At 41.6% G+C, this 64130-nt stretch overlaps 4 protein-coding genes across 6 annotated transcripts; 2 read left to right on the top strand and 2 right to left on the bottom strand.

The window, feature by feature from the left end:
• Nucleotides 1-8181: 8181 nt before the first annotated feature.
• zmat5 (zinc finger, matrin-type 5) lies at nt 8182-12944 on the bottom strand. Of its 2 annotated transcripts, none has more exons than XM_084160035.1 (6): nt 12600-12944; nt 11544-11720; nt 9749-9811; nt 9580-9660; nt 9160-9268; nt 8182-8999 (listed from the first exon to the last, which is right to left on the bottom strand). In XM_084160035.1, exons 2-6 carry the CDS (start codon nt 11668-11670, stop codon nt 8849-8851), a joined length of 531 nt encoding a protein of 176 aa, XP_084016161.1. In that variant the 5' UTR covers nt 11671-11720; nt 12600-12944; the 3' UTR covers nt 8182-8848. The 2 variants fall into 2 exon arrangements, with proteins under 2 accessions (XP_084016161.1, XP_084016160.1); XM_084160034.1 differs by having other exon boundaries at nt 12770-12944.
• Nucleotides 12945-14679: 1735 nt separating this feature from the next.
• On the top strand, nt 14680-18247 carry LOC311128075 (cytochrome b-c1 complex subunit 9-like). The gene is made up of 2 exons (XM_084160033.1): nt 14680-14845; nt 18106-18247. The coding sequence occupies exons 1-2, from the start codon at nt 14705-14707 to the stop codon at nt 18151-18153; spliced, it is 189 nt and encodes a 62-aa protein (XP_084016159.1). The 5' UTR covers nt 14680-14704; the 3' UTR covers nt 18154-18247.
• A 10863-nt stretch (nt 18248-29110) lies between these two features.
• LOC311128073 (scavenger receptor class F member 2-like) lies at nt 29111-37750 on the bottom strand. 2 transcript variants are annotated; one of them, XM_084160031.1, is made up of 11 exons: nt 37454-37750; nt 36962-37020; nt 36717-36818; nt 35595-36114; nt 34960-35178; nt 34705-34833; nt 34475-34578; nt 32365-32479; nt 32146-32249; nt 31485-31634; nt 29111-30534 (listed from the first exon to the last, which is right to left on the bottom strand). In XM_084160031.1, exons 1-11 carry the CDS (start codon nt 37558-37560, stop codon nt 29441-29443), a joined length of 2703 nt encoding a protein of 900 aa, XP_084016157.1. In that variant the 5' UTR covers nt 37561-37750; the 3' UTR covers nt 29111-29440. The 2 variants fall into 2 exon arrangements, with proteins under 2 accessions (XP_084016157.1, XP_084016156.1); XM_084160030.1 differs by having other exon boundaries at nt 29111-30537; nt 37454-37657.
• A 2934-nt stretch (nt 37751-40684) lies between these two features.
• On the top strand, nt 40685-51936 carry LOC311127960 (proline dehydrogenase 1, mitochondrial-like). Its single transcript, XM_084159864.1, has 14 exons — nt 40685-41148; nt 42503-42711; nt 45985-46019; nt 46906-47055; nt 47247-47311; nt 47437-47553; nt 47763-47842; nt 47963-48044; nt 48304-48396; nt 49018-49164; nt 49638-49813; nt 50083-50181; nt 50422-50510; nt 50926-51936. The coding sequence occupies exons 1-14, from the start codon at nt 40798-40800 to the stop codon at nt 51114-51116; spliced, it is 1884 nt and encodes a 627-aa protein (XP_084015990.1). The 5' UTR covers nt 40685-40797; the 3' UTR covers nt 51117-51936.
• Nucleotides 51937-64130: the final 12194 nt, after the last annotated feature.

Here is a 64130-nt window from a genome sequence, read left to right as displayed (position 1 = left end):
CCCTCATGTGAACCTTCAAGTGTCTGTTGTTGCCTTTGGTTGAACTTTCTATGGCATTCTTTCAGCATCAGTAATCTCATCCTATGCACTGTAATGGCACATAAGTATCCATCACCACATCAAATATACATTTATAAACGTGATGTCTGGATGCATGTTGTCCAATAAACAAACACAAATGTAATAGCCTGGTCAAATGTTGTTTTTATACCTATCGCACGGATACTGTAGTTTTTAAGGGAAAAGACATGAGTATTGTAATGTTTTAAGTTCTAGTGTGTACAAGTCAAGGCTACTGATTATTGGTGTGTTATTCAGGAGTTCCCAAATGTTTTCACTCTGGGCCCCCCTTCCAGCATTGGGGAACATCCCGGACACTACCAGTCAAAAGTTTGGACAGAGCTACTCATTCAAGTTTTTTAAAATAATTTTTACATTGTAGAATAATTGTCAGGACATCAACACTATGAAATAACACATATGGAATCATGTAGTAACCAAAAAAGTGTTACACAAATCAAAATATATTTTCAAATAGCCACCCTTTGCCTTGATGACAGCTTTGCACACTCTTGGCATTCTCTCAACCAGCTTCATGAGGTAGTCACCTGGAATGCATTTCAATTAACAGGTGTGCCTTGTTAAAAGTTAATTTGTGGAATTTCTTTCCTTCTTAATGCGTTTGAGCCAATCAGTTGTGTTGTGACAAGGTATACAGAAGATAGCCCTATTTGGTAAAAGACCAAGTCCATGTTATGGCAAGAACAGCTCAAATAAGCAAAGAGAAACAACAGTCCATCATTACTTTAAGACATGGTCAGTCAACACGGAACATTTCAAGAACTTTGAATGTTTCTTCAAGTGCCGTCACAAAAACCATCAAGCGCTATGATGAAACTGGCTATCATGAGGACTGCCACAGGAATGGAAGACCCAGAGTTACCTCTGCTGCAGAGGATAAGTTCATTAGAGTTACCAGCCTCAGTCCAAATAAATGCTTCACAGAGTTCAATTAACAGACACATCTCAACATCAACTATTCAGAAGAGACCGTGTGAATCAGGCCTTCATGGTCGAATTGCTGCAAAGAAACCACTACTAAAGGACACCAATAAGAAGACGAGACTTGCTTGGGCCAAGAAACACGAGCAATGGACATTAGGCCTGTGTGTGGGGGTGCTTTGCTGGTGACACTGTCTGTGATTTATTTAGAATTCAACAAGTGCTCAGCATATGTGGGAACTCCTTCAATACTGTTGGAAAAGCATTCCAGGTGAAGCTGGTTGAGAGAATGCCAAGAGTGTGCAAAGATATAATCAAGGCAAAGGGTGGCTATTTGAATAATCTCAAATATAAAATATATTTTGATTGGTTTAACCGTTTTTTTGGTACTACATGATTCCATATGTGTTATTTCATAGTTTGATGCCTTCACTATTATTCTACAATGTAGAAAATAGTAAAAATAAAGAAAAACCCTGGAATGAGTAGGTGTGTCCAAACCTTTGTACTATATATTATTATAATTTTTTTTGTGTGGAGGGGGAACCTTGCGGCCCCCCCTTGCCTACCCCTAGGGGGAGCGCCCCACAGTTTGCAAACCATGTGTTATGTTGTGAGCCAATAGGTGATATACACATTCATATAAGATGGCCTCAAAATCTACTCAGGGAAGTTACTAGAATGTGATAGAAATTTGGAAATTATACGGAATTGTGTAGCTGCTTTCTAATGAAGTTTGAATATGAATCATCCAGCTGCTTTCTGTGACAACACCATTAGTGTTGTGTCAGTAGCTATATGGTTTAATCCCAACAGGACAGATGGCGGCCCTCCCTTCAGACAGACGTCAGTATCTCTGGGTCCCTAGGACTCAAATCCCAGCATGTGTAGACAGGACAACTTTAGATATTGAGCAGTAGCAGACATCATTAAGAGATAGCCTTGGGTGATATGGACAAAAATCCATACCACAATAAATTACCTGAATTGATGCAGTAACGACAAATAGAACAATACGTTTATAACATTAATGTGCACCACCGTAAAAAAAAAAAAATCCTTTAAACTACTACTACTTGTTTGATGGTTGTATGGCTGGCTCCCATTAACAATCACCCATATTAGCAAACTTATTTCATTTCTCTAGTATAGGCTACTTATTGTAATAAACGATATCAGCAAAATGCCTGCGATAAGTGATCGATATGGTCGGTGCCGATAGTTTTCAGTTCATCATCCCACCTCTATATGAGTGATCCAAATGTTCAGTAAACCATACAGAGGTAGAAAAGGAGACCGACTGTGTAGAAAGAGAAGGGAGCTGGAAATTGGAATCTCAATGTTCTTGGTCTATTTCACTTTCTTTTCAGCCTACCATATTAATCACATGGGAAGTCGTACCAGAGAGGAGAGTGAATTGAAAGTTCTGTTTTAGGTGACTATAATTGTTAATCTATTATTCATATGGTAAAATACCAGCAAACCTGTCTGAAATTCCCACCCACAACCTCTAGGGTCTGACAATTACAAAATGGAACTTCTTTCTGCCCTGTTTACTAACATAAAGCAGGTGATAAAGACAGTGAGTACTCAAGTGGGGATTGAGAAAGTGACATTATCTGAAGATAATCAGCAATACAACAAATGGCTATGCTGTTGTATGAAAATATATTTTCAAGGGATGGATGGGTGGTATAATAACCTGACAGCCAACCTCTCAGAGCATTAATATTATATCAACATGAATGTAAAATCAATATCAATTGTGTAAAATCAATACACCACAGTAAAGGCAAGATTCCGTTGGGAAAAAATGAAACACAATTGACAATAATAACTTACAGTCCCATTGCAAATGAAATCTGTCATTTGATCACGCGCCTCGATTTTCCATGAAACCATGCAACTAAGATAAACATATTCAAATTCCCACATAGTATTCTTCACAGATACTTTGTTTATTGTTATTTCACCAGCTACTGCCCAAAGGGTTCCCATATCTCTGGTTGTTTACGTGTCAGAATCCTATTTGATGATATCGTGTCTTGACAAGCTGATGACCCGAGAGGCTTTAACATGGAGGCACTCACTGAATTATGAGTTTAGTCCCAAACAAGGCATGTCTTCTCTTTACCCCTCTGACAGTGACAGGGCTATGACTCACGCCCAGGGAAAGCACTCCCTTTCTCCCTCGAGGTCCTCCATCTCACAACAAGAGTCTGGCAGACAGTCTATAACATTCCCCTAAGGGGACTTTGGCAGACACTAGTTGCTGGCTTTAGCTGGCCAAAGATCTCCTAAAGGACTCTAATGGCTCCAAGGGAGAGCTCCAGAGGTGATGAGACAGAAGGGGATGGATGTGACTGGCAGGACAATTCAGACTTTTAGACGGACTTTGGATCATATTGACGACTGTATATTTTGTCCACTGGGAGAAGGGCAGAAATGAATTGTATACTTTATCATAGGAACTTGTTTTTTGAATGCTGGTAAATAGCCAAAGAATACAACTGAAATTATTATGTAATGGATCTGAAAGAGGAAATGGTACCCACATACACCACACTGCTGTTTATAATGGGTTTCTTTCAGCAGTGCAGATATGCAGAAACTAATTAAAATTGAACGATGGTAATCTATGCCTTCTTTCCTTTTCCATCTTTTATATTTTGCATATCCGGTTTACTAACTCCTTATCACCCTTCATAGACTGTAACACATACCATTTTAGCAAAGATAAATAAATTATATTCTAGGGGACTACAAAGTCTAATAATATCTACATCCCTTTGAAAACATCTAGACAGCTTTCCAGACAATGAAAAAAAGTTATCACTGGGGCACATTTTAAGTTTAGCATATTTTTGTGGATAGAGTAAGACTCAACACTTATGTTTTAAAGATTCATACAACATGTTATTCTCCTGAGATTTGCCAAGCCTTTTAAAGTATTTATATTTGTTAGAAGAGAAACAGTGGAGGTCGGTGCCATTTAAGATGAGGGAGGATGATACTTTTTTTTAATGAGTATGGCCTTATTTCTATTATAGCATATTGGATGACTGTCATTCATATTCCATTCACACAGCTCAATGTAACATTGATAGGTTTAGGCTACTATATAATACTCAGATATTCCCTGTACCCATAATGAGGTTGCTACAACCTAGCCTATGAATGAAAGTTTACAATGTAGGTGCACAGGTCGAGATAATTTTGAGTAATCAAGGTGACAGACAGCAACACATTCAATACCGCCTTGCACACTCTTGCCTGCATCTATCTGATCTGGGGTGTATTCATTAGTCCAACAGTTGCAAATTAGAGTTTCTGTTGGACAAATTCAGGAATGTTTATCCCCATTTCATTCCGTTTGCTTCCGTTTAAGAAACGTTTTTCAACAGAATCAACGGAATGAATACACCCCTGATCACACACAAACAGTTAATTTTCATAGCAGCCACATAAAAACAGCATGATCACTTTTCTCATTGTATATTTAATTCCTTCTCGCAACTATCTACGCACTCTCCTCCTCTCACCTTTTCCCTTCGCTTGTGGACTTCAGTACACAACACATCAGCTGTCTGTGACCAGGCGAAAAAACCTTTCCAAGCCAAACCTTCATATCATGACCGCTAACCGCTACACACAGCCTACATCGTTGTCACATCATAGTCAACTAGAACTACTGTGTTAGTAAACCCGCTATAATCATGCAGTACAGTGTACAGTCAGAAAGCAGTTACACCGGTGGCAATAAATTAATAAAACCAAAAGCTTACCTTGACTTGGAAGAGTTCCAGTGGTGGATAGCTATAGCCAGCTAGCTAATATAGCATGCCCCTCTGTTTGAGTCGGGTGTTTGAGTAGGCTAAACTAGCTAGCTGTATTTGCTAGCTAAGTGAATGTGAAAGTTAAAAAAATAGAACCAAATCTCTCTCTCTTGCTTCTCCTTAATTTTGGAAGAAATGAATGTTCAAAACTGTTCAACTACTGTCTTTCTCTCTCTTTGTGTCAACTACTCACCACATTTTATGCACTGCAGTGCTAGCTAGCTGTAATTTATGCTTTCAGTAGTATATTAATTCTCTGATCCTTTGATTGGGTGGAGAACATGTCAGTTCATGCTGCAAGAGCTCTGATAGGTTAGAGGACGTACTAAGGAAGTTGTCATAATTACTGTGTAAGTCTATGGAAGGGGGTGAAAACCATGAGCCTCCTAGGTTTTTATTGAAGTCAATGTACCCAGAGGAGGACAGAAGCTAGCTGTCCTCCGGCTACACATGGTGCTACCCTAAAGAGTGCTGCTGAGGCTACTGTAGACCTTCATTGCAAAACATTGTGTTTTAATCAATCATTTGGTGACGTGAATCTGTATTTAGTATAGTTCTAAAAGGGATATTTTTTTTTTGATGATTTTATCTTCCTCTGAGGTGCCTCCACTGAAAAGAAAGCTACAATGGTTGGACGGTTATAAAACAGGATCTACTTTTGGAATAGTGCCTGCAGGTACTGAATTACTGAGAGGCAAGAGAGCAGCTGGGGGTAACCCTGGCACTCGTTCCACAAAAGGCGATGCAGAATATTGCTTGTCTCTTAATTAAATATTAAGACTGTTGGTGTTTGTCTCGGGAAGGGGAGAATGTGCCCAGCCTCAATAATGATTAATTCATGCATCTCGGACTGCCTACCAATAACGGGTCCAACCAAGCAGCTGCATACACTATGAATATATGATCAATTATCCCACTTCATCTTTACCAACTATTATTGCGGCATAATGCATTAATCAACCTTTATTTCCCATTAATTTTCAATCAACCTTTGGATTCCAAACAAGGCAGTGGAATGTTTATTAGATACTTATCAGCCAAATATTAATTTCCATTTGTTTTATGTTGTCGTTTTCTAGAACTGCATAATGATCTATATTATTACCGTGACGCATAGGACGCAATCATGATAATTCCATGTGTTGACCATAATTCCAAGCTATCTAATAGGGTGATATATAAAATAAAAAGATGACATTAATGATTAATGACCAATCTGTGAAATGAGGTTTGACCTGGCTGTTATGTGCTGCTCTCCTCAAACAACTGAATCAACATCAACATCTGTTCCTGGTGCATATGCTTTCAGCAGAGAAGCTAAAGACTTGCTGCTGGGGAGCCATTTCTCTTACAACTGCGTGTTACAAATCAAAAGTAAAAAATGGTAGTGTTGATTTGCTGTTTACTCTGCATTTAACCTTATACCCATCAAATCCCAATTCGATGCTTGAGTGATCGGACTGTGAAAAACAAACCGACTCACAGTCACAGTGAAAGGACCTCTACTACTGCCTGGTGCCTAGAGCACAGTCAATAATGGAACATCTGTAGGGACTTTTGAAGAATAACAAAACAACACAAGCTGCTTTCAGTAGCACCTATGTCAAACACAATTACTCTAGCAAGAATGTTCAACAACAGCCACCTGTTATAAAATAGCCTACTGATATATTTCCAAGACACAGGCGACTTGTTTCATCATGGATTCAAGGAAGACAGCCTCTATGTACAACAGAGCTTCATTGGGACTCTGCTTGTAATTCTCTCTTGCTGAGCTGAGAGAGCTTGTTAATGTGGCACATGTCAGCAGGGAATTGACTCAGTATTCAGTACAGCAACTTCTCATTTGTGGAGGTTAAGGTCTTAAAGAGAAGTTATGATGGTAAAGGGGAGCAGTGCAGCTAAAGGGCACAGAGTGTACTGACAATTAAGCAATCAATGCAAGCTGCATATTAATGACATGAATTAATTAATGACAAGTAGCGAGAGGCTGCTAGTGATAGCTAAACACTTTTGTACTTGAATTTTGTTTGGGTACAATGACTGTACATGTTGGTGAATAGACCACCCATACGTAAAAATGTATGCACACATGACTGTAAGTCGCTTTGGATAAAAGCGTCTGCTAAATGGCATATTATTTTATTATTATAGTTTGAGTACATGCAAAACTACAAGTGTGGATAAAAGTCATCCACAGTAAAATGTCATAACTTTTTGGTAATTACAAACTTAATTATGTGGAGTTATTTTATGCCTGGAAATCTCAGGGCCAGGGAAATGTATCAGAGCTCTTGGTGGCAGGTAGGCAGACACCAAGGCTTTAAGACAAGTAATTCACTGTAGTCCTGCTCCAATGTTGGCCATGCAAGTTTTTATGACAGAGCCCAGACATGCGAGACAGCCAGCATGGTCATAATATTCATCCGAATATTATTCACACTGCCGGCCAACCAGCCAGGGAAGGATCCAACTGTCCTGTCATCCCCCTCACAGAGCCAATCTGAAACAAATTGAAAGTGTTCTTCTAGGGTGTAGCGGTTTCGGTTTCAATCTGTGTCACTGCCACAGGAAAGGCAGATGCTGCCAGTAAAGGGTCCCTGTCACAGGGTGATGGGACATCCTACCAAGATCTGGTCTGAACCGCAGCTGTGTGGCACATACAGACAGGGCTCCATTAACACACTGAAGTAATGACCTGAATACCACTTGTTCTGTTATCCCCCTATTGTTATCACAAATGAAACAGGGGAAATAACAATACGTCTATTTAAAACACTATTTTATTACCAGAAGATCAAAAAATTACAACAATTTTGTTACAAAAGTGGCCAGCCATCCTTGGTACATGGCCAACATCATTGGTGAGGTAATCTCTCGTGGACAGACTACATAAATGGTATCGTAGATCTGTCATGACACGGGATGCGTGAGACAACGAGCAGCATTAGTTCCAATGCTTTGGACAAATCTCGATTTTCTCATCTTTCGAATTACATAAGGGGAGGAGACATTTGGCCCATAGACTTGCCTGTAACTCAGAGATGGGGTGGAGCTCTTTGTTCCGGTTCCGATCCTTCTCCCTCTTCTCTTAACCAGTTTGGACCCAGGTAAAGCTGTATGCCATCCATTAGAAATAAATCAACCAATATGGACAAACCACTTTCCCATCACATAGAATATGTGGAGGGAAGCAAATCACAGCATTTTTCAAAATATATCATGGTTGCCACTGCTGTTCTGCTGCTTTCCTGAGGCTATAACTTAAAAGGCATTAGAACATCACATTCTGTAAATGTCTAATTCATTTTCTTCAATACAAGGACCTACTCAACAAAATGTCTGCATGCACGTAACAACTCAATTTTAATGTGGTCCGTAATGAAGAAACTCAATTAAAATGTGAAGATTATCAATTCACTCACTTCTATCAAGTAAAGTTTGAGCCCTAATAGAAATTAATGATCAGTTCTTGCATTACCACATAAAACTTAGAGCAATAAATTATGAACCAGCTTTAAAGCCCCCATGTATCCTTTTTAATTTTTAAATCACTGTATGTGTAATAAATCACTCTGTGTTTATTTCATTAAAACATTTTACATTATTTATTTCCCTGAGCCTCCTTTTGCCATTGAAATGCTCAGTCTGCTCGTGTGGGTGGGTTGATACAAATTTTAATATATTAACATACACAGCCCTGATTGGCGGATAGGATCATCTAGACTCTAGAGCCTACCATGCTTACGCCTTCAAAGTAGGACGATACATATGCAAATAAAAGATGACTGGTCATTGGTCAGAATAATCAGATCAGTTTGTGATGTCATGATCTGGGCCAAAAACTCCATCCCACCTGAACAGGTTGAAATTCCAGATTTTTTTTTTTCAAGCAGCTCTTACACAAAAAGGGCACAATTATAATTTTCACAATTTCAGGTTATTTCGACCTCATAGTGTGGAAATGCCATTAAAAAACCCAGAAAAATCCTGTTAACTGCACTGCCCCTTTAACCCCATTCAGTTCTGACTTTGACTTTCCAACCACCAGGGGGAGGGGGCAGAAGGGAGGGAGGGAGGTCAGGAATGGTGAGGAAATGTTGAGGTATGTCATTCTCTGGTTGATTCTCTTCATCCTCCTCATCTTCCTCTTTCAGAACACTGTAGAGAGTAAACTAAAGTAAAATACTTTTAGGAAAAAGTATATTTTCGTACTAACTGTATCAAATCTGGCTCTGTGCAAGCGTAAATAACATATTTTAGCACTAACATGCACTGTATGTATGTACTGACAGCCTTTGACCATTAATTCATACTGTACCTTCCACTGCTGAGGGCGGCTCTCTTCTTCTCTCTCCTGGTGAGCCACTCCTCTATGCTCCGCTCAGGGGACGCTCTGTGCTCCGGGTCCTCTCTGCTCCTTCTTTCATCTAGAGATTAGACTACACCTCTTAATATGGATCTCATTAACACAATCACCATGGTAACTTTGAATTCTGAGTGAAATGAGTAAAGATGATTAATACTAGATTTCATTTAACCACCTAAATTAAATGGCATTGTGTGTTCATAATTGAAACACCAGAGTAACTTGCCACAATAGTGATGGAAAATTGTACTTCTTAAAAATGTTATCATCATGCAAGGTGTGAGTAAAACGACAGCATTGCTCATTAACTAACTCTCTCCATATGAGGAACATCTCCATGGCAGACAGTGCCATCTTGTGGAAACAACTCACCTTCAATCTGCATTCTTAGGTTCTCCATGTCCCTCTCTGACATGTGAGAGAACCTGCAGTTGTTGCCAAACACACACTGGCCTGATGCAAAGGACAAAAAATAAGCATTACACACTGATAGTTGTAAGGGTCTTTCATGAAACGTTAATTGTATCTTTGTTGTCTTTACCTGTCTGAAGAAACTTCCTGCAGGGTTTCTTAGTTTGTTCATCATACAGGATGGCTGCTGCATCTGTGATGAGAGAAGAGGTGTCATATTGTCTACACACCAGAATCTACAGCCTGTTACAACAAGTATCTGTCAGATGTTGCCAGAAGATACCAACCCTACCATTACACTTGTTTACACTAAGCTGCACAAGGGTTGGAATACAATCATGACTACATTAAGACACCGTGCAGCCGGCGTGAGACATGGGTCGGAAAACATACAGTAGCCACAGCAGCCATTTTGGAATGGCAGTATCAGCCAATTAGCTCCTTTGTTGCTCAACGTGACATGCCATTCCATAATGGCTGCTGTGGCTACTGCTAGCTAGCATGAGGACGGAATGGGCAGTTTTCCAGGAAAACTGGCAGTAAGTATTTCAATCTTCTCGATGGAGCGGTGTGGATAAAGGTACAATTTGGAGTACAGTGGCATATCCCATCCCTGCATTGAGGTATGTTTTCCGACCCCAGTGCAGCTCAGTGTAAACAAGCGTAATGGTAGGATTGGTATCTTCCGGCAACTGTCAGATAACAATCGACTGCAATTTCATTTAGAAAAGGACATGAACTGAAATGTATTTGATCACATCATTCTGAATTGAACCCCAACCATCTCTTTATGCTGTTATTTTGTTTAATTATGTTACATGTCTTCTAATTGGTTACTGTGTCAAACCTTTAAGCCCTGATCTGATGAAGGCTGATACCAAGTCAAAACATGTTGGCGTTGGTCCTGCTATTTTTAAACATGTCTACTGAAATGCCAAGTAAATAAAGCCTTTTAAATGAAGAAGTGCCTTCATTCGTTCTAAAAGAGTGCAAGATAATTATTTTTTCTAAATTTTTAGTTTACTAAGTGGTGGCCATCATCCCCATTGGTTTCCATAGAGTGCCCTTTTTCAAAGTGCACCTTATACCAAGTCTCCATTTTTAGAGTTACAAATTAATGATATGTACCCACTGATTCTTGAAGAATATAACTTATAAATGCCTCATGAGCTTAGTTTAACTGTCAGAATGCAAAACATAAGCTTGTTTTACTCCAATGTTTGTAAACAAAGTAAATGTAAACAAACACTGTATAGCCTAAAAACATGGTTTAAACAATAATTCTGATATTATCAATGGTCAGTCCCTGTCCTTGCATCTAAAGCTCTGTCTATGAATTTGGGAGTGATTAATTTTCTCATTTACATTTACGTCATTTAGCAGACGCTCTTATCCAGAGCGACTTACAAATAGGTGCATTCACCTTATAGCCAGTGGGATAACCACTTTACACATTTTTATTTTTAAGGGGGGGGGGGGGGGGGTAGAAGGATTACTTTATCCTATCCCAGGTATTCCTTAAAGAGGTGGGGTTTCAAATTTCTCCAGCCCCATCCATCACATTTTTACAGAAACAGTGGCTTTGTTATTGTTTTAACTGCTGATTGGCCCTTTAAGAGCACCAGGCAGCAAAAAAAATGTGTTCTGACCCCCAAACCATGTTGGACTAATGGTGCATTCAAGACAACTGGGAACTCCCCCCCCCCCCCCCCCAAAAAAAAAAATCAGACTGGGAAAAATATATTTTTACGGTCATCCAACTCGGAATTACAAGTCATAAACACAGGCATCATCCTAGATCTCTGACTTCTCTGACCTGAAGATCACTTACGTAAAGATTTCTCCCAGTATGATCAAATTTTTCTGTTGTTGTTCTCAGTTGTCTTCAATGCACCATGAAACTTTTGGGAAATGAAATGACTTACCCCTGAAATTGTCAAACCAGGCCTTTTTAGATCTGTGGTGTTGAACGCCATACAGGTGTTTTTTCCTGTTGTGCATGTTGTCCTGAAAGGACCGGTCACAGTAGTCGCAGTAATACCGCTTCCCCATGGTTGAGAATCTGGTCTTCACTTCAGTCAGCTGTAGGTACCCTCACATCTCTGAAACAAAACACACAATGATTTGCAACAACGACCACCACAATATAGGCCTAATCAAAGTGCCAAAACCTTGAGGTGCTTACCATAAAATTCAACTTCAACTTACTGAGCCGGTGGGTAGGACAGTTAGTCATTTAAACTGAGGGAATTTGAGTCAAAATATATAAAGCTACTTATTATTAAACAGACTTTCCAAACGTGGGTCTGTTGTAGACCCAAGTCCTCTGCTTGCCTCATGTCAAATAAAAGACCCCCACAAGTTATTCCTTTTTTGTCAACATATGGCGCACATACAGGACTTTTATTTTGACATGAGGTAAGCGGAGAAGAAATGAGTCTACAACAGACCCACGTTTGGAAAGTCTTCAATAATGTTATTCCTTTACATATTTTGACTCAAATTCCTCCGTGTTAATGACCAACCGTCATGACCACCGGCACAGTACGTTTGTGTAAGTAAAGTTATATTTAACTTCTGAGGCGTATTCATTACGCCGATTCTGTTGCAAAACGTTTCTTAAACGGAAGCTTCCGTTTGGTTCTTAAACGATAAACGGTTTCCGAAATGAATACGCCCCAGGCTTCCTACGCTACGGACTGTTTTTGTGCAACTCAATGCCAATCCAAAAGGGACCAACGTTGTAGTGTAAACACACCAGCGTTGCTAATAGCAAATCAAATGTTATTGGTCACATGCGCCGAATACAACAGGTGCAGACATTACAGTGAAATGCTTACTTACAGCCCTTAACCAACAGTGCATTTATTTTTAACAAAAAAAGTAAAAATAAAACAACAACAAAAAAAAGTGTTGAGAAAAAAAGAGCAGAAATAAATAAATCAATTTAAAAAATAAAATAAAAACCTTACTCTACACACCTGATTATATAGGCTACTAATCCCGCAACCACCTGCTCATCAGGAATTTGATTATTTGAAGCAGGGCTGGAGAGAGCTGCCTGCAGACCCTCTCACTCCAGCCAGGAGGGGAAGGAACAGAAGCTACCGCAACCCTTGTCTTTTAGTATAAAGAAATAAGCAATACGAACCCTTTTATGTGAGAATTTAAAGACACTCCACGGGACACTCAGTAAAAGCTGTCAGCCAACGTTACATTTAAGGAAATTGTTTATCTTTAAACTGTTAAATTGTTGTGATTTCGACCAAAGATTCTTCGACGAGAATTCGTTTGTCAGCGACACTAAAAACGTACTTCCGGGTCACGATATGTCGAAATATTTCAAAATAAAAGTCCCAAACGTAATACTAGACAAGTTTCATTAAGCTGTATTTATTCATGATGTATGTTTAAACATTAATAAGGATTCATATTTGTTCATATTTAAGTGACATTTGCATTAAATTAGGGTTTTACAACACGTTCCAATGTCAAATAAATGCCCCCAATGCAAATGCATGATATATTAGTTTATAGAGAAAAAACGATTATTTTTGCTGAGATAAAAGTGAGGTGGGGAGAACTCGCAGTCCGAATTTGGCCCAGCAGGTGATTTTATTTGACCTCCCAAGTTTTATTGTTGTACATAAAAGACTGTAAAAACACCAGAAAATCAGCTCCAAGTAATTTATATTTTGGAAATATGTTTGAAAGTATTCCCAACAATAATAGAGAGATACAGTATATGTGATCGTATACAAATGTAAGCAACGTTTGAAAGTATGTTTTAGTAAAATATGATATATGTTTGTGCTTCTTGCGGTCAATTTAAAATCTACACATTATTTGTAATTACGTTCCGGTCCCCTGACCATCTGCTCAAGAAAAAATTGGCACGCAGTTGAATGTAGTTGATTATCCGTGCTATATAAACTCGTTTTAGTCAAGATCACTTCATGACTCAAAATGCAAGCCGAGCACAATTCCTAAAAATGATAGGCTATTAACATTGACTGGAAATAAATTTGTTTCATTAATTTGCCTATTTTCATATATAATAAGATTTCCGATTTTCTCCATGTAGGCCTGTCCCTTATTATAAATAACGTTGTGTCCCTTATATTTAAAAACTCGAGTCTCAAGCTAGGCTATATGATAACACTGGTAATAGGTCAGTTGTTGTAGCCTATTACTTACGAGGCACAAATTGAAAAAACTTTATTTTTCTTTTTTTCACTGGACTGATAGTCATGTCTCATTGGCAGGAGGGAGAGTGCGAGTCGAAGTGGATAAGCATTTCATGCTTTTTAAAAGTGTTCAATAAAAACAGCTTTGTAGTTCTGATCATTGTCTCTGAATGTACTGAAACGGTCCTTAAGGCCCTCGATTAGATCAATGCAATCAGTGATTGATATAGACAGGGACTGGAGGACCTTCATGGCGAAATGACTGATATCAAATTACTTTGCAAATTCTACAACATCCTCTTCCAGACACGGTCTCTTGAAAACATAGAACAGTGAGCTTTGTTTGGACATTTTCCTTGTTTTTGCTAACCAAGTTGGCTAGTGAGTCTTAGCTAGCTAGCTAACGTGAGTAGCCTACACATTGTAGCCTAGCTATTGTTTAATGCACATGGGATTAGTGCGAAGTGACACGTGCCAGAACCCGCCCATTATTTTATTATGTAAGATGTCCTTGAGTGTCCTGAAAGGCATCTGCCAAATAAAATGTATTATTATTATTATTGCCAATATACACTGAGTGTTAGGCCGGAGATACATGTTTTTTGTCAGTATATCCATAATATTTGCTACAGGTTGGAGTCCTCTCTGTAGCCTGTTTGTTATCTCTCCATCTTTAGGTACTCCGCAGTTTGTTATACTTATATTTGTTAGACAAGTATTTATAGTTTTTAATCTTCAAGACAATGTATTATTTTAGATCGTCAGAATTTTGTTTTAGAATTTCCTTTGTCGCACAAGGATGTGACTCACAGGTTTACAACTTAATTTCACATCATACACACTTCCGTTTACGTTGTTCTGACGTAATTTCCTCCTTTCTCTAATCACCATCAGCCAACATGTCGCTTGCGAAAGGTGTCTACAATTTGCTCTTCAGGAGAACATCTACTTTTGCCATTACCATCATGGTCGGGGCAGTGTTCTTTGAACGAATGTTTGACCAAGGAGGAGATGCCATATTCGAGCAATTGAATCGGGGGGTAAGTCTATTGACAGATCTTCCCGTAGTCTCCTTTGCCTGACCTTGCTTAGGACAAACAACCGCCAGTGGTTTGCGAAGCCCAAATAAAAAAAAGTGTGTTTTACGCGCGTGAACACACTGGAACATACTGTATACTAAATACTTAATGAGTATATACTACATACTCTATTAGTTAATTTTAGTATACTGTAAACGAACGGTATCCTTTCAGTTGAGCGTACTAGCGCTTCGCCTGTCTACCGGAAGTTGATGCTGTTGCTATGCAACCTCTTGCTAGCTTGTTAGCATAAATTACTAGTTAGACATTTTACCAATTCGAGTGTCGTTAAATTAAATCTGGAGTGCAAGAGTGCGCCCTGGGCGTTCGTAAATCCAGAACGTTGTCAGATTGTCCGTTTGTAAATTCAGAGCGTACACTGCTGGACGCTCTGGCGGAGGAGTAGGGTTGATCTGAGCGTTCTGATCTCACAACGGCAGTCAAGCACCAAAGCTAACTGGCTAGCTTGCTAGTTACTTCCAGACACAAATGAGACAGAACACTTACCATTTTAATCGCCCTAGCAGAGCTGGTTAGGCTGTTTTCATGTTATCAAGAACGTTGGTGACTGTAACTGTGCAGCTGGCAACAATTTAATTACGCTTTTTTGCCGACATTTACTGACACCGGCCATATTCAACTTGTGTTGAGCGTTGTGTTGAGCGTAAATTCATCAGTTATTTCTTCAAATCTGAAAACCTTGAAGCCACGCCCATCTTCTGTAGAATTGCATTATTTACATTTTTGTCATTTAGCAGACGCTCTTATCCAGTGCGACTTACAGTTAGTGAGTGCATACATCTTTTTTATTTTTCATACTGGCCCCCCGTGGGAATCGAACCCACAACCCTGGCGTTGCAAACGCCATGCTCTACCAACTGAACTACATCCCTGCCGGCCATTCCCTCCCCTACCCTGGACAACGCTGGGCCAATTGTGCGCTGCCCCATGGGTCTCCCGGTCGCGGCCGGCCAAGACAGAGCCTGGATTTGACCAGGATCTCTAGTGGCACAGCTACTTAGACCACTGCGCCACTCGGGGGCCCTAAAAGCACGGAAATGGTGTCTCGCATACTAACTATATCCATACTATGACCAATAAGCATACTATACACTCAGTTTACATCACAAATAGTACGGTTAGTGAGGTTAGTATGAGTATTCGAACACAGCTAAAGAGAACAGACGGGCCAGGGGCGTCATAGGGCGTCAAATTAGAAAGTCAATTTCTCGTGTCTGAGAGGATACATTGGCAGAAAATACGTTTTGTGTTGATTAATAATAATAATAATACAGCCAGTGCCAATAATACATATTTGAAAACAATAACTTCATGCCTACCTTTTGATTTAGATCACAGACATCTATCCTTGGCAGACTTATGTTCCATCCCTGCAGTACAGTTGATAACCATTGCTATAAATGGCAAAAATCCAATCTTACTCAAACATATCACTTTTTGGTTTATATCTCTGTACTGGTACAGATCTACTACTCACATCCCTCCCCCTTGAACCATCTTCCTCAACTTTCTTCACTGACAACTTCTGCACTACTATAACCCTGGAAACCATAACCTGCCTCTCTTGCACCTGACTTTTCTGATCCCCAGCCCCATGGGCACCCCTACAATTAACACATACCACTACTTTCCCCAATGCTACATATTCCCTTGTCTCATGCCCTTCTGAACACTTCTCACACCTAGGAACATCCCGCCTACACACTGCTGCCACATACCCATAAGCTTGACACTTGTAACAATGTAATGTATTCAGCACAAAAGCTCGTACAGTATAACTTATATATCCAAACATCACTTTGTCGGGCCAAGACTCAACATCACAACTCAAAAGATCAGACAATGACTCTTCTGTTTCTCCACTCACGCCACCCTGTCTGCATCTCACCAAACAACGAGCATCACAAACACCGGGAATCTTCACCTTCAGTTGGTCAGCTTTCACATTTACCGCTACCCCAGTAATCACTCCTTTCAATGGCACCCTTTTCTTGAGAGCAAAACAATTCACACCTCTTGCCCCCATTCGTTTAACACGGAGCGCCTGCTCCCTCTGACCAGCAGAAACACAAACAATTATAACAAGACCACTTCTGGTTACCCTCACCGATTCCACAGCACCCAACTCTGTTTTCACCCACCCTGAAACCACAAATGGATCAGCCACAAAGCAAGGGTCCACTTTTTCCAAAGACTTCACTCCTACTGTCAGACTAATCTTTATCCTGACCCTCGGTGCAAGCCTAGGGCTCCAAGAACTTCACCACAGTTACCACCTCCGATACTTTGCCCTCATTCACTTCCATTTCTCCTCCTGTCTTCAACTCACTCTGCTTACACTTTCTACCATTCTTCTTTAACAAACCATCTCCCCTTTTCCCGCCATTTTTAACCGACTCAAGCTCACCCTCTTCCTCCCTCTCTCTTAGACCTCATCTGCCTCTCTTTCCCTCCATTCCTCCTCCGTATTCCAAGTATAAGTCTCCTTATGATAATACTGCACTTCTCCTGACATACATCTTGTTCTTTGTCAAAGGACGCCATTTAACCGGCTGTCACAATCTCTGTATAATCAGCACGAACCCCTCGGGATGTAGTGCTCAACAGTGCATCCCACTTGTAAATCAGCTGCTTCGTCTTGATGTTCTTCTTTATTAATAGCTAGCGCGACCACAACACTGTCAGGCAGACATAGCTAACGTTAGTAGCTAACGTGATCTGATCAAACTTGCCAGCAACTTTTAACCAAAACGTTACTAAACTAATTTTAGCTAGAAGTTGATAGATAGTCGTTTTTGTGGCTGACAGGATTCTTAAGTTAGCTAATTTAGCTTGCCTATGGTGCCTCCGTAGGACATTAGGTGCGTTAAGAGGAACCCACAACCATAATTCACAAGGTCTACACATAGCGAACATAACAAATACAACTGTTTATTATGGATTCTTATGACAATTTAGTTGGCATATGCTAAGCAATATGTGAATTGATGCTATCTACTCTCGTGCGCAAATTTTGACACTTGACGGCGTCTGTGTGATTTCTGCTTTAGCTAGCTAGTTGGCTTGTCAGTAGTTACTGCTTAGCTAGCTATGCCTATGTCCATTAACTTATTTGTTCAGCTAAATTCTCTTCATATTTAGGATACAGCATAAGTCGTTATACGTGTAATCCAACTTTCAATGTTGTGTTTGGTTCGTAGAAACTCTGGAAACACATTAAACACCAATACGAAAACGAGGAGGAATAGAAGTGGGCCTATGTTGCGGCAGAAAGGATGCCAACGCCACACTTCAATTTCCATTCCTGAGTCGATCTTCGTGGACCATCACCTGCATTGACATTGATCTGTCACTACGAGGCTGACTGCTGGCTATCAGAAATCCATGGCATGGGAGTTTTAAAAAGACTGGTCAGAACATCGTGGAAGTATTTCCTATCAACTTTACCTCACATACTGTCACTGTCATGCTCTCCTGTCCCTCACCATTTGTAAATGTACTGATACGTTAAAACTGTTAATAAATGAAACATAAACCTATATGCATGTTTTGATTTGTAGAATCAGATATGTAGCTAACTAGCCATCAACTGTACTTGACATTAGTCTCTTGAGATAATATTGCGCCCTAAGTTACCCCACCACGTCTACTATTTTAGTATTAGCATTGCATTGTAGAAGATAACGAGATGTCTATCTAATCACTTTAGGACAGTGCTGTAGAGTTCTGTCGTGTATATTGTTTTGCATTACACAGCAATAACTTGGGACTGTGTGGCAGTAATATTTGGGTACTAGTATTTTTATTTATTGATTAGGATCCCATAACTGGCAATGAGACCTGAATAGGTATGATGTGTATGACTATGGACTTATTGAATAGTGTTATTTATGGATGTTGAGAAAAGCACTCAAATGTCATAAATAGCACCTATCCACAAGTCAAAGCTCAAGTCCAACACAGGTCAAAGGTCAACAGCACTAGGTTTATCCTTCAGTCAGTCAGTCCCAGAAGAAACACAGGCCTATTCTCAATTAGATTTGCTCAACTCCTGCGTCCTCGCTCCTCTGTCCTCTCTGTTTGAACAGGTAAAAGGTCATCGAGGTGAGGTGGCGAGAAGAGGGAAAGTGGACAAATGCCCTTGTATGAAATGACTCCTCCAATTGCGTGTCATCAGGCAAATGACGTTTACAGGGTGGAATCCCAAAATAAATGTTTAAAGTGATCAAAACAAATGTATCTAGTCGTGCAATACATTTTTATAAATTAAGGGATAAGTAGCATATTGTTTTTAAATGTTTGCATGCGCTTCTCCTTTGAGAAAACAATAGCTGATTCAAAGGGGGTAGGATGCACTTGTGGACTCAGGTAATATATATTTGTGCTTCCTTGCCAGAAGGAGGCTATCGATTAATGGAGGACCATGGGAGATTCTTGTTTGGGAACAAGACCATCCTCTCGCCTCTGTCCTCTCCTCTGTGACCCGGAAATCGATAAGTTGTCGAGGAATGTGTCAATTTGTTAGTAGGCAAACGGAAGAGTGTCCTCTCCTCCTCGATAGCCATCTTTCATCGAGGTTACTCGTGTATCCTACCGCAGAAAAGTTTTAAAATCTTCCAAACCCACTTTGAATCAGCTTTTGTTTTGTCAGAGGAGAAAAGCATGCACACGTTTAAAAACAATATGCTACTTATTGTTTTATCTATAAAATGTCTTGCACAACTAACTTAATTTGTTTGGAGCGCTTTACACATTTATTTAGGATCCACCCCTGTAAACATTTGCCTAATGATGCGCAAGTGGAGTAGGACCATCTCGTTTCAAGCGAGTGCATTTCCAGCCGCTTTCACTCTCCTCGCCGACTCTCCTCGATTAACTTTGACCTTTTTCAAAAGGATTCGAGAGAGGCATGAGGTGTGCAAATCTAGTTAATAAAAGGCCCATCTTCCGAATTGATTCACTCCTCGACCACTTATCGTTTTCCAGGTCATGGAGGAGAGCGGACTGAGGACAGACTTAGGCAAAACGAGAGAACCCTAAACGGTTATTTACCAGAAGATAGCTGTTGGTAGCCCCTCACTCAGAAGGCACTGCTGTCCTTGGTTTCCCTCACCGTGAGAAGTGGTCTATGGTCACAGGTGTGACAGCCAGGTCCTGCTCTGTTGGGTAACACACAGCCTCTGCCGCGTCCCCAACAACCGGATGTTCCGGTTTTCAGGGGAAATGGAAAGAGAGCCTTTGAAGCGACTTTTTGGATGTTATCAAGGTGACACTCAATCTTAACTTCTCCTCCACATTTACTGGATTGGTTGAACAGTGCAGAAGAGAACCTCCCGACAGTTAAAAAAAACCCCGTCAAGACCAGTATGTAGGGGATATATACCGATTATTTTTATTTTATAAACAAAACAGTTTCAATGATTTTACTGAGTTACAGTTCATATAAGGAAATCAGTCAATTGAAATAAATTCATTAGGCCATAATCTATGGATTTCACATGATTGGGTAGGGGCGCAGCCATGGGTGGGCGTTGGAGGGCAAAGGCCCACCCACTGGGGAGCCAGGCCCAGCCAATCAGATTGAGTTTTTCCCCATAAAAGGGCTTTATTACCTACAGAAATACTCTTCAGTTTCATCAGCTGTCCGGGTGGCTGGTCTCAGACGATTCCGCAGGTGAAGAAGGCGGATGTGGAGGTCCTGGGCTGGCGTAGTGACACATGGTCTGTGGTTGTGAGGCCGGTTGAATGTACTGCCAAATTCTCTCAAACGACGTTGGAGGCGGTTTATGGTAGAGAAATTAACATTCATTTCTCTGGCAACAGCTCTGGTGGACATTCCTGCCGTCAGCATGCCAATTGCGCGCTCCCTCAACTTGACACATCTGTGGCATTGTGTTGTGTGACAAAACTGCATATTTTAGTGACCTTTTATTGTCCCCAGCACAAGGTGCATCTGTGTAATGATCATGCTGTTTAATCAGCTTCTAGATGTGCCACCCCTGTCAGGTGGATGGATTATCTTGGCAAAGGATAATGAGAAGCTTTTTGTGCGTATGGAACATTTCTGGAATCTTTTTTTCCCGCTCATGAAACATGGGACCAACATTTTACATGTTGCGTTTTTATAATTTTGTTCATGATAGTTTCAGGCGTTTCTTTTACACCTGCTATAGTAGATAACACAAGGAAGACCGTGTCCAGCAGATGGAGCCATTCCCTCTTTTTGTAGAGTCCATCCAGCATCCATCTATTTTTATACATGTCCTGTTTATGTAATGCTTTATCTCCCACATCCAAGGTCGGTACAACCCAATGATTTATATATACACTAGTGCCTCCATCTTGGCACTCCCCCACCATCGTAAAAACTAGTTTGGAAGCTATAGAAATGCATTTATAAATGTCTACATTTGCCACATTTAATCAATTACAGACACCTTAATGCATACTTTTAAATTATATTTAGTGAGCTAAACATACAAATGAAAAATTTAAAAACATTTTCCGTAAAAGTATCATTTATTTTGCGATGACTAATGTTGATGTCCCCACTACAATAAATAAATACTTATGCATGTAATTCTGTCCTTGAAACATTACTTTGAAGTACTGTAGAATTCCATTCATTCCTATGGAGTACTGCTCTTATTGGGGAGTGCCAATATGGCCGACATGTGGCTTCACAGCCTCTCAATGTCCAATGCATAGCATCAGCAATCCAGGGTTTATATACATAATTGGTACAACCCAGATGTTTTGACACATTTTTCTATAGTATAAACCTGTCATAACACCTGCATGGACAGTTTGAAATGAATGCTATACAGCCAGATTGCGGATTCTGGTAAAGTATAATCTCTGGGGGTAGATATAGATCATGAGCAATTTTATTGCGGATGTTGTGATTGTGTCCAAAGAATAACAGATGAGTTCAAGAAGACTAGAATGTGGTCATGACAGACAATTCAATCGTATGTTAGCAGAACAAGTATGTTAGCATGGAAAGATGGAGCCAGTTTTGGTACTGCCTGCAGAGATGAGACAACATGTGCTTTGGCCTACATGTGTCACGCTCTGGCTCCGGGACTGTGTATTTTGAGCCAGGGTGTGTTCATTTGGTTGTGTTGTATTTGGTTGTGTTTCATTGTTTGGTCGTGTGACTCCCAATCAGTGGTAACGAGTGTCAGCTGTCGGCTCGTTATCTCTGATTGGGAGCCATATTTAAACTGTCAGTGTTCACCTTAGTGTGGTGGGTTTTTGTTCTATGTTCAGTCGTTGTCACTGAGGACTTCATGATCGTGTATTGTTTTGTATTTTCGTGTATTACATTAAAATCAATATGTTCGCTACCAACGCTGCGCTTTGGTCCTCCTCTCTCGTAGACGATCGTGACAGAAAAACCCACCAAGATGGGACCAAGCAGCGTGTCCAGGAGCCGTCGCCAGGGAGATCCCTCACAGATCTCCTTCGCCTCCTGGACTGGGTCAAGCCGAGTGAGGAGGAGAAGGGCTTGACACTATGGCAGAAGGGCGAGAGGCTGGCGAGGGATATGGAGACCTGGTCCACGGGTAGGAGAGACGCCCCGAAAATTTTTAGGGGGGGGCTCACGACGTCGGACCAGCGGGAGGCCGCGATAGAGCGGTCCAGTGGGTTGCCGGAGAAGGCCGCCGGGTTACGGGGGCCACTGGTCGAAGAGGGGATGGAGGAAGTAGAGGCACGGCGAGAGGTACTGGCGTGTGTTGCCAGTCCGGTCCGGCCCGTTCCAGATCCCGGTGTAGGACCAGTGGTGTGTGTCCCCAGTACAGTCCGGCCCATCCAAGCTTCCCGCACCAAGCCAGTGGTGTGCGTCGTCAGTCCGGCACGGCCCGTGCCTGCTCTCCGCATCAAGCCTGTGGTGCGTCTCGTCAGCCCGGCTCTGCCCGTTCCTGCTCTCCGCACCAGGTCTGTGGTGCACGTCGCCAGCCCAGTCCGGCCCATTCCTGCCACTCGTACCAAGTCAAGGGTGCGAGTCGTCAGCCGGATTCAGCCCATTCCTGCTACTCGCACCAAGCCAAGGGTGCGAGTCGTCAGCCGGATTCAGCCCATTCCTGCTACTCGCACCAAGCCAAGGGTGCGAGTCGTCAGCCGGATTCAGCCCATTCCTGCTACTCGCACCAAGCCAAGGGTGCGAGTCGTCAGCCGGATTCAGCCCATTCCTGCTACTCGCACCAAGCCAAGGGTGCGAGTCGTCAGCCGGATTCAGCCCATTCCTGCTACTCGCACCAAGCCAGGGATGCGAGTCTTCAGCCTGGTGAGGCCTGTTCCGGCTCCACGCACCATGCAAAGGGTGCGTATCGTCTGCCAGGTCCGGTCCATTCCTGCCTCACGCACCAAGCCAAGGGTGCGCGTCGGCAGTCCTGATCCAGCTAGCTGGGTCAGATCGGACTGGGGGCACTACGGGGGGATTGTAGTAGGGTGGTGGTCAAGCCCGGAGCCGGAGCCGCCTCCGAGGAGCAATACCCACCCAGCCCTTCCCTATTTGGGGTGTAGGCGCGGTCGGAGTCCGCGCCTTTAGGGGGGGGTACTGTCACGCTCTGGCTCCGGGACTGTGTATTTTGAGCCAGGGTGTGTTCATTTGGTTGTGTTGTATTTGGTTGTGTTTCATTGTTTGGTCGTGTGACTCCCAATCAGTGGTAACGAGTGTCAGCTGTCGGCTCGTTATCTCTGATTGGGAGCCATATTTAAACTGTCAGTGTTCACCTTAGTGTGGTGGGTTTTTGTTCTATGTTCAGTCGTTGTCACTGAGGACTTCATGATCGTGTTTTGTTTTGTATTTTCGTGTATTACATTAAAATCAATATGTTCGCTACCAACGCTGCGCTTTGGTCCTCCTCTCTCGTAGACGATCGTGACAACATGTTGACGATGAAAGCAGCCTTTTCCAGGAAGTTGATTGACACCTTTATTTGAGTGACTCCAATATGACCATGTGACTGATAAAAAGTTCTTACACAACATAAAGTAAATTTCCTCTTTGATGAGTCACATCATAACACTGGGTCTGGCTATGATCCTGTCTGTTCATTTTGGGTCGCCTGTGTTGGTTTTCAATTATGACATTTCATGATGTCTGTACATTCCATTCCTGTTTCAGGGAACAGAGAAAATAAAAAGATCATGGTGTAGCATTGCCTACACAGAAGGTCCCCAATGTCCCGTTCATACCACAGTGACTAGACACTCGCAAACATGTAGTCATGCCCATAGAAAAGTCCTGCCATTTGCTTGCAGTGTTATATACAGTACTTTTGGAGCCATGTACAGTGGGGGAAAAAAGTATTTAGTCAGCCACCAATTGTGCAAGTTCTCCCACTTAAAAAGATGAGAGAGGCCTGTAATTTTCATCATAGGTACACGTCAACTATGACAGACAAAATGAGAAAAAAAAATCCAGAAAATCACATTGTAGGATTTTTTATGAATTTATTTGCAAATTATGGTGGAAAACAAGTATTTGGTCAATAACAAAAGTTTCTCAATACTTTGTTATATACCCTTTGTTGGAAATGACACAGGTCAAACGTTTTCTGTAAGTCTTCACAAGGTTTTCACACACTGTTGCTGGTATTTTGGCCCATTCCTCCATGCAGATCTCCTCTAGAGCAGTGATGTTTTGGGGCTGTCGCTGGGCAACACAGACTTTCAACTCCCTCCAAAGATTTTCTATGGGGTTGAGATCTGGAGACTGGCTAGGCCACTCCAGGACCTTGAAATGCTTCTTACGAAGCCACTCCTTCGTTGCCCGGGCGGTGTGTTTGGGATCATTGTCATGCTGAAAGACCCTCTCTGCAGGTCATTCACTAGGTCCCCCCGTGTGGTTCTGGGATTTTTGCTCACCGTTCTTGTGATCATTTTGACCCCACGGGGTGAGATCTTGCGTGGAGCCCCAGATCGAGGGAGATTATCAGTGGTCTTGTATGTCTTCCATTTCCTAATAATTGCTCCCACAGTTGATTTCTTCAAACCAAGCTGCTTACCTATTGCAGATTCAGTCTTCCCAGCCTGGTGCAGGTCTACAATTTTGTTTCTGGTGTCCTTTGACAGCTCTTTGGTCTTGGCCATAGTGGAGTTTGGAGTGTGACTGTTTGAGGTTGTGGACAGGTGACTTTTATACTGATAACAAGTTCAAACAGGTGCCATTAATACAGGTAACGAGCGGAGGACAGAGGAGCCTCTTAAAGAAGAAGTTACAGGTCTGTGAGAGCCAGAAATCTTGCTTGTTTGTAGGTGACCAAATACTTATTTTCCACCATAATTTGCAAATAAATTCATTAAAAATCCTACATTGTGATTTTCTGGAATTTTTTTTCTCAATTTGTCTGTCATAGTTGACGTGTACCTATGATGAAAATTACAGGCCTCTCTCATCTTTTTAAGTGGGAGAACTTGCACAATTGGTGGCATGTTAAATGTGCAACCAGAGGAAAAAAAACTCTAGACCACCTTTACTCCACACACAGAGACGCATACAAAGCTCTCCCTCGCCCTCCATTTGGCAAATCTGACCATAACTCTATTCTCCTGATTCCTGCTTATAAGCAAAAACTAAAGCAGGAAGCACCAGTGACTCGGTTAATAAAAAAGTGGTCAGATGACGCAGATGCTAAGTTACAGGACTGTTTTGCTAGCACAGACTGGAAAATGTTCCGGGATTCTTCAGACAGCATTGAGGAGTACACCACATCAGTCACTGGCTTCATCAATAAGTGCATCGATGATGTCGTCCCCACAGTGACCGTACGTACATACCCCAACCAGAAGCCATGGATTACAGGAAACATCCGCACTGAGCTAAAGGGTAGAGCTTCCGCTTTCAAGGAACGGGACTCTAACCCGGACGCTTATAAGAAATCCCGCTATGACCTCCGACGAACCATCAAACAGGCAAAGAGTCAATATAGGACTAAGATTGAATCGTACTACACTGGCTCTGACGCTCGTCGGATGTGGCAGGGCTTGAAAACTATTACAGACTACAAAGGGAAGCACAGCCGCGAGCTGCCCAGTGACAGAAGCCTACCAGACGAGCTAAACCACTTCTATGCTCGCTTCGAGGCAAGCAACACTGAAGCATGCATGAGAGCACCAGCTGTTCCGGATGACTATGTGATCACGCTCTCCGTAGCCGATGTGAGTAAGACTTTTAAGCAGGTCAACATTCACAAGGCCGCAGGGCCAGACGGATTACCAGGACGTGTACTCCGAGCATGTGCTGACCAACTGGCAAGTGTCTTCACTGATATTTTCAACATGTCCCTGACTGAGTCTGTAATACCAACATGTTTCAAGCAGACCACCATAGTCCCCGTGCCCAAGGACTCTAAGATAACCTGCCTAAATGACTACCGACCCGTAGCACTGACGTCTGTAGCCATGAAGTGCTTTGAAAGGCTGGTCATGGCTCACATCAACAGCATTATCCCAGAAACCCTAGACCCACTCCAATTTGCATACCGCCCCAACAGATCCACAGATTATGCAATCTCTATTGCACTCCACACTGCCCTTTCCCACCTGGACAAGAGGAACACCTACGTGAGAATGCTATTCATTGACTACAGCTCAGCATTCAACACCATAGTGCCCTCTAAGCTCATCACTAAGCTAAGGATCCTGGGACTAAACACCTCCCTCTGCAACTGGATCCTGGACTTCCTGACGGGCCGCCCCCAGGTGGTAAGGGTAGGTAACAACACATCTGCCACACTGATCCTCAACACGGGGGCCCCTCAGGGGTGCGTGCTCAGTCCCCTCCTGTACTCTCTGTTCACCCATGACTGCATGGCCAGGCACGACTCCAACACCATCATTAAGTTTGCCGACGACACAACAGTGGTAGGCCTGATCACCGATAACGATGAGACAGCCTATAGGGAGGAGGTCAGAGACCTGGCCGTGTGGTGCCAGGACAACAACCTCTCCCTCAACGTGACCAAGACAAAGGAGATGATTGTGGACTACAAGAAAAAAAAGAGGACTGAGCACGCCCCCATTCTCATCGACGGGGCTGTAGTGGAACAGGTTGAGAGCTTCAAGTTCCTTGGTGTCCACATCACCAACGAACTATCATGGTCCAAACACACCAAGACAGTCGTGAAGAGGGCACGACAAAGCCTATTCCCCCTCAGGAGACTGAAAAGATTTGGCATGGGTCCTCAGATCCTCAAAAAATTCTACAGCTGCACCATCGAGAGCATCCTGACTGGTTGCATCACCGCCTGGTATGGCAACTGCTTGGCCTCCGACCGCAAGGCACTACAGAGGGTAGTGCGTACGGCCCAGTACATCACTGGGGCCAAGCTTCCTGCCATCCAGGACCTCTATACCAGGCGGTGTCAGAGGAAGGCCCTCAAAATTGTCAAAGACTCCAGCCACCCTAGTCATAGACTGTTCTCTCTGCTACCGCACGGCAAGCGGTACCGGAGTGCCAAGTCTAGGTCCAAAAGACTTCTCAACAGCTTCTACCCCCAAGCCATAAGACTCCTCAACAGCTAATCATGGCTACCCGGACTATTTGCACTGCCCCCCCACCCCATCCTTTTTACGCTGCTGCTACTCTGTTAATTATTTATGCATAGTCACTTTAACTCTACCCACATGTACATATTACCTCAACTACCTCAACTAGCCGGTGCCCCCGCACATTGACTCTGCAACGGTACCCCCCTGTATATATAGCCTCCCTACTGTCACTTTATTTTACTTCTGCTCTTTTTTTTCTCAACACTTTTTGTTGTTGTTGTTTTATTTAATGCACTGTTGGTTAAGGGCTGTAAGTAAGCATTTCACTGTAATGTCTGCACCTGTTGTATTCGGCGCATGTGACCAATAAAATTTGATTTGATTTTGATTTGATTTTGATTTGACTAAATACTTTTTTTCCCCACTGTATTTGACTTGAGCCCATTTTAGTTGCATAATGAGTCTGTTTAAAATTGCATAATCTGCTTATTAGTAGTAATAATTTGTTATTGGTTAGGATGTTGGAGCCGGAGAGTGTTATTGCAGCGACAAAGGGTAGTACAGAAAGTGTCCATGTCCACATATGTTATTGCTGTATATTCATATTTCTAAGGAGGTAGGTAAAGAGCCACAGCCGGGTCTCAGTTCCTGGTAAGGTCAGGCAAGTTTCTGTGGAACTAGGGCAGGGAGAGACGTGGAGTTCAACATCAAATTAAAACCATATTTAGGTAACAACTTATGTTTGTTACTGAGACCAAGGTGTCCAATTAGGTCATACTGATATTTAGGCATTATCATTAGGTTTTCTGCTTTGCTTAGCAGAAAATATTTGCTTTTTTCCTCAACTCGTAAATGTTTTTCCAGCGATGTAATGGCTACAAGATGTTAATGCTTTCATAGGGTGTCTCTATGGTAACCACTGTCTCCCAAGAGGATTCTGGGACAGGATTGAGTTGGTGGTTGCTTCTCAAGGCCTGGTATTCAGACACAGACCAAGCTCCAGGGAGATGTTTAAACAGGCAGTCAAAACGTAATTCTAGTCCCCTTCCCACAACTAGGCCCCATCCTTTTTCCACAGTAAAACTTATAGAATTAAATAATGATGTATAGGCGCCTATGCATGCAGCAATGCACACAGTCATGTCTTGAAAGCATGTTGGAGCCTCTATCAATGCGTTCATTATGATCTACCTTTCACAACAAGGCAGCTGGTCTGTGTGGACATACAGTATTATTTCAAGTGATCTGCAAATCTTACAATGTTACTTACTTACTTACTGTGTTACTTATTTATGTTTAATAACAACTTATTTTCAGGACCTTGCTGCTCCTAAATGTGTCTTTGCTTTGTCTGTGACTCCTGATAGCAAAGGGAGAGATGTTCCTGTCTAAGCAGGTCACATCATGGATTCTGGACGACCGGTACCAACAGTCTGGATTCAATTAAACACCATATGATCTTCTGTAGCCTTTACAGCTGCCTCAAAGTCTACCATTCCCCCAACAAACTGCACACACACAACTGTAGCACATGTGTCAGACAGCCACAGGGCGCTCTACACAGACCCCAGACTGTTCCACCATCAATACGCCACACCTCTTGTTTGTCTGAGGTCCTGTCGTGGCTTCACAGTTCTGGGCAGTGGGATCGACTATCCAACTTAAAACATTTAGTAGATGTAGGAGATGCAAAATCGAGATTTTGGGGTGTTTGGTTTATTCAATATGAACAAAATAGGAAATGAGTAAAATAACGAGGGTTGGTAAATAAGTATTCTGATGTCTTAGCACTTTTACTAATATATTGATTTTAAAAGTAACTAAAGTGAAGGAATATAAAAAGTTAAAATATAAAGAATACTGCATTGTATCATAACATTTCTCAAGATCAAAAACATCCACCGAAGGGAAAAGATTCCATCGTTATTCAATTTGGTGCAAAATACAATGAAACGTGTTCAATAAATTCTTTCAAGCATCACAACATGTGCGTCATTGTTTTCCCAGAATTGAGAAACATCAAGACTGGCCATGCTAATTTGCAGCCTTTGGTGGCATCACTGCAACCTTTGGAGTAGTAGTCTGTATTTTTGAGTCTACATTACCTTCCTTGCTCTTTTTTCGAGGAGGCTTTTTCATTGGGGTCTTATTTTTGGGCTCTCCCTTATCTGATCTGCTTTCAGAGTTGTTAGAGTCTTGTTTCTCTGGGCTTTTGGCTTCTTTAGATGGAGTATCTGGCAGAGGCTTCTGTGAGCTGGCGGATGTGGGAAGCAAAGCCTTTCCAGCTCCAGGCTGGGTGCCCGAGGTCTTTTGGGGCGGGGTGGGCTTCTTTCTCTGGGCCTGGAAGTGAGACAGGCTCTCCTCACAGCTGCCGGCCTCACTCCTGTTCAGGCTCTGAGTCTTCTCCTTCAGCTGAGCAGTTAAGAGGGAGGCTACCTCAGAGTGTATGTTCGGTTGGTTAACCTCCCTGTTTAGGGATAAGCTGGGGCTCTTCTCTGGGGACTCTTTGGGGATTGCAGTTTTCCGGAAGTTGCCCATTTTCCTGAGGACACTCTGCACTGCCCCGTTGATGTGCTCTATCTGCAACCGACCTGGTCTGCTTTTATTTGGCTTCTTCTCACCTATGGAGCTGGCCCCATCTGTACCTGCAGACTCGGGGGCGTTGGGAGTTTGATGCTTGCTGGCTTTCTTTCTGGAACAAATGTTATCCTCAGCCACAGTCTCTTCCTTACTTATCTGATTCTGATTTGGCCCAGGAGATGCATGGATCCAGGAGAGCTTGGGCTTGGTGGAGGGGTCTGGTGGCTGTGGTTTAACCCTCTCAGCAGCTATAGGCTTCCCATTATCTTTGACATTGTTTGACCCTCTATTGTTCTCTGGCTCCTTGCTGGACTGCTGGGGTGGCTGAGGGGCAGAGGCCCTGAGGCGGAGGGTGCTGGTGGCTGACTCTGTGCCACTGCAGGAGCCCTCACTCTCTGATAACTTCTGGAGTGGCAGCTCACTGGTGTTAACTGAGGCCTGCTCAGTCATATCCATGTCCTCCGGCAACGTGTCTACCTCAGGGATATCATTATCAGCTAGTACTGTAGTCTCTGTTGTGTTGATTCTGTCCCATTTCTTTTTGTTCTCTTCTTAGAGAGAGAGGGGGGAGGAGAGAGGAGAGGGAGAGAGAGGGGAGAGAGGAGAGGGAGAGAGAGGGGGGAGAGAGAGAGAGAGGGGGGAGAGAGAGAGAGGGGGGAGAGAGAGAGAGGGGGGGAGAGAGAGAGAGGGGAGGGGGGAGAGAGAGGGGAGAGAGAGAGCGGGGGAGGGGAGGGGAGGGGAGAGGAGAGGGGAGGAGGGGGAGGGGGGAGAGAGAGAGGGGGGAGAGGGGAGGAGGGGGAGGGGGAGGGGGAGGGGGAGGGGGGGGAAGAGATTCAAACGTCAATTTTTATTCAATTAAATAAAAAATAAGCAGAATCAGACTCCCTTTCAGTTCTAAAGATGTTGAGGAAATAAATACACATGCTTTGGAAATGTTTTAAATGCTGGATTTCCTATTAGTAAAATTTTCCTGTTTATGCTTACTTTTGAAACTTTAATTGGATGATATGGCAGCAGATTAGGCAGTGTATTTAGGGCAGATCAGTATAATTATGATCTGTCAAGAACTGTAGTTTACGCAGTCATACCCTCTGGATCTTACACAGGATATGACACAGGATATGACTATGCAGCAGTTGTTTGGACAAAAATCAAGTCATTGCAGAAAATCGGTGAATCATACAAAAAAAACATTGTGTGCAATCAAGGACTCAACATCACCTCATAATGTTCTGTCATTCCAAAATGCTATCTTGTTTTTGGAATGACATTCCCATCATTATCGGAGCTGAATGTTAAAAATGCAACCTTCATTCACATATTTTCTTCATGATGAGTTCAACAATAATTTGCCTTAACAAATTCCCATCACCTGCAGAAATTAAGATTCTAGGATAGACAGGTGTGACTGTCACAGACAGAACAGACAGAGGGTTTTTTAATGCAGCACTCACTATCATGCAGGATTGACAGGGAAGATTTAGTCTGGGACACTCACCGTCAGGCACAGCATAGACATGTCCATCCTCTGTGGTCTCTACGGAAGAGAAGGAGGCTCGGGATGACCCGGAGGGGGTGGGTTGCTCCACTGCAGAGGGGGGCTCAATGAAACTACAGTTGAAAGTATTCTCAGGGTCATGGTGGGACACTGTGGAGAACAGAAACAGAGCAAGCACTTAGCCTCTTACCGTTAGAACCTACATTCACTAAAGCTTTGAACTTATTTGTTGACAACAATAATCATTCACTGCATTTCATGTCCCTTCAAATAAATTGTTTTACACCTGGGACCAGCCCAAACGTTCTCCCTTCTGTCCCACCAGCCCCACTGCCCCTGTTCCAGTAGAGAGACATTGCAGGTTAGGATAATTTTTGCCACTTCCTGTCGGTGGTCCAGAGGGGCCCTCGATGGAATGTAGGGAAATGGGGAGGGTGAAAAGGGGGGAAGCAGGACGCTGTTTAAGTATGGTTTTAAACAGACGCTGAGTTCACTGTCACAGCCATTCAGAGAGCAAGCAAAGCAAAAAACCAAGGAGCAGGGATGCTACTTTGATTTTGGAGAGAACTGTCTTTGGGTATTGGGCTGGTTTATCATCAATCATGAGAACATGGTGAAAACATACATTAACATTCATAGAGTTTGTGCAGGTAGGACCTACCAACAACTTTGGGTAGCTTCTGCCGTCTCAGTGGGATACGAGGAAGTTTAGAGCTGATTCGTGTGAACCCTCCACATAGTCTTCTTTTGGACATTTTCTCAGGGCTAAACGCAATCAACAGAGAAACAAAATAAGCTGTGAAGTATAAGTTTAACTCCAACCAATGTGACAATATATTTATGATGTACTGTTCCCAATACAAACAACAATCATTCTTACTCATTCTGTTTGTTCTGTCTGCAGACACAGCAGCAACACAGCAAGGAGAGGAGCAGGAGGAGGAGACAGGTGACCAGCACCCCTGCTGCCATCACACCCATCCTCTGGTTAGGCTCTGTTCAAAGAGCAGAGGTCATACATCTGTCTCACATGCCACAGAATAGACTCTATTTTAAAAAGAAATCTCTGCCATGTGTGTTTTTATGGCAGACATACAGTTGAAGTCGGAAGTTTACATACACTTAGGTTGGAGGCATTAAAACTCTTGTTAACAAACTATTTTTTAATTTTTTTTATATAACCTTTATTTAACCAGGTAAGCCAGTTGAGAACACGTTCTCATTTACAACTGCGACCTGGCCAAGATAAAGCAAAGCAGTGCGATAAAAACAACAACACAGAGTTACATATGGGGTAAACAAAACATAAAGTCAAAAATACAACAGAAAAAAAATATATATATATACTATCGTTTTGGCAAGTCGGTTAGGACATCTACTTTGTGCATGACACAAGTAATTTTTCCAACAATTGTTTACAGACAGATTATTTCACTTATAATTCACTGTATCACAATTCCAGTGGGTCAGAAGTTTACATACACTAAGTTGACTGTGCCTTTTAAACAGCATGGAAAATTCCAGAAAATGATGTCATGGCTTTAGAAGCTTCTGATAGGCTAATTGGCATCATTTGAGTCAATTGGAGGTGTACCTGTGGATGTATTTCAAGGCCTACCTTCAAACTCAGTGCCTCTTTGCTTGACATCATGGGAAAATCAAAAGAAATCAGCCAAGACCTCAGAAGAAAATGGTAGACCTCCACAAGTCTGGATCATCCTTGGGAGTCATTTCCAAACGCCTGAAGGTACCACGTTTATCTGTACAAACAATAGTACGCAAGTATAAACACCATGGGACCACGCAGCCGTCATACCGCTCAGGAAGGAGACGCGTTCTGTCTCCTAGAGATGAACGTACTTTGGTACGAAAAGTGCAAATCAATCCCAGAACAACAGCAAAGGACCTTGTGAAGATGCTGGAGGAAACAGGTACAAAAGTATTTATATCCACAGTAAAACGAGTCCTATATCGACATAACCTGAAAGGCCGCTCAGCAAGGAAGAAGCCACTGCTCCAAAACCGCCATAAAAAAGCCAGACTACAGTTTGCAACTGCACATGGGGACAAAGATTGTACTTGTTGGAGAAATGTCCTCTGGTCCGATGAAATAAAAATAGAACTGATTGGCCATAATGACCATCGTTATGTTTGGAGGAAAAAGGGGGTTGCTTGCAAGCCGAAGAACACCATCCCAACCGTGAAGCACAGGGGTGGCAGCATCATGCTGTGGGGGTGCTTTGCTGCAGGAGGGACTGGTGCACTTCACAAAATAAATGGCATCATGAGGAAGGAAAATTATGTGGATATATTGAAGCAACATCTCAAGACATTAGTCAGGAAGTTAAAGCTTGGTCGCAAATGGGTCTTCCAGATGGACAATGATCCCAAGCATACTTCCAAAGTTGTGGCAAAATGGCATAAGGACAACAAAGTCAAGGTATTGGAGTGGCCATCACAAAGCCCTGACCTCAATCCTATAGAGCATTTGTGGGCAGAACTGAAAAAGCATGTGCGAGCAAGGAGGCCTACAAACCTGACTCAGTTACACCAGCTCTGTCAGGAGGAATGGGCCAAAATTCACCCAAATTATTGTGGGAAGCTTGTGGAAGGCTACCCAACACATTTGACCCAAGTTAAACAATTTAAAGGCAATGCTACCAAATACTAATTGAGTGTATGTAAACTTCTGACCCACTGGGAATGTGATGAAAGAAATAAAAGCTGAAATAAATCATTCCCTCTACTATTATTCTGACATTTCACATTCTTAAAATAAAGTTGTGATCCTAACTGACCTAAGACAGGGAATTTGTACTAGGATTAAATGTCAGGAATTGTGAAAAATGTAGTTTAAATGTATTTGGCTAAGGTGTATGTAAACTTCCGACTTCAAATGCATGTTACCAATAAGCTCTCTGGAAAAAGAATACATTACACTTTTTTTCCCTCATCACATTAGATAAGTCTGTTTTAGGAAAGGTTCTTACGTAGGTTACATGCTCCAGTCACTATGTTGCAGTTGTTGTCATGGCAGGAACAGGTCTGGGTACAGTTAAGCCCATACTGACCCGCTGAACAGGTCACATTACAGCTGCATAGGAAAGAGTGGCAAATTTATTTGCCTGAGATTTCAAAATTGGTCTCGACACCATCCATATTACATTCTCTATTTATTACATTCAATTACATTTTTGCATGTAAAATGTTTTGCACTCACTAGGCACCAGAGAAGCCGGGATCACAGAGACAATTTCCTGTGGCGAAGTGACACATCCCATTGAAGCAGCTGTTGCAGTCATTGACACAGTTCTCTCCATAGGTTCCATTTGGGCACTTGACCTCACATCTGTGAAGACACAAATGGTTGAAGATCACACACAAACTTAGAGGTGATATAATTATATTTTATTTTCTTATCTATATTTGATTAGAGATGACGAATGTGATCGGAAGCTCATAATCATATTCCTACCGATCACCCATCCAACCAGGGTTGCAGTGGGGGCATTTGCCGTTGATGCGGTTGCAGAAGTGTCCGTCTTTGCAGGATGAGCAAACGTCCTTGCAGTTTTCACCAAAGAACCCAGGGGTACACATCTGGTCACACCTGGTGCCATTCCAACCGCTTTCACATGCGATGCAACGTCCCTCTGCCACCTTGCAGGGCTGCTGGCCTTTACAGCGACCACACCTGGAAGAACGGTAAGACCAAGTCCTCAGTAACATTGTAACAAAACATGAATAGCATGGACTAACTAAATTCATTACAGTCACATTCATGCTAGAATAGTGTTTCCAAATGGTTGGTTCCCTCTTCTAGATCCTTTCAACCGATGCTAGTTTCCTTGTGGCTAGAAACTGGCTTGTGACAAGATATTATTTTTGTTTGCCAACAGCTTCAGTTGGCCAAACTCTTTAGGTGTGTCACAGCTCAAAACAGTTTGTAAACCACATTAGATTTGCCAGCTTCACCACATGGTTACCACAATGGGCACCGTACAGCAGACTGAAAGAGCAAAGACGTATGTCTTATCCAGCTAAATAACCTATGTGGCTACCAGAGTGGTTCCAAGTAAGTCATCTTTGTCCAACACAGCTGTCACACACCTGTTTCTGCAATTTTGTCCGTAGAATCCAGCTGGACACGGCTCCCTACAGAACTTCCCTCTGAATCCTGGCCTGCAGGTGCACGATCCATCCGCCTGGTTACAGCGTCCATGGACACACTGGCACATGCGCTCGCAGTGAATACCCCACAGACGATCTCGACACTTGCAGCGGCCGGTGAGCTGGTCACACGGAGAGCCGTTGCAGACACACTGGGCACCGCAGCTCCTCCCATACCAGCCGGGGTTGCAGTGGCACTGACCTGTCCCCACGTCACACACAGAGTTGACGCTGCAGTAACAGTTGTTGGAGCACTGAGGGCCCCAGAAGCCTGCGTAGCACGTACAAGCACCTGTCTCCTGGTTGCATTGGCCCTTCTGGCAGCCACAGGCTCGCTCACAGTTTGGCCCCCAGCGATTAGGGTTACAGGTGCAGGCCCCAGTGACATCATCGCACCTCCCGTTGGGATGGCAATCACACTTACCCTTGCAGTCAGGCCCCCAGAACTCAGACGGACATTCTACAGGGAGGATGAAAGGAAAATATGGGTCAACAATGAGATCATTTGTGCACTAAGTTCTCTGGACGTAGGCTACGTAGTTCTGAGAAGTAGGCTACCTGGACTGGCTGTATGTGAAAATGACTGCAGTGTTAACACACTGACACTACCTTTCACAGGAATTTATGCTTTAAATAAATGGCAAAATTACATTTAAAGGGGCAATCTGCAATTGCTACATCCATTTTTCTTTACGTATAAATTAATTATATGTACCCATTGATTCTTGAAGTATATAACTAATTAATGCCTCATGAGCTTAGTTCAACTGTTGTATCCCATCAGAACCCAAAATATAAGCCTATTTTACTCCAATGTTTGTAAACAAAGTAAATGTTAACAAACACTATATAGCCTCAAAACATGATTTAAACTATAATTTTGATATCATGGATGGTTAGTACTTGCATCCATAGCTGTGTCTATGAATTTGAGAGTGGTTACATTTCTCCTGCCCCATCCCTCAGCTTTTACCCTTAACAGGGACAGGGAGGTCACTTTGTTTCAACTGCTGATTGCTGCTTTAAGGATAGCTGTGAGTGAGGAACAGGGAACTAACTTACTTGTATCACAAGTGGCTCCAAAATAACCATGACGACAGCGGCATTCGTTGGGTCGCACACAAACTTCATTCTCTTTGCAGGTGAAGTTACCCTCACAAATTGCTGAAGAAAAACCATTGGGCAAGTTAGTTCGCAATAAATAATTGTGCTTTTAGAAATGAAAGGGAAAAATGGCTTGGGAGTCTACTCCCAATTATCTGATTCAGGTTTGTGGAATGGGATAATAGAGGCTTTCCAGTACTCACGTATTAAGCACTCATCTCCTTGCTGTGCCCAGCCACTACAGCATTGGAGCCTGTCAGATCTGGGAGGGGGAAAAAAACATTAGTTATTATGGAAATCATCTGTATTTGATTTATAGAAACTAACGTAATTGAACTCCTTCCATCCAAACTAATATTATGATCACATTTCAGTCATGACAAATGGACTAATACATTTAAATCCTGAACATTATCCTAATCACATTCAGATGCAAATCGGTCAATGCATTCATAATGCAGGGAATTACTGGCACAACGAACCAGTGTAGCAGTAGACTAAATAAGCAGAGATCTGAGGAAGGTTATCTGTGTATAGAAGGGCTTGGGTATTCAGAAAATCTCAAACTTTAACATATCTAAAACAATTGAATGCATGTTTATCTTCCTTCACTGACATGAATCAGGCTACTGTAATAGTTTTGTCCATCAATTTCAAGCCTAAAACTTTTTTTTAACTGGCACACAATGACTTACCCAGCTTTGCATACATTTCTACCTCTGGGATTTAGTTCTTGGCTGTAAGTCCAACAACAGAAGACACGTAGAAGCACAATGACTAAGACATATCTCGTTGTTTCCATGTTGTGATGAACAGCATCCCTCCAAGGGCTTTCCAGTGGAAATATGTCTGACTTTCTTCCAAAAAGCACATAAAATATTTTCCTGTGTTGTCCAAAAAGTTACCCATCCAGAGGGTGGCGTTATACAGTAGTAAATTAAGTTGCCTACCGGTAGGTTGTTAGCCTAAAGTCTGTTCTGCAAATTCAGTATGAAGAGGTAATGGCAACAAGTTGTAAACCTCGCTGGGACCTCCCCACAGAACCAACATCACCACAGACTGCAGAAAACTCCCCACCCCCAGTAAAACCGACTACCATATGAAAACATTATCAGTTACAGAGCAGATTTAGCACTTAGTCAATGGCACCCTCTGTTGTTGACAATAGGAAGCTGCACATAGTGCCTCACAGTACACACACACTCTCTCTCTACAGATGGACTATCTAAATAAAGTGTTACCGAACAATTTGAGAGAGAGAACTTGACACAAAGGACATGATTCTGTTCTGTTGGATATGCTTTATGTATTTTCTGTGTCTATTATGGTCGGATGAATGACAACTAGTTCAACATTTCTTCAGGCCATGTAGGCATATGTATTGACTTGGGTGAAGTGTTATCTTCTCAAACAGAAGCTGAACATAAAACCTTTATGACTGCATGGTTGTAAAACTCTGGCTCTCAGACAGTATTAAGGTGTAGGATAAGCTCATCGATTGCTGTATTTTCAGACAGAAGCCATCAGGCAAACACACTAGCACACCTTGCCAATAGGCTTAACCCACTGAGTTGATAGTATAATGCTAGTCTGGATATATATATACACACACACACACACACACACACACACACACATATATATATATATATATATATATATATATATATATATATGTATATGTGTGTGTACATATATATATATATATATATATATATATATATATATGTATATGTGTGTGTGTTTATATATATATATATACATGTATATATGTGTGTGTATATATATATATACATGTATATATGTATATGTGTATATATATATATATATGTATATGTATGTATATATATGTATATGTATATGTATATATGTGTGTGTATATATATATATATATATATATACATGTATATATGTATATGTGTATATATATATATATATGTATATGTATGTATATATATATATGTGTGTGTGTATATATATATATATATGTATAGAGACAGAATAACAACAAAATAATCCAGAAAAAACGCATGTCAAAAATGTTATAAATTGATTTGCATTTTAATGAGGGAAATAAGTATTTGACCCCCTCTCAATCAGAAAGATTTCTGGCTCCCAGGTGTCTTTTATACAGGCAACGAGCTGAGATTAGGCTATATATATATATATATGTATATGTGTGTATATATATATATATATATATACAGCTCTGGAAAAAATTAAGAGACCACTGCAAATTTTCCTTAAATCAGCATCTCTACATGTATGACAGCCATTCCATTCCAGTGTCTGTTGAATTCCAACACAGGCACACCTCATTCTACTGAATTAGGTACTGATTAGGTGATCACCTGAACCAAATGTTATTTAACGAGGAAAAGTATAAAAACCACTGCTGTGGTCATCACTTTCCTCTTGCAATAGGACCAGCTGGATGGCAAAAACAGTGCTAATAGTACCTCAAAAGTAATATTAATCATAAAATAACTATTGACCATGCCGAAAGTTTTGAGTGAGGAAAAGAAGGGTTCAATTCTGGCTTTACTGGCAGAGGGATACAGTGAGCGTCAGGTTGCTTCCATCCTTAAAATGTCAAAGACGGCGGTTCATAAGAACAAGGTCAAGCAGCAGCCATTGGGGACAACAAAGCTACAGCCCGGCAGAGGGCGAAAACGACTCTCTACTGACCGGGATGACCGCCAACTCATTCGAATGTCACTCAACAACCGTAGGATGACATCAAGTGACCTACAAAAAGAATGCAAACGGCAGCTGGGGTGAAGTGCACGACGAGGACGGTTCGAAACAGGCTCCTAGGGGCAGGGCTGAAGTCGTGCAAAGCTAGAAAAAAGCCCTTCATCAATGAGAAGCAAAGAAGAGCCAGGCTGAGGTTTGCAAAAGACCATAATGATCGGACCGTAGAGGACTGGAGTAAGGTCATCTTCTCTGATGAGTCAAATTTTCAGCTTTGCCCAACACCTCGTCGTCTAATGGTTAGATGGAGACCTGGAGAGGCCTACAAGCCACAGTGTCTCGCACCCACTGTGAAATTTGGTGGAGGATCGGTGATGATCTAGGGGTGCTTCAGCAAGGCTGGAATCAGGCAGATTTGTCTTTGTGAAGGACGCATGCCACATACAAGGTTGTCCTGGAAGAAAACTTGCTTCCTTTTGCTCTGACATTGTTCCCCAACTCTGAGGATTGGTTTTTCCAGCAGGACAATGCTCCATGCCACAAAGCCAGGTCAATCAAGGTGTGGATGGAGGACCACCAGATCAAGACCCTGTCATGGCCAGCCCAATCTCCAGACCTGAACCCGATTGAAAACTTCTAGAATGTGATCAAGAGGAAGATGGATGGTCACAAGCCATTAAACAAAGCCGAGCTGCTTGAATTTTTGCGCCAGGCGTGGCATAAAGTCACTCAACATCAATGTGAAAGCTATTGGTATCATGAAAATGTATGCGCTCACTAACTGTAAATCGGTCTGGATAAGAGCGTCTGCTAAATGACTAAACATTTTAAAGCGGCATGTAGCTTAGTGGTTAAGAGCGTTGTGCCAGTAACCGAAAGGTCGCTGGTTCTAATCACCGAGCCGACTACGTGAAAAATCTGTCGATGTGCCCTTGAGCAAGGCACTTAACCCTAATTGCTCCTGTAAATCGCTCTGGATAAGAGCGTCTGCTAAATGACTAAAATTTTATAATTTCCTAGTTCATGAACCTAAATTTGACAAGTCTTTATAAGATGTATGTTTCAACAACCCATATTTCACCTTTGATTTGATTTCTTATGAAGGACATGCTGTAGCCTTAATATTTGCAGAATAACAGTTTGGAGGGGGAGTTCCTCATAACACTGAGTTCATGCCAGATGCGTCAGAGTAGGAGTGCCGACTACTAGTAGGCGGTCCTTGGGTTCTAAATAGTGCGCGCGCGCACCAATTCTGTCAGTCTAGCCACGAACTAAAAGGGATATAACCACGCGCCCTCTAACACAAGAAACCGGTTTTCTAACTGCTTTAAATACAGCTAAACTAATGTCGTACACTAAAGTAGTACCAGCTCTAGTCAGGGCAAATTCTGACAACATCAAGAGAATATGCTTGTCTCAGGGGAGATTTCGGTCCACGGTCGCATCCACGAAACGTAAGGAGGTTGAAGGAGGGAAAGAAGAGCAGCAAGTTGATGAGTGCACCGTGGTGAAAGCTGTTCAAGCTGACCTCATCAGCCAAACAAAAAATAACACCGATGCTCAAAAACAGAAGATCGCAATCGACTTTGATAATACGCATGAAGCATATAAAAGTAAAAATAACATTGAGCTGCTTAGAAGTCTGTTGGTCTTCAAGCTTTGCACATTCGACTTCCTCGTTGACAAGAACAAGGAGGTACGGATATTATTTTGATGAGATTGTTTTTGTTACATTGTGGTTAGTAGTAGGTGTGGTTAGTAGAACTATGATACAAGCGATAACATTTTTGACTGTTAAATAGACATTATTAAACATTCATGCGGAAAAACAAGAACAGCTTGTTAACAAGGGTCCAAGGGATTCTCACAGTGAAAAAGTTCCAATTCACTACTTTCATTCATTTGCTCTGCCCTCATATTTTAATTTGCTTGACGCGCGACCCACGTGACTACATAGCGCGCAAGTCAAGGATGTTGAGAGGCTGGGCCCAATTTTGGTTTTAGAAGTGGGGGGAACATTTTTTATTTCTTTTTAATCCAGTCAGATAAACACTCCAAATAGCCTACCCGGCTGCTCGGAGGCGTCCGCATGGTCCTAAAGCATGTTCACTCCATCCCCAGTTAAAGTTGCGCCCCTGGAGACTACTCATATTTAGCCTCACATTGAAGTGTTTTACCATTTTTATTTTAAGGACAACCAGGGCTACAGGTAGAACACAAAACAATTTGACATAAACAGTTGCATTCATGAGTTTTATTGACAAATGTCAATATCTAAATAAGGTCCGCCAAGCAAAAACCTGATTAAAAAAAAAATCATTTATAAGAATGCTGTAAATACAGAAATTGTTTGCTCAGTGGGAAATGAAGATCCAACTAGTAAGTGACAACTGTGTGGAGTTTGTGACAGCAACTATGTGAGATTATTACAGTATTATAGACACTATGTCCTGGGATTTCCTATAGTCTTCTAATTATTGTGTGGCTTGTGAGGTCGTAATAGTTTGCAGTTCAAACCGTTCGGACTTTACAGATGTTTTTGTGAGAAGAACCGTCTTCGGGATCCGGCCTTGTCTCAAACACCGCTGTAGCTCAGCCCTCATTAATTGCACAAGTCTGTAGCACAGAGACACAATGTTTAAAAGGGTTTGGAAGCACTAAATCACGCTGGCGTGATTGTGGGACAAAGCGTTTCCTGACATTTCCAGGTGTACAAGTAGCCTAGGCTATCATACCATTTGCATTGAATTTTGTGACTGAAAGTTAAATGTGCATTGCACATGAACCTAAGTCAAACGGTGGTGGTTTTCTCAGATCAGGTCCTGGGTGGATACAATTAATAGGCCGGGACGATACCAGTATCTCGATACTCGTTAGCATCGTGGCAAGGAAACAAAACATGAAGCAGATTTAACTTCTAGGAAAACAGCCCTAATGTTGGAAACAAACAATTGTGTTGTCATCCAGAGTCACATTTATGTATTTTCCAAGTTATAGCTCACAATACTTTACATGGGTCTAACTCCGTTGATTATTTGCTCTGTCCTCAGTTGATGGACCTCAGCAAGAAGGTGTTTGGCAAGCGGTTGTTTGAGAGGCTGATGAAGATGACGTTCTACGGGCAGTTTGTGGCTGGGGAGGACCACAACTCCATCAAGCCTCTGATCCATAAGAACCAGGCCTTTGGTGTGGGGTCAGTCCTGGATTACAGTGTGGAGGAGGACCTGACCCAGGAGGAGGCAGAGAAGAAGGAGATGGAGTAAGTAGTCTCTGTCATTCCTAGTCTATATCTCACAAACCCGGCCTCTATAACTCTAATAAAGGATATAGGGCTCAACACTTCAAACACAAGCTTCCACATTTTCTAGTTTCATAAGTTATTGATTAGGAATCATTTATTTATTTCTAGCTATGTGCTATAGAGTGAGATGCCTATACTGCTAACTCAGTGGCCACTATGTAAACATGTTATGCAATTGACCTATGGCAAAATGCCACTGTCAAAGTCATCCTATCTGATCCAATACTATTTGCAAAGGTTATGGGTTACAGTTTCATATGTTGCACTTTTCTCAGATTTTAATGTAGGTTCTCCCTGCTATGTCTGTCTCTCTCCCTCTCAAACCCACAGGCCTACTCATGTTTCATATTCATAAAAAGCTGTGTTTACAGCTTCCCACCAGATGTCTTTTTTCATGCATCACTTTCAGTATCTGACGTTGCCCAGCAATACCCAGACACTATTGGTCAGTTCAGACACACCCCTCTCTCCTGATTTGTTGAGCTGAAGGAGCACATTTATTCCAGTCCCTTTTGAGAATGCAGTCACATGAGGTGGATTGAGACAAGCCAGCCTTGTTGGGTAACTTGACGCACTCTTTCGAAGGAGGCCCAGGAAGTGTTATGTAATGTGTTTTGGAAAACAGCCCTCCCATGTTTGGTTAGGGATTTTCTTAGATGGGCTATGCACACACTCAAGCTGAACTAACAGGCGGAATACTGAAGAGGCCCAACTGAATGGTTCCAATTAAAGTGTACATTTGAGGAAGGGGCTTGAGTCCAGCAGAAATAAATTAAATGTTAACATAATATGTTATTATGGTATATTTTGTGTTACAGAACGATTCAGTGATACATACCATTTATGCATACACAGCATGCATTTCGTTATTAAAAACATGTTGCGGTAATCATGTTGTGAACAATATTCTGCTGTCTCCATCAACTCAACCATAAGGAAATGTCCATATATGACAACATTGGGGTCTACAAATCATTGCAAGTTATGGAACAGCCTAGATGGTGCTGTGTACTACGTGGCTCAGTATTTTGGGTTACCCATCAGCCAGCTGCCGCCCTCTCCATCTCCTCCGGTTTGTTCTCATGTAACATCATGATTAGGGAAGGAGATGCTGCATAGCAATGTCTCAGCAACAGGTCAAAGGTGAGCCAGGGGGTGGGGTGGTGGATGGGAATACAGTGAACGGGTTAGTGATACCATCAAAGACAAACTTGGTAACATTCTGGCCTTACCTCATCATTGCTGTGGAACTCTTCACATGAGGAGACTAATTTGCACCTTTAGAGCCAAACTACATTGATGGAATAACACATAACATCCTCTCCTCTCTTGTTAATAATTGAATGTACCAGAGAAAAGGATTACTCATATTCACTGGAATTGTTCACACAAGTAAGGCTTTAACACCCTCCTAATGTGATGATGGTCCGTCCGTACAGGATCAACTTGTTGTGAATTCATCATTGTGGGAGTGTACCAGAGTTCTGGTCAACCTTTTTTTATTAACTTTGGCAAAGGACATGCTTTGATTGACTTTCTGAAGTCTATGGCTTCCAAACCTCCAGACTCAACTAAAGGATGTTCAAATTTCCATTCAGATTGTACAGTCAGCCTGTGCAAATATTTATCTCCAGATAATATTTAGTGATGGTGTAAAAAATTGATAGTTACATATCGCGATATTATTTTGGGAAATTATTATATACACAGAGTATAAAAAAACATTAAGAATACCTGCTTTTTCCATGACATAGACTATCCAGGTGAACACTGTGATCCTTTATTGATGTCACCTGTTAAATCCACTTCAATCAGTGTAGATGAAGGGGAGGAGACTGGTTAAATAAGGATTTTTAAGCCTTGAGACAATTGAGACATGGATTGTGTATATGTGCCATTTTAGAGGGTGAATGGGCAAGACAAAATATTTAAGTGCCTTTGAACGGGGTATGGTTGTAGGTGCCAGGCATACCGGTTTGTGTCAAGAACTGCAACTCTGCTGTTTTTTCATGCTCAACAGTTTCCTTTGTGTATCAAGAATGGTCCACCATCCAAAGGACATCTAGCCAACTTGACACAACTGGGGGAAGCATTGTAGTCAACATGGGCCAGCATCCCTGTGGAAAGCTTTTGACACCTTGGAGATTCCATGCCCCGACGGATTCAGGCGGTTCTGAGTGCAAAAGGGTTGCACAATTCAATATTAGGAAGGTGTTCCTAATGTTTGGTATACTCAATGTAGATATTTGACTCCCAAGTATCGATTGTGAAAAAATAAATAATACAACTCAAATGTGCTGCTGTAGGTAGTGCTTGTCCGCTCCACCTGTGCCAAAACTCCAATATTTTTCATCCTATAGCTTGTTCTCTATCTTCTTTTTAAATAGTGAGCCAACATGTTTTCAGCCCTTTTATTTCCTTGACTGATCAAAACTAGTTTTCTCATGCTCTCTTGTCTCTCTGCAGCAGACATATAGCGAGCAATATGTTTGGGACAGCAAATCGCAATATCGAATCCCAATACATATAGAATCGTGAGAATCGCAATACATATTGTATCGACACCTAAGTATCGTGATCGTATCGTGAGGCCCTAATAACATTGAGCGATGCAGCCACTGAGACAACCAATAGCTCAAAAAAATCAATTCAGTAATGTGCTAATGAAAGATCATTATCCTTCATTTTATTCAAACTTGGATTGTAGAGTTGTGGATCTAGACAGGATCTTACTGGATTAACCTAGGCCATGTGTGATGCACTGAGGTTTTGAAATAGCCCCCCTTGTGACTCACAGTCAGCACTCTTTATCAGAAGTCCACAACAGTACAAGAGATCAAATAGCAGGACATTTGCACTTCTACATAACGTTAGGCCCCCTGTGCTGCCATGCGTACCATATATAGCACAGTCAACATATTGGCAAACTCACTGGATAGGTTGTGAAACGCTGAGCTCAAACTGATATTAACAGCACCTGCATGTGGAGCCTGGCACAAAACGTGATAATCTTTAACGCACGACCTTGAGTTATGAAATTATAACTCATAATACAGTTCAAGACCTCATCTTCCACCTCATCTACTTACTTCAACATGATGTCCAACATCTTATATGGTACTGAACACTTTTACAATTATTATTTGTCGTTATAGTAGTGGTGGCAGACTGGCAGTGATATTAGACCTAGTAGTGTTATGTCATGTTAATTTGATGTTTCATATTTTTCAGCTCCTGTGTGTCTGAAGCTGAGAAAGAAAGTCCAGGTGTGTATTTGTTGATGGAAACTGATAAACAACTGAAAATGAGTTTTCATTTACAATACTTTGATTGACTTAATGTGCACTTAATTTGTTGTAGTGCCAACTAGTGAATACTTCGTAACGCAGGAACATGACTACAGTAAATGTTACTACTTGATAGAAATGTTTTTATTTCTGATGCATCAAGCCATCTGGTTGGTGGAGGTGTGGGGAGTGATAGCAGCGGGGTCACATTGCCAAAATGTCTGTTACTTCAGCAGTGTGCCTGAATGCTAACCTCCTGGGTCTATGCCAGCAGTCATTTAAGGGTTGATATAGGACTCTTACATGAGGTGACATGAGAGTTTGCATGGTTGAGGCAACTGGTTTTATCTGGATTTACTCTGGAGGCTAGGAGAGGGGTTAAGGAGGGCAGGTATGCATGTTAAGTTGGAGAGCAGCTGAAACCCTGGTTCATGTCATGTGTTGCATGTTTTGGGGCCCTGGACTTAAATTTATGTAACGCTCTCTCCCCCCATGTATTATTTTCTGAGTGGCACTAGATATCTAAACATCTATTTTCTTTGACTTCTTTTGACTAATTTTCCACATTCCCAAGAATGATATGGTGTACATATGGGTCAGTATTTGTATTAAAGAAGCACATGCCTGCTCAAGCATGTGTTTATGCTGATATATGCTAAGACTGATGTTCTAAAGAAAAAGATCTTCAGGTATCTGTGCCAAATTAGTCCTGCAGTAGATTATTTAGGTGATGGTGGTGAGGGTCATTCCTATTGACACTAGGCTACTCTCCTGTCCTTTCCTGCCAGTGGTCGGTGTGGCTACTCTAGTCTAGAGGAAAGTCTGGTTGCCTAGATAGATGTCTCATGTTGTCTTCTGACTGTAGGCATTGACCACCGTGAGAAGAAGTACAAGGCCCACCGTCAGTTTGGGGACCGTCGTGGGGGCGTGATCAGTGCCAGGACCTATTTCTATGCTGATGAGGCCAAGTGTGACAACCAAATGGAGACCTTCATGAACTGCATCAAAGCCTCAGGTGAGCACACAATAAAATGCAGTGAATTCATCAATTCATAACATTTTTCTAAACATCCTTGAAAGGTCAAACTCATTGCAGACTCTTTGCAGATGTTATTATATCATGCATAATAGGATTCTTCTGATCTATTTATCAGTGGTGTTATTGCTGCACTAAATATTATGTTTTATCTTTATTATTCCTCTCAGGGGGGGCCTCTGTAGATGGATTTTCTGCCATTAAGATGACTGCCCTGGGCCGCCCACAGTTCCTGGTGAGTAAGACCCTCTGCCTGTTAGACTCTCTCTTTTAGCCCTTGATTTAACATGGGCAGTGATCGTGACAGAGTGCAGCTTTGTTTGTTTGGTTTTATGACCTTTCTGCTGCTCCCCTCTCCAGCTCCAGTTCTCTGAGGTGCTGGTGAAATGGAGGAGGTTCTTCAACCTGTTGGCAGCACAGCAGGGGAAGTCGGGCATGGACGCACTGGAGCAGAAACTGGAACTGGAGCAACTGAAGGTGCGTGTCGCCTAGAGCAACACTCAAAGTAGAGATGTGACTGAGGTCAAGCAGATTCCCAGCTTAAAAAGCAGATTAGCTTCTTTGAGACAAAAACACCTGTGGGGGGGAAAAAAAGGCTAGTGATTCCCTATTTCGTTAATGTTTCATCATTAGTAGCCTAGTTATCAATATTATTAAATTTTTTGAAATCCTTTTGTTTCCCGTAGGAGAGTTTGACTAAGCTGGGTGTTGGAAATAAAGACGACATTGAGAACTGGTTTACTGGAGAGAAACTGGGCTTATCAGGGTAAGCGGTTAAACTCACCTGGAATGCATCATGAGCACACAGACTATCTACTATTCAATGGATAGGATGTGTGTACAGGACTGGATTTGACTTTGAATCTGCCATTTTCATGTTCCCCAGAACAATAGACCTCCTGGACTGGAATAGCTTGATCAACGACAGAACATCGATCTCAAACCTGCTCGTCATTCCCAACTTTGAGGTGAGCTAGCCACATATACATATACACACACACACACACACACACACACATTTACATACCCTTACAATATTTAACATGCAGGTATGCATACTGTATGCTATCCACCTGAATGTGTTTGTACACAAACTCTTGAAGTCCAAGCTCAAATCCATCCATCCATGCAGTGTACATACAGTATATGCATGCATACATGAATGCATTTTGTAGTTCAAGTCAAAGTTTACCCTTAATGAAATGTCAGTTTCCGCTGGTCTTCTAGACTGGTCAGCTGGAGCCTCTGTTGAGGAAGTTCACTGTTGAAGAGGAGAAACAGATGAAGAGGATGCTGCAGAGAGTGGATGTTCTGGCCAAGGTAAGGCGATTCTAGAGTTCAATATAAGGCACTGTTGCCTAACATGGTTTTACAATTGAACAGTTGGTTAACAACAGTATATTGACCTAGCTGGTCACATGGATCATGGGATGCAGTATATCTCAAATTTTACGAGAAACTTATCTTACTCTCTGCCCTGCCTCAGTGAGCAGGCCATACCATTCGTTTATTGGAAATAAACCTTTTGGCAATAGTTTTGTTTGTCAGATTTACTAACTTAAAAAAAGAATAATGCAACTTCAGTAATGTCGTCATTGTTGGGAAAGGTTTGAATTGTAATTACCCTCCTCCAATAGGAGCAAGAGTCTACTACTATGACGTGTTGTATCCAGAGTCTGTCTGTTCTGAAGTGAGTCTCTATAGATAATTACATTATCATGGCTGGACTAAAGGCAACAGTAGATAGCAATGGCCCAAATGCTTCCAAATGCTCAGAAATAGAAAAGAAGGCATAACATGACCACTGAAATGTTTCAAGTGATCCAGACAAATGTCTTCACTTTTGTGTTGAAGTAAAGCACCATTTCTATCCCAGGAGGTACCTAGGGTTAAAGCTCAGCAGGGGTTAACAGAAAGCTGTTGTTGCTTCTCGTATCCCAGCATGCAGTGGACAATGGGGTGAGGCTGATGGTGGACGCTGAGCAGACGTACTTTCAGCCGGCCATCAGCAGACTGACCCTGGAGATGCAGAGGATCTTCAACAGAGAGAAGCCCATCATCTTTAATACCTACCAGTGCTACCTCAAGGTGAGGCCTTGACACCGTTCTCAACACCCCCCATCATCTCTGGTTGTTGTTGTTCATCTGCATTTTTGTCAAGCTCGGGACTGTCGGGACTACATGTACAATCTCATAGATTATGTATGTAGGGAGGCCCTCTATGTATAGACTTGTCGTGCCCCTAGGAATAGAGGACAACCGGTTTCATAAGCCCTTTCATAGTTAACCCATAAAAGCCTTCCATATTTAACCTGTAAAAGACCAACCTACTATAGAAACCTTTTAAACCTGCCATATCCATGTTTATGCTGCATCTTTTTAGTTTTATGATAAGGTGTGTACACATAAACCTGATATGAACATATCAAATGAAAATAACATGACTGTGTTACTAATTTATCCTTTATAAGAGATGTTATGGACACTCAGGTGACTTGAATGGCAAGATTTGTGTTGTTAACCATAGCGTTATATAATTGTGTGACCTATGACTTATACAGGAAGCGTATGACAATGTGTCTGTGGACGTGGAGCTGTCCCGGCGTGAGGGCTGGTACTTTGGGGCCAAGCTGGTTCGCGGCGCCTACATGTACCAGGAGAGGAGCAGAGCGGAGGAAATCGGCTATGAGGACCCCATCAACCCAGATTATGAGGCCACCAACAGAATGTACCACAAGTAAGGCCCCTTACGTGCTCTGGTGTGAAGTTTCCCCTAGGGACAGATCTAGGATCAGCTTCCCTCCCCCAATCCTAACCTTAACCATTAGTGTGGAAAATGCAAAACTGACCTAAGATCAACTTCACCCTACTCCCACTGGCGTTCTATGTGACTTTAGTAAATTGTTATTTACTTGGTTGAATAGGGATATGCATTATGTGATGAAGTCATTATATCAGCTGAATGGATTAGCTGAAGTTCCTGGTCTTTTCCCTGATCCTCTGAAGGTGTTTAGAGTTTGTGTTGGAGGAGATCGACCACAACAGAAAGGCTAATGTCATGGTGGCGTCACACAACGAGGACACTGTCAAATTCACCCTGGAAAAGTAAGGCCAGCCTCTGGGCTTTATTCAAATCAAGAGGCAGTTAGACTAATTTAGGGTAGGACGTGCATCAGCTAGTTAATTTGTACATAAATTTTGTTACACAAAGCACCAAACCAATAGTGACACCACATCATAGAAACCAAATGTATTATATAAATGCTTACATCAGTGAGGTGATGTTTATTATTGAGCAGTGTTATGTTGTTGAATATTTACAACCCATCTGTGTTGTTTCTGCAGGATGAACGAGATGGCTCTGTCCCCCACTGAGAACAAGGTCTATTTTGGACAGCTGCTCGGCATGTGTGACCAGATCAGCTTCCCTCTAGGTACAGTAATATCAACACAGTACTGTAGATTGTTGTTGCATAATCAATGGGTTTATTGGAGTTCAAGATTTATTGATTGGCATTTTAGTCTGAAATTCTGAGAAATCTTAGAGCCTCCATACCACCGACTGAACTATAGATGACTGTGAAACAAACAACAACCTTAGGGTCTCACTCAGTCACCTGATACCATACCATAGCTCTCCTTACACATTTTGTTGTTATATAATATTGCTTTCTATTGATTTGCAAAATTAGTTTAGAAACATAAACGTTTAGACAAAAATACCTCACATGTAATTAAGTTCTAATGTTTTTTTGTGCTCGTGTGAAACGTATTGCCTGTTGTAGTTTCTCCAGTCATGTAACATGTCTCACACTCCCTCTCCATCTCTGTCTCTTTGTCTGAGAATAGGCCAGGCTGGATTCCCAGTGTACAAGTACGTCCCCTACGGCCCAGTCAACGAGGTCATCCCGTACCTGTCTCGCCGTGCCCTGGAGAACCGGGGCTTCATGAAGGGATCCCAGAGGGAGCGCAGCCTGCTGTGGAAGGAGCTCAAACGCAGGCTGCTCAACGGACAGATCCTCTACAAGCCTGTGTACTAACTGAGCTGACTGACTGTCTGGCACACCAGCACTCCGCCCCTTTAAAACATTCCAGTGTCTTAACTGAACCTGCCCTGCGCACAATGGAGGAACCCTAACTGCCACTTAAGTCGAATTTTCACTTAGTCATGCACTGATGTGAATGGGAGACTAAAGTGAAAATTTTACTTACAGTAAGTGGAAGTTAGGATTTACCCCTGTGTCTAGTACTGAGATACAATCCTAATGCCAATTGACCCCCTGTCTCTGCCTTTTTGCTCTATTTATTGCAGCTGAAAATGTCCTTATTATCTATGATAATCCTTATCCACTGCATTTGTCGTGGTACAGTGGCTTAATCAGTGGTCTTTTATGTAAATAACTTAGTGGTCGTATCAGTTTAACTGTAAATTGATTAAACTGTAGTTGACTGTAGATTTTTTCTGGATTTGTTTAGGCACCTATTTAATGTGTCCATTGTCTTTGTGTGTTTCATTTTGTGTTCAGAAATGGTTTGTTTTCTTGTATGTACATGGTCCCGTGTGGCTCAGTTGGTAGAGCATGGCGCTTGCAACGCCAGGGTTGTGGGTTTGATTCCAACGGAGGACAAGTATGAAAAATGTATCTACTCACTACTGTAATTGAATTTACCACAGGTGGACTCCAATCAAGTTGTAGAAACATCTCAAGGATGTTCAATAGAAACAGGATGCAACTGAGCTCAAAATGTGGAACAAAATGGATAAGAGCATCTGCTAAATGACTAAAATGTAAATGTATAATTTTTAGCTAGTAGTTCTGAAAGTAGCGCACACAAATTAAAAGTGGTCCCTGAAAATTGCATATTACGTCACATACAGTGCCATCGGAAAGTATTCAGACCCCTTCCCTTTTTCCACATTTTGTTACGTTACAGCCTTATTCTAAAACGGATTACATTTTTCACATCAATCTACACACAATACCCCATAATGACAAAGCAAAAACAGGTTTTTAGACATTTTTGCAAATGTATTAAAAATAAAAAACAACTTATTTACATAAGTATTCAGACCTCCATAATTCTTCAATTGGAAGAAGTTTGGAACCACCAAGACTCTTCCTAGAGCTGTCTGCCTGGCCAAACAGCATTTGGGGGAGAAGGGCCTTGGTCAGGGAGGTGACCATGAATCACATGGTCACTCTGACAGAGTTTCAGAGTTCTTCTGTGGAGATGGGAGAACCTTCGAAGGACAACTATCTCTGCAGCACTCCACCAATCAGGCCTTTATGGTAGAGTGGCTAGACGGAAGCCACTCCTTAGTAAAATGCACATGACAGCACGCTTGGAGTTTGCCAAAAGGCACCCAAAGAACTTTCAGATCATGAGAAACAAGATTCTCTGGTCTGATGAAACCAGGATTGAACTCTTTGGCCTGAATGCCAAGCGTCACGTCTGGATGCAACCTGGTACCATACCTATGGTGAAGCGTGGTGGCAGCATCATGCTGTGGGGATGTTTTTCAGCGGATTCTGAAGTCGAGAACAAAATTCTTAGTATTGCAAGCAAAAATAAAGATATTGAAAGCAAAACATAAACCCAAAAGTATTGATAGCAAAACAAAATATTGCGAGGAAATCGTTTTGAAATGCAAGAACAAATTAATTCTAAATGAATGCAAAATAATAGTTTTCAGTGATTATTTTTAAAATCATAACACAATGAAATAAAATGCCTGGCCGTTGCTTTTGCTGCCTTTTTTCCAGTTGCAAGTTTTGGCACAATCATTCCAGCAACATAGCACCCTGCATCCCACTGCTGGTTTGCCTCTGAAGTTAAGCAGAGTCGATCCTGGTTGGTCCCTGGATGGGAGAGTAGCTGGAAGTGGTTAAAATAATTGAGTTTAAAAAACGTCAGGTGAGGATTTTTTCTCCCTCCCATGAGGGAAAAACACGTGAAAAATGTCACATGTGAAACTTCACACATGTCCAAAAACCATGCATATGACTCTAAAATGAATCACGTGATTTGTTCACACGTAATGAATGTGTCTGAAAACCACGTGATTTTTTTCATCCGTTTTTTTTTTGTAAGGGTACAAAAGGTAGTATGAGTATATAATGGCAGTCTTATTTAGATGTTCACCAATTTGTTGAAGGAATAATGCATGTCAATAAGAAAAGCCCTGTGCATGGTATTCTTCAGTTTTGCAATGATTTTCGCTGATATTAGTTCGAGAGAAGGTCTATCAACATGTTATCTTAATGCATATAGCCCTTTTAGAAAGGAAAATATCTCATATTTTAGGGTATTAATGAGAAAATGGAGCTCATGTATTGTCAAAGGATAAGCAGTGCTTTGTTGAGTTACAATTTCAATTCAGTTGTTGTTGCCTCAACTGTCATATCTGTGTCTATAGGAAATCAGATATTAATGTAGATTGTTTATCACATAATATGCCGTTCAGATACTGTATCACCAAGCTAATTTTATATGATGAAAAGGTGAACAATAAATAAAGGTCTTATAAAACCATCTGTATGTAGTTGTTTTCACATTGATGTGTAAAGCATGCAATGTTTTTTTACTTGTCCCGTGAATGGAAAAACATTCTGTAATACATTAACAGCATTGAAGCATTACAGAGAGGTGTCCAACTTGAGGTGTCCAACTTGAGGTGTCCAACCTGGTCATCTGGAGTTGGCATAATGAATGAGGTAACAATGAGTTACACATACACAGATCTTTCTAGTCTTTCCCTCTCTGTCTTTTGTTGATAAACGTGTGTGCCAGCTGCCTAGCCACTTAGTGGAGATTGTTATGTAAGTTTGGAAGTTAAAATAAGCCTGCTTATGCAACTGGTTACTGGAACCAATTAGTTGGTGTATAGAGTAAATCTCTCGATAAACATATGATTTCTGGCTTTAGTTACATGTTAGCTCATTCCACAAAAATGTCCAGTCTGTTAGGAACATCAAACTTTCTTTTGCATTTATTTACAATGCTCCGGCTAGCCAATAACTATGACTTTTAAAAGCAGTCTGTAGACTGTGTAAGCCATGTAAATGTAAAATTATAATTTGCCCAACCGTTCATGCAAAATGTGACAGTGGTAGGATGCACGTGATATTGTCATCTGTGGCTTATGATTCCCCCTTGAGGTCAAAATTAGCATAGGAGGTCTCACACTGAAACTTACATAACGTAAGACATTCAAGCAATTTGGAAAGGACATGATATGATGCCTCCACTTCTAAAAAGGAATATAAGAAGTCATTGCCTATGTTTTGGGAAGTGTTGAAAAAGATGAAGTTCAGATATTTTCCTATGATTTGAATTGTATCTGACTTTTTATTTTTGTTTGTGTTGCTCTCTGGAGTTTAGAGACCTTGGTATCTCTCTATTCCAGAAGTGATTCTAGCCTTCAGACATCGCTGTGACAACAAACAGGGCAGACACAATCTGTCTCTGGCAAGCAAACACAGACTGCAGCAGATGGTAGCGACAGTACACAGAGCCATTGTTCCACTGCTGTGCAACATGACTCAATGTTCCATGGCATTCAAGCATTGTTTAATAAAGAATGTACCCCAACCAGCGCACCACACATGCACCTAGAAAGCTTTGTTATAATATCTTCAAAGGGGCACATGGGGACATATAAATTAAAAGAAGCTCCAGTTAGATATCATCATAGAGTTACCTTTAATGTGTAAGTTGTCCTTTGTAAGTTATCACACTCACTCACCCATGGAGAATTTATTGCATGCACCTGTGGTTCAAATAATGTTTCTATACTAAATCTATATTCGGTGTAGATTGGGAGTTGGTGGGTTTCAGGGGATGGACATTAAGACAGAATGAGGACAACAGACAGGGCCAACAGAGTGATGTATGCGGGGTGAAATAGGTTTCCCCCCTTGATTTGCAGATGTGCTAGTATTTACTACAACATTGTAGTGTACAGTGCATCATGTATCATATCTGTGTTTCATGCTGTGGAACATGTTCTCTAACTTTGTAGTTGGCACGATGGTAAACACACACACACACACTTCTATGGCAGATTACAAAGAACAACACAGATGGCAGTGAGAAGAAAAGTGTTATGCAGAGAGCGGAGTGTTGGAACACTTTTATTCTTTATTATCTCTTTAACCTTTCTCTGGCTACAGTAGATTACTGTCAGACAGGAAGAAGGAACTGAAATATTTACAGTTGAAGTCAGAAGTTTACGTACACTTAGGTTGGAGTCATTAAAACTCATATTTCAACCACTCCACAAATTTCTTGTTAACAAACTATAGTTTTGGCAAGTCGGTTAGGACATCTACTTTGTGCATGACACAAGTATTTTTTCAACAATTGTGAACGTACTTTGGTGCGAACAGTGCAAATAAATCCCAGAACAACAGCAAAGGACCTTGTGAAGATGCTGGAGGAAACAGGTACAAAAGTATCTATATCCACAGTAAAACGAGTCCTATATCGACATAACCTGAAATGCCGCTCAGCAAGGAAGAAGCCACTGCTCCAAAACAGCCATAAAAAAGCTAGACTACGGTTTGCAACTGCACATGGGGACAAAGATCGTACTTTTTGGAGAAATGTCCTCTGGTCTGATGAAACAAAAAATAGAACTGTTTGGCCATAATGACCATCGTTATGTTTGGAGGAAAAAGGGGGGACTTGCAAGCCGAAGAACAACATCCCAACCGTGAAGCATGGGGGTGGCAGCATCATGCTGTGGGGGTGCTTTGCTGCAGGAGGGACTGGTGGACTTCACAAAATAGATGGCATCATGAGGAAGGAAAATGATGTGGATATATTGAAGCAACATCTCGACATCAGTCAGGAAGTTAAAGCTTGGTCACAAATGGGTCTTCCAAATGGACAATGACCCCAAGCATACTTCCAAAGTTGTGACAAAATGGCTTAAGGACAACAAAGTCAAGGTATTGGAGTGGCCATCACAAAGCCCTGACCTCAATCCTATAGAAAATGTGTGGGCAGAACTGAAAAAGCCTGTGCGAGCAAGGAGGCCTACAAACCTGACTCAGTTACACCAGCTCTGTCAGGAGGACTGGGCCAAAATTCACCCAACTTATTGTGGGAAGCTTGTGGAAGGCTATCCGAAATGTTTGACCCAAGTTAAACAATTTAAAGGCAATGCTACCAAATACTAATTGAGTGTATGTAAATGGCTGACCCACTGGGATTGTGATGAAAGAAATAAAAGCTGAAATAAATCACTCTACTATTATTCTGACATTTCACATTCTTAAAATAAAGTGGTGATCCTAACTGACCTAAGACAGGGAATTTTTACTAGGATTAAATGTCAGGAATTGTGAAAAACAGAGTTTAAATGTATTTGGCTAAGGTGTATGTAAACTTCCGACTTCAACTGTATCTGACAGCTTATCGAGCAGAATTAAGGTGAAGATGAAGGCCTGGCATTCCCTCTGTGTCTCCTACACAATATTCACATGAGCATATTCTTCATTGAGGTCCAACTAGATGTGAATTGTGATGATATAAACATTATGCCAAGTCGTGACTTTTTGAGAGCACCATGCCACCACAGAGTTTCTAAACCCAGAGGTGCAATACCGCGAGACTTCCGGGAACACTTTCAAAACAGACCGAACAGACCAGGCCGAGGTTTGGGGTTTGAGAAGTCAATGAGAAGTGATAAAAAAACGTTTTTCTCAATCTAAAGGCACAGCCTGTTATATATTCAAGCCAATGTCTTCAGTAGCTGAATATGTTATTTCTCCAACCTCGTGAAAGTGACAAATTGACACGTTTTCATTTTCGTAAAGAAAACGTTATATCGGCGCGAGACGACTGTTAGACCTGATGACGTGTTTCTACGCATGAGCTTTGCCAGCCAACGTCATCGCCTCCAAGTGACATCACCTACAAGTGGCGGCAGGTAGCTTAGTTTTTAAGAGCATTGTGCCAGTAACCGAAAGGTTGCTGGTTCTAATCCCTGAGCTGACTAGGTGAAAAATCTGTCGATGTGCCCTTGAGCAAGGCACTTAACCCTAATTGCTCCTGTAAGTCGCTCTGGATAAGAGCGTCTGCTAAATGACAAAAAAAAAAAGTGTGATGGGGGATTTCTATTGGAGAAGCAGTTTCAGCCTAACTTCATACTGTACTGTCTTTGATGGTACTGTCACAGATAGAACAATGAGACAGATATTTCACTGGATGTATAAATGTGAAGCATCCGCTTGGCGTTTCCACTCACTACCAAATATGGTAGTAAGAGGATGCCCAGTGGGAGAAGATTGAACGAGATAGATTTTGGCCGACATTCTGCTAATTTTCTCATCGATGAAACACTTGATCTCAATACAGTTTTCTGTTCCCAAAACTATAATCTGTTACGAACAGTGGACAAAAGTTTGTAGACTTTACCCTTTGCCAAAGTATTTTTTTTTCTCCGTTTTTTAGAAGGAGTGAAAAGGCGAATTGAGTTATTGCACACGCGCACTTCAGAGTAGGCGTTCCCTAACGGAAATATGCAAATATACCTAGAACGCACCAATAAGCTCTCGCTAGGTCGTGCTTGGCTCTGCCCACCTCCTTGCTTGTTCTGCCCACTATGACTCATTTGTTCCAATTTGAAACGACGGGCTGTGGTCTATCTTGGTTTATTTATAACAATCTTTGGTACAGTGTTATACATTACAACCACAAGATGGCAGTCAAGTCAAGCCCAGCAGCTACTGGATTCACTAGTAAACAAAAATCAACAGGATTTACAATGTTGTGTCTTAGAGAGCTGAAGGGGGCGAGAGAGCAGTGTAATGTGAGCCAATCTGAGCTCTGATCCCTGAGAGGGTGTTACCGACAGGATGTGGAAGTGTCCTGAACAGCAACAGTCAATCAGTCAAAACAGGGGATAATTAGAAGGATTCCTCTCTACTTCTGCCCTCACTCACTCAAACCAAGAAGTGACTATGGGTGTGGCTAGCGAGTGACTAGGGCAAAGCGTAACAGCCTAACCATTAAAAAAGTATATTAGGTCAAATAAGCCTCACGTAGCAAATGAGCAATTACATTTTTTGTTGACCAAATTCGCCACTCTCATTGACCTCCATACAAAAATTCCTCATTTGGTAGTCTTATTTTCTTGGACAGATTTTGGGTGGAGTAAACCCTCTTGCTTTGCATCTTCCTCTCTGTCTCAAGGTACCATGAAACCTTGTGGGTTACAGGGGAACCTAGTTTATCTGTCCTTTCTGATCTTGTGTTGTTCTCTGGAGACTGCAGAGAGGTAACCTGATAAATTCAAGCTCAACAACTGCAGATCTGAGTTGATCTAGATTTGGACATGACAGAGCTCAGAGACACAACTTTCAGCTCTCCTGCTAAAAACAAATTAGCCCAGTCTGAGTTAAGACACAGCTACAGAGCCGAGTTCAACAGCACTGCACACCTAAATCTGACATGAGACAGACAGGCTAATTAAAGCCTCTGAAGATTAATTGGAGAAGTGATGTGGAATTAAACTCCACTCTTCATCCTGTACAGAATCAGAATCAGCCAGGAGGTGCAACACAGAACAGGCTTCACAGAGAGAACTGGTACAGTTAGCTGTTCAACTTGGACTCAGGGGTAGACGTAACATAGTAAAGACAATGTAGGACATTCCAATTAGTATGAATGTTACATTTCATATGGTATGTATTACATTTGTGGATGTCCATCATCCATTTCGTAATGATATGTTACAAATTACAATTCGTATGATATGCTACGAATTGCAATTCGTACAATATGTTATGAATTTCCAAACCTCGCATTTGTTACTAATCCCAATTTGTTCAGGCTAATGTTAGCTAGGGGGCTAGGTGGCTAAAGCTAACGTTAGCTAGGTGGCTAACATTAGCTAGGCTAGGGTTAGGGGTTAAGGTTAGGGTTAAGGTTAAGGTTAAGGTTAAAGGGTTGAGGTTAGGGTTAGGGTTAGGGGAAGGGTTAGCTAACATGCTAAGTAATTAGTAGCAACGAACTAAGTAGCAAAAAAGTATTAAGTAGTTGCTAAAATGCTGAAGTTGTCCGCAATGAGATTCGAACACGCAACCTTTGGGTTGCTAGACGTTCACATTATACACTCACCTATCCACCTCAACCAATCAGCCTACTTTCATTCTTGCCTTAAGTAACCTTGTCTTATGTAACCATACCAAATGTAACATATCATACTCATTTGAGTGTCCTGGATTTACATTTACTATGTTAGGTCTAGTCAATGAGACCAGGCTGAGCTGTGGTCCAACTGCCAAACTATCAACAAGCAAAGGGAAGGTGTTGGAATAAGTCTTAGCTATAAATCAATGACCCACTGGCCAGTGCTGAATATACTTTATTACAAACAAACCAGAAGGCAAACAGTTTGAAAGGATGTTTAAAATGGCTATTAAACATGGATGCATTTAAAAGTGCAAATGCCATGGGAGTAAACAAAACCCCATAATTTGGTGTCCTACAAAAAGTTCCAAATTGTCTTGATGGAAATGGCCCTAAACAGATTAGTAAGAACAGCATACATCAGATAAACAATTAAGCTAATACTAATGATCACATAAAAGTAATAATGAGGAGATAAATTACTAATTGGTCGAGCAGCTATTAAACTGTCAGGACAATCGGCAATGAGAGCAAAGATGTTGAATGCATTGCTACAATTTCACATTCTCTTCACGCCTTTCTTCACTTAATGACTTAAGTTGTGTGAAGAATGATCACTTGTAAATGATTTTGTTTGGAGCCAAACAAGGCAATACTAAAGCAATTCTCAACTCCATTCCATAGCAATTAGGCTGAGTCATAGCACCAAATGGGTCATAAAGTATAGCTGAATAGGAGTTACTTAGTCTCTTTAATGGTCCCCTTGGCTGTTGAAGGTTAGGATGTGTAGCTGGGCCCTATCAAAGCCTCGTGGTGCCTAAATAAGTAATTGAACAGGTAATTATCTGAGGTGTCAATTTTCCCCCTGCAGACATAGTAAAACTGCATCATCAGTCATTTTTCAGACACAATGTACCAGAACTGTTACGGTGTAACAAAGCCTTCCTAGTGTTTTAGAGTGTGACTATTCTATGAATCTGGGTTAATTCTACATCCTCTCACCCTGAATCCCATGGTAGAGCATTGCAATCCAGCCTGGATGAGGCAGAGGCCAATCCAGCACTATTATCCTGTGACAGCTGTTTCCATGAGCTGCTCAGAATCAGAATCCATTTCATACAATTTGGATTAATTAAAGTATCACATTTTTCCACTGTGCACCGGCAAGGGGCAGACTTATGGTGGGTATAATGCTGTTCGTCATCGGATCATGATGGGACTGAAATGAGACAGGCACACCGAAAGCTCTGCCTGTAGTGTTTATGAGGTGAACAGAGTTTTACAATCACAAGCACACACACACACTCATGCATGTACGCACACGTGTGCACACACACACACACACACACACTGTGTCAGAAAACTGTTTGTAGTTTAAAAAATGGGTTTTCACACTTGATACAAGTGAGATCTTTCGCTGGATTAATTGGATCTTTGCTTATGTTGGGATTGTGGGACTGAATTTAATTGAACATTTACTTTCATTGGAGGACATAGGCTGCATTTACACAGACAGGCCTATTCTTTTTTTTTGTGACCAACTTTTTATTTAGTTTTATAATTTGTTTCAGATGGGGGGTTACAGGTACAAAAACAATCAAAGAAATGCATACAAAGATAACCCCAAACCATTTCCCCCCTCAATCCCAATCTACCGAGCCGCATCCTCCCTCCCCCACCCGGAAACCATGTTTCCCACCCCGCCTTAGTGTTAAATACAGTCTGTGAACAAACTAAAAATGTATAAATTGATGGTTCGGATTACGGGTTGCCAAGGTCATATTTTTACATATTCTGTTCCAGTTAAAGGGTTGTTCAGATTCAATTAGATATGTGGACCATAATATTTTAATGACTAGCTCAGAATATGAGCTTTCCAAAAGTAGTTTGTATAATATAGAGATATGTCTTTTCAGGAGCCAAGATTATTTATTCATTATTTATCCGATAATTTGATGGTTTGGTAGTTGGATTTCCATAGTTCCCCTATGTTGTAAATATAGATAAAAGGAGTTGCCTCATAATGTGTATTTATCTTTAAAGTCTTGGAATGTTCTCAAACCATTACTGTCCATGATATTGGTAAGGGTATTAATTTTGACAATAGATATTCTGCCAGTTAAAGCAACTGGGATATTATTCCATCTACTGAGATCAGATTGAATTGATTTGAGCATTCTGTTATAGTTTCTGGCAATTGTTTTATCTAAGGAGGGAAATACAGTACCAGTCAAAAGTTTGGACACCAACTCATTCAAGGGTTTTTCTTTATTTTTTACTATTTTCTACATTGTATAATAATAGTGAAGACATCAAAACTATGAAATAATACATCATGTAGTAACCAAAAAAGTGTTAAACAAATCAAAATATATTTTATATTTTATATTCTTCAAAGTAGCCACCCCTTGCCTTGATGACAGCTTTTAACACTCTTGGCATTCTCTCAACCAGCTTCACCTAGAATGCTTTTCCAACAGTCTTGAAGGAGTTCCCACATATGCTGAGCACTTGTTGGCTGCTTTTCCTTCACTCTGTGGGCCAACTCATCCCAAACCATCTCAATTGGGTTGAGGTCGGGTGATTGTGGAGGCCAGGTCATCTGATGTAGCACTCCATCACACAACTTCTTGGTCAAATAGCCCTTACACAGCCTGGAGGTGTGTTGGGTAATTGTCCTGTTGAAAAACAAATGATAGTCCCACTAAGCACAAACCAGATGGGATGGCGTATCGCTGCAGAATGCTGTGGTAGCCATGCTGGTTAAGTGTACCTTGAATTCTAAATAAATCACAGACAGTGTCACCAGCAAAGCACCCCCACACCATCACACCTCCTCCTCTATGCTTCATGGTGGAAACCACACATGCGGAGATCATCCGTTCACCTACTCTGCGTCTTCTAAAGACACGGCGGTTGGAACCAAAAATCACAAATTTGGACTCATCAGACCAAAGGACAGATTTCCACCGGTCTAATGTTCATTGCTCGTGTTTCTTTGCCCAAGCAAGTCTCTTCTTATTATTGGTGTCCTTTAGTAGTGTTTTTTTTGCAGCAATTCGACCATGAAGGCCTGATTCTGTCTCCTCTGAACAGTTGATGTTGAGATGTGTCTGTTACTTGAACTTCGTGAAGCATTTATTTGGGCTGCAATTTCTGAGATGGTAACTCTAATGAGGAGAGGCAAAGTCAATAATCAATCAAGGTATTACCTTTATAAAAAATGTATTGCAATAAGGGAGCTGGTCATACAACACACAAAGTGAATGCAGTGAGAGCCCAAATAATACAGAAACTCAATGGGTTTATATAGAAACACAAAACTTCTTAGTCATGGTTGGTTCCACCCCTCCCTGGCAGATCAGGGCATCATAAGCTATCTTGTTTTCTTCTTGTGGCCAGGTGTATTGGGTGGGTGAGGTTATAGCACACAAAGAAGTGATAACGGCATTTCTGTTTGCTCCTTTCTCTACCAAGCTAGCCTCCGTTCTCTTCTATCTCCCCACAGCTGTGCCCCTGGAAGATAGTAAAAGAACAGGATGGGCTGAAGAACTGTGGTCACTTCTCAGAGGCTCTTTGTCTTATGCTTTGTGACCAGGCTACTCAGAAACAAAGAGAAATTGAAACTATACAGGTCTATCTGTTCCTCAAGTTTATCTCTATCCCATGTCCTTGACTACACACCTCTAGACCAGCTGCGGGGAGTGAACGTGGAAGAGATGAACCTTCCATTCTCAGAAGCACAGCATTGGCACTAAAGAAATGTCTCGACTATCGTTAAGCATATTAATGGTTAATTTTAAATATTAAACAAATCAGGTAAATACGTGATTTTTCTCTCAAAACGTATCCTCTGCAGCAGAGGTGACTCTGGGTCTTCCTTTCCTGTGGCGGTCCTCATGAGAGCCAGTTTCATCATAGCGCTTGATGGTTTTTGCGACTGCACTTGAAGAAACTTTCAAAGTTCTTGAAATGTTCCGTATTGACTGACCTTCATGTCTTAAAGTAATGATGGACTGTCGTTTCTCTTTGCTTATTTGAGCTGTTCTTGCCATAGTATGGACTTGGTATTTTACCAAATAGGGCTATCTTCTGTATACCCCCCTACCTTGTCACAATACACTTGATTGGCTGAAACGCATTAAGAAGGAAAGAAATTCCACAAATTAACTTTTAAGAATGCACACCTGTTAATTGAAATGCTTTCCAGGTGACTACCTCATGAAGCTGGTTGAGAGAATGCCAAGAGTGTGCAAAGCTGTCATTAAGGCAAAGGGTGTATATTTGAAGAATCTCAAATATAAAATATTTTCTGAATTGTTTAACACTTTTTCGGTTACTACATGATTCCATATGTGATATTTCATAGTTTTGATGTCTTCACTATTATTCTACAATGTAAAATGAAAAACCCTTGAATGAGTAGGTGTGTCCAAACCTTTGACTGGTACTGTCTATTTTTTTAAAAACAAAACCAGTGGGGCCCCTTTTGTTGGGAAAAGCAACTACGGATCCGTGCTTTAAATACAGTCTGTGAACAGACTTAAAATATATAAGTTGATGTTTCGAATTACGGGAAGCCAAGGTCATATTTTTACATATTATTTTCCAGTTAAATGGTTGTTCATATTCAAATATATCTTTAATGGCTAGCTCAGAATATGAGCTTTCCAAAAGTTGTTCATATACAGTTCATTCGTAAAGTATTCAGACCCGTTCCCTTTTTCCACATTTTGTTATGTTACAGCCTTATTCTAAAATTGATTAAATACAAAGGTTTCCTCATCAACCTACACACAATACCCCATAATGACAAAGCAAAAACAGGTTTTTAGAAAAACAGAAATACCTTATTTAGGTAAGCATTCAGACCCTTTGCTATGAGACTCGAAATTGAGCTCAGGTGCATCCTG

Source organism: Coregonus lavaretus (genome assembly GCF_964263955.1).
Source record: "Coregonus lavaretus genome assembly, chromosome: 4".
NCBI classification, from domain to species: Eukaryota; Metazoa; Chordata; class Actinopteri; order Salmoniformes; family Salmonidae; genus Coregonus; species Coregonus lavaretus.
Note: the sequence above shows the minus strand (reverse complement) of the source record. Positions and strands in the feature narration are given on the sequence as shown.

Coding starts and splice junctions, on each gene's coding strand:
- LOC311128075 (XM_084160033.1), top strand. CDS start 14,705: ATGTCGCTTGCGAAAGGTGTCTACAATTTGCTCTTCAGGAGAACATCT. Junction 14,846..18,105: donor TCGAGCAATTGAATCGGGGG/GTAAGTCTATTG, acceptor TTTGGTTCGTAG/AAACTCTGGAAACACATTAA.
- LOC311127960 (XM_084159864.1), top strand. CDS start 40,798: ATGTCGTACACTAAAGTAGTACCAGCTCTAGTCAGGGCAAATTCTGAC. Junction 42,712..45,984: donor GCAGAGAAGAAGGAGATGGA/GTAAGTAGTCTC, acceptor CATATTTTTCAG/CTCCTGTGTGTCTGAAGCTG. Junction 50,511..50,925: donor CCAGATCAGCTTCCCTCTAG/GTACAGTAATAT, acceptor GTCTGAGAATAG/GCCAGGCTGGATTCCCAGTG.
- zmat5 (XM_084160035.1), bottom strand. CDS start 11,670: ATGGGGAAGCGGTATTACTGCGACTACTGTGACCGGTCCTTTCAGGAC. Junction 9,812..11,543: donor CTGGTTTGACAATTTCAGGG/GTAAGTCATTTC, acceptor CTCTCATCACAG/ATGCAGCAGCCATCCTGTAT. Junction 9,000..9,159: donor GCCGCCCTCAGCAGTGGAAG/GTACAGTATGAA, acceptor TACTCTCTACAG/TGTTCTGAAAGAGGAAGATG.
- LOC311128073 (XM_084160030.1), bottom strand. CDS start 37,560: ATGGAAACAACGAGATATGTCTTAGTCATTGTGCTTCTACGTGTCTTC. Junction 36,819..36,961: donor AGGAGATGAGTGCTTAATAC/GTGAGTACTGGA, acceptor GTTTTTCTTCAG/CAATTTGTGAGGGTAACTTC. Junction 30,538..31,484: donor TGTCTATGCTGTGCCTGACG/GTGAGTGTCCCA, acceptor TCTCTCTCTAAG/AAGAGAACAAAAAGAAATGG.